General features: G+C 37.7%; 6 protein-coding genes across 9 annotated transcripts in view; 3 read left to right on the forward strand and 3 right to left on the reverse strand.

Annotated features, from left to right (window-relative positions):
• The window catches only part of nsa2 (NSA2 ribosome biogenesis homolog (S. cerevisiae)), a 13,981-nt gene extending 11,744 nt beyond the window's left edge, over window positions 1-2,237 (forward strand). The window contains exon 6 of the mRNA XM_061908071.1: window positions 1,811-2,237. Coding sequence (XP_061764055.1) covers window positions 1,811-1,878 — 68 coding nt within the window. The 3' untranslated portion in view covers window positions 1,879-2,237. The remainder of the gene's footprint in view (window positions 1-1,810) is intronic.
• Window positions 1,955-8,234, reverse strand: LOC133557536 (torsin-1A-like). The gene is made up of 5 exons (XM_061908069.1): window positions 8,009-8,234; window positions 6,898-7,163; window positions 6,664-6,839; window positions 3,503-3,630; window positions 1,955-3,442 (listed from the first exon to the last, which is right to left on the reverse strand). Exons 1-5 carry the CDS (start codon window positions 8,181-8,183, stop codon window positions 3,189-3,191), a joined length of 999 nt encoding a protein of 332 aa, XP_061764053.1. The 5' UTR covers window positions 8,184-8,234; the 3' UTR covers window positions 1,955-3,188.
• A 1,778-nt stretch (window positions 8,235-10,012) lies between these two features.
• Window positions 10,013-17,121, reverse strand: LOC133557535 (torsin-1A-like). Of its 2 annotated transcripts, none has more exons than XM_061908067.1 (5): window positions 16,823-17,121; window positions 12,412-12,677; window positions 12,178-12,353; window positions 10,899-11,026; window positions 10,013-10,835 (listed from the first exon to the last, which is right to left on the reverse strand). In XM_061908067.1, the coding sequence occupies exons 1-5, from the start codon at window positions 17,010-17,012 to the stop codon at window positions 10,591-10,593; spliced, it is 1,005 nt and encodes a 334-aa protein (XP_061764051.1). In that variant the 5' UTR covers window positions 17,013-17,121; the 3' UTR covers window positions 10,013-10,590. The 2 variants fall into 2 exon arrangements, with proteins under 2 accessions (XP_061764051.1, XP_061764052.1); XM_061908068.1 differs by lacking the exon at window positions 16,823-17,121 and adding an exon at window positions 16,437-16,694.
• Window positions 17,122-23,271: 6,150 nt separating this feature from the next.
• ankra2 (ankyrin repeat, family A (RFXANK-like), 2) lies at window positions 23,272-34,462 on the forward strand. Of its 2 annotated transcripts, none has more exons than XM_061908064.1 (8): window positions 23,272-23,860; window positions 28,371-28,529; window positions 28,600-28,665; window positions 32,426-32,523; window positions 32,583-32,708; window positions 32,799-32,865; window positions 32,936-33,016; window positions 34,067-34,462. In XM_061908064.1, exons 1-8 carry the CDS (start codon window positions 23,560-23,562, stop codon window positions 34,189-34,191), a joined length of 1,023 nt encoding a protein of 340 aa, XP_061764048.1. In that variant the 5' UTR covers window positions 23,272-23,559; the 3' UTR covers window positions 34,192-34,462. The 2 variants fall into 2 exon arrangements, with proteins under 2 accessions (XP_061764048.1, XP_061764050.1); XM_061908066.1 differs by having other exon boundaries at window positions 23,273-23,860; window positions 34,059-34,462.
• A 6-nt stretch (window positions 34,463-34,468) lies between these two features.
• btf3 (basic transcription factor 3) lies at window positions 34,469-51,625 on the reverse strand. Of its 2 annotated transcripts, none has more exons than XM_061908073.1 (6): window positions 51,544-51,625; window positions 49,036-49,104; window positions 40,768-40,881; window positions 40,507-40,708; window positions 34,845-34,901; window positions 34,469-34,727 (listed from the first exon to the last, which is right to left on the reverse strand). In XM_061908073.1, exons 2-6 carry the CDS (start codon window positions 49,102-49,104, stop codon window positions 34,681-34,683), a joined length of 489 nt encoding a protein of 162 aa, XP_061764057.1. In that variant the 5' UTR covers window positions 51,544-51,625; the 3' UTR covers window positions 34,469-34,680. The 2 variants fall into 2 exon arrangements, with proteins under 2 accessions (XP_061764057.1, XP_061764056.1); XM_061908072.1 differs by having other exon boundaries at window positions 51,481-51,624.
• Window positions 51,626-56,452: 4,827 nt separating this feature from the next.
• foxd1 (forkhead box D1) lies at window positions 56,453-58,011 on the forward strand. The gene has a single exon (XM_061908070.1). The coding sequence runs from the start codon at window positions 56,673-56,675 to the stop codon at window positions 57,627-57,629; it is 957 nt and encodes a 318-aa protein (XP_061764054.1). The 5' UTR covers window positions 56,453-56,672; the 3' UTR covers window positions 57,630-58,011.
• Window positions 58,012-72,089: the final 14,078 nt, after the last annotated feature.

A 72,089-nucleotide genomic window follows, 5' to 3' on the forward strand; every position in this document is an offset into this window, starting at 1 on the left:
CTGGATGCATTAAACAATGTAACAAGGTTTTCTAAAATAGGAGAACAACTTCAACTCAAGTTATTGAAAAAAGTGCCAACATGGCACTGCCATATTTATTATTGAAGTCACAAAGTGCATTATTTTTTTTAACGTGCCTCAAAACAGCAGCTTGGAATTTGGAACATGCTCTCCCTGAGATAATCCTGATACCCACTACAACTATACTTTGACTTTCACAAAGTCCATTATTTAAAAACATTTTTTTAAACATGCCTCAAAACAGCTACAAAAACAATGAAGGCACATAGCTTCTGTCCAGAGTGTACTAGAGTAATAAAGTAAACAATAACATAGTTCTCCTTTAGTGCAAGACTGCCTGGTATACTACGGGACGGCGTGGCGCAGTGGAAGAGTGGCCGTGCGCAACCCGAGGGTCCCTAGTTCAAATCCCACCTAGTACCAACCTCATCACGTCCGTTGTGTCCTGAGCAAGACACTTCACCCTTGCTCCTGATGGGTGCTGGTTGGCGCCTTGCATGGCAGCTCCCTCCATCAGTGTGTGAATGTCTGTGTGAATGGGTAAATGTGGAAGTAATGTCAAAGCACTTTGAAGGTAGAAAAGCGCTATACAAGTACAACCCATTTATTTACCCATTTATATAACAGGAAATTATAAACTGGGCTCAATCAGCCCTTCTCTAACGTATTTGTATGAGTAACACAAATGTGCCGCAAGCTAGTGGTGAGTGCTTGAAGTGGCTTAGCTGTCAGCCAGAGCTTCTGAAATGCTGCGTTGAGACAGAGCAATTCGCTCACTGCAAGTTACAAAGGGACCACGACATGCAGAGCAGACTAGCCATACCCAACTCCACCGTAGCTTTTGCCATAGTACATGCGTTGTCTCTGACCACAATGTGGGCTTTCGCCCTGGGGTGGTTTTTGTTGTATTTTTGTTTTTTCTCGGCGTAGTCTTTAAGCGACAACTGTGTGGTACTACTTTTTTCCGGATTTTGCTTTTCATCCATCTTCCACTTGTATTCATCGTGTATTTCCTTATGATTCTTGAACAGGTGGGAGATCAAATTGCTCGTGTTAAAGGAAGACGTCTTGGTTCCTCCTCGCATAACAAACTTTTTGCAATCCATTGCATATTACCAGTTTTTATCCGTCAGACACACTTTAAAATAATCCCAAACCATAGAGAAGGTGTCGTTAGTCAGTCACCGAGCTCGCTCGCTTGTTAGCTATGGCTACAGCACCGGCAACAACACACTCTCGTTGTTATGCTCCGCTCGCGGCGGTTTGATGGGGTAAACAAGAGTCGCCAATAAACCTCTCATGCTGCAGTCGTCACCTCCTGTGTTATGTGCGCGAGAGGGGAGGGGCTGCTGACTGGGATATGTACCGCTCCGTACTGCGCCGTTTTAAAAATTCATTAATTTTACTTTTTGAAACCGATACCGATAATTTCTGATATTACATTTTAAACCCTTTATCGAACGATAATATCGGCCTGCCAATATTATTGGACGTCTCTAAAAATAAGCCTTTTATGACGAACACTTGGAAAAGCAAGGCATGTATCCAGCCTGGTGGAGGAAGTAAAACAGCTCTTTCAGTAAAAATGAAAATTTCCAATGAACATGCATTTAAGTTTCTACATACAAAAAAAATGTTGCTGAATATTTCGGGAATTCATTCAAAAAATGTGTTGCATCACCATACTAAAGAACAGTCTGCTACAATTGATCGATTCAAGAAATAATCATTTAGTGGAGTCCTGATGTCAAGTAAACCAAATTAACTTTTTATCCATGTTTCTTCTCAGGTAAATACGCTCAGGTGACGAATAACCCCGAGAACGACGGCTGCATTAACGCAGTGCTGCTTGTTTAAAAGACTCTTTAAAGGAAAAAAACTGAGCCCGATGAAGCAACAACACATGAGGACATCTGGCAATATTCAACAGATGGACAGAGAGAGGGAAGCTGTTTTATACAAATAAAGTTAAACACGTAAGTAAAAGAAGAAAAGCTCATTGTTGTATTTTCATTACGATTACAGTTCATTATCAGATAGCCGCGAGCGATTTGATGTCATTCACACACTTTAAAAAAACAGTACGGATCATTTTAATAATTCACAAATTAAGAATTCCCTAATTTCACTAACACATATTTCCATTGCGAAGTTCTATATTGTATTGGAGTGGCCAGATGAAGGAGAATCAATAAATGTTCTTGGAAAGCAGCAAACGTTTTCATTTTGTAAATAAAACAAATGTTTGGCAGCAGGAAACCACATTATTTGACAGATAAAATGCATCAACCATCATTTTTAATTAGTCAGTGGACATAAAAATGACAAGTAATTAAAGAATGAGGTGTAACGGTTTTATAAATATCGTGGTATTTCAGTATAAAAATCATCACAATAATATGGTGATATGATACGGTATAAAATAAAAACTTGGTTGGTGTAGTTTTTTTGCTGGCACTTTCGAATTGGTCAGTTTGGGCATAAACTACATCTCCCCAAATTCCCTGCGTAGCGTGAGTGTGGGAGGTCGTAAAGGGGAGAGAAAGAATTGGGGGTTTTTTTTGGGACATTTCTTGAAGTTTTCATTAAAATCAATCCATAACTTTTTGAGTTATGTTGCTAAAAGAAAAACCATTGTCACGGTGAAAACATAACCTCTTTGGCGGAAAAAAGAAAGTCTGCGGTCTGCAAAACGAAGGGCACCACTTTTGATTCAGGCGTTTCCAAGGCGACAGAGACATCAGCTGCAAGTTATTCTTTTAAATATTTGCTTGAAACAGTAAATATTCAGCACAATTATTTACAGTTAAAATCATATTTGTAGTAATAAATATGATTAGGACATTTGAGCATTATGTTTGTGTTCAATTTTACTAAACATTCCTGACACGTCATTTTACATCCTATGGCGTTTTTACCAAGCTTTTTGGGGGTGGAATATGCCGCTATAATATCGTACCGTGGCTTTAATACTGTGATAATATCATACTGTGACATTTAAACCCGTTACATCCCTATTTGTAACTTTTTATATAGACATTTGTTTAAAAATGTAGGAAAAGATGTAGGAAAAGAGCTGCACCATTTTTGGAGGACATCTACTTTCATTCAGTGTCATCAAAAGTTCAGACAGCTTCTCGCTCACGCCACCTTTCTGCTGTGGTTTGTTAGATTTCTTCCATGTAGAAGTGGAGCCTATTTCCCAAGGTCTTGCAGCCTTTTTTAGAGAAGACAGGCTCAGATTCGGGGAAGTAGACCACGTCATTTGCCAACTTGTCGGCGATGGAGATGTCGGGCTGGAAGCCTTGCGCCTCCATGGCAGCCATGATGCACTGCAACACGTGACTGTACTCCAGCGGCAGGAAGGGGACGAAGAAGTCCACCAGGTTCTTTTCGATGAGGGTTGTGTGCCACAGACCGCCTGTGGAGGAGATTGGGAAGTTAAACGTGTTTTTTTTTTAAGTATGATCCACACTCTCACTTTTGTCATCGTTGAACGCAGACTCAAGGAGCGACTTCTCCACGTCTTTCAGCTTTATCTCCGCCCATTTTCTACCCGCGTTTCGGAACTTTAAAGCAGTCTGTGTGAGGCTGCTGCCTCCAACGTTGCTATGGTGACAAAAAGGTGATTGCATTGAATAGTTTGGATTTAAGCATCATTCTACAACCATAAATGAACTGTTAAATATCTATACATTGAAAGAAAAAATAACCTCCACATTCAAACTGAGTTAGTTTTTCAAAATGTGTAAATTTTTCTTACAAATGTTTTTAATCATCTTTTTTCAGCTCCAGTTTATTAATTCAGTCGAAAACTTTATTTTTACACTGGTAATTTTTTGACTATTTTGCCATTTTAAATATTCTTTAAAGAGGAACTGCCCTTTTTTGGAATATTGCCAATAATTCACAATCCTTATGTAAGACAAGAACACGTTTTTCTTTCTTAATGCATTCTAATTTGTAAATTAATGTTAGCAAAGGTCAGCTAACAATGGAGATATGGGAGTCCCTACATTCTGCTCTACAAAACATCCAAAAGCCTTTATCGTTTTATTTGCACACTGTAAGTATATATGTATTGGAGTAACTGGCACAATTATAATAACATGTAATATTTTTGTATTTTACTCCATTTAAGCATACGGCAGCGTATTAATTCCACAGACCCATCACAAAGTTCACTTTTCCCTTCAACGGTTACTACTACTAATCGTGGCAGACTTGACGAGATACAACAAAGACTATTTTGGTAAAAATGGTGATCCCGAAATTTTCAGAAACTGACGGATAATCAGATCCAGGTTAAGTGAAGCACCAAGTATCATGTAGCATTATTTCTAAGTGCTAAACGAGAAATAAAAACAATGAACATAATCAATCACTTATTGTACAATATCTGCTCTCACTGGGATGCCAACTGGTAGGATGTTTATATCTTCCCGTTTTGATGAAGTATTAAATATAATCCTCACGCAGGTAAAAACGCAATGAGCATTTTTTTCTTTCACACCATCTGCGGGTCTAAGTTGGATGTTAAAGTTGACCAACTTTTCAGTTAATGGCCGCAGCCTTCTACTATCCAGGTGAGAGGCATGATTTATAATATAAAATTAACTTTCTCATGTTAATATAGCAGTTTAAGCTAGTTATCTGCGATCACAGCGCCACTAATAATAGTTTGTCTGCGTAAGCTCTTATATTTACAATATCGCTAATACTTGATCAATATTCAGGTCACAAGATGTACTGTAAATAGAGTATTGTTGGCGTTTTTGGGATGTTTTTCCCCAGGTACTTGAACTTTTCCACCTGGGGAATGATCTGGTCCCCTACCCTTTTCCAAGCAAGAAGTTAAAGTACCAATGATCGTCACACACACAATAGGTGTGGCGAAATTTGTCCTCTGTATTTAACGTTGTTCACCCGCTGGGAGGTGAGGGGAGCCGTGGGCAGCAGCAGTGCCGCGCCCAGGAATCATTTTTGGTGATTTAACCCCCAATTCCAATCCTTGATGCTGAGTGCCAAGCAGGGGGGTAATGGGTCCCATTTTCATAGTCTTTGGTATGACTCAGCCAGGGTTTGAACTCACAACCTACCGATCTCAGGACGGATACTCTAACCACAAGGTCACTGAGTAGGTGATACCATAGACTCTAACTTAAAGAAGCTGATTTTCATCACAGTCATTTCACACTTAGCTGCGAACCAATCCAGTGAGAGCTAAAGATCCTGCAGCCATGAAAACCGATCCCCTCAAAGCCCTGACCGCGCCTAAAAATTCTGTCCGTAAGTGTTATAAAGAGAACCGATGACAAAGTGCAGCCTTGGCAGTGTCCTACCCTCATAGGAAAGTGGGAACATGTCCGCCTTTTTGCCAGTAATGCGGTCCTAGCTCTGACACTAATCATACCGGGAGCAGATTGCCACAACCATGCAGTCCAATACCCCATACTCTTGTGAGCATTCTCCACAGGACTTCCCGATGGACACAGTTGAAAGCCTTTTCCAAGTCCACAAAACAAATGTAGACTGGTTGGGCAAACACCCGTAAACCCTCAAGGATCCTGCCTAGAGTGTCGAGCTGGTCCACCGTTCCACGACCAGGATGAAAACCACACTCATCTTCCTGAATCCGAGGTGTGACTATCCAGCATAGCCTCCTCTCCAGTTAACTTGAATAGACCTTACTGGGAATGCTGAGGGGTGTGGTCCCACTATAGTTGGAACAAACCCTCCGGTTCCCGTTTTTTAAGTAGAGGAACCACCACCCCACTCTGCCAATCCAGAGGCACCGACCCCAATATCCACGCAATGCTGTAGAGTCTTGTCATCCACAACAGCCCCACAGAATTCAGGGCCTTAATCAACTCTGGGCAGATCTCATCCATCCCCAGGGCCCTGCCACCAAATAGCTTCTTAACTACCAACATCCCCAGTCGAGGTCAGCAGTACACCGTCCCCCACCATACATGGTGTTGACACTACACGGCTTCCCCCTCCTGAGGCGGTTAATGGTGGTGCAGAATGGCTTTGAAGCTGTCCGGACTCCTCCCATGTCCGAGTTTTTGCCTCTGCAACCGCCAAAGCCGCAAACCGCTTTACCTGTTGGTACCTGTCCGCTGCAGCCCAAGTCCCATGAGGTAAAAAGAATCCATAGAATTTATTTTTAAATTTCACGCCTTCCCTCAACCCTGGTGTCCACCAGTGGGTTCTGGGATTACAGACACGACAACTATCTTGCGGCGACAGCTACCATCGACTGCCTTGACAACAAGGGCACTGAACATGGTCAACTCAAACCCAATGTCCAGCACCTCTCTTCTAACTTGTTCAAAATGTATCTGGAGGTAGGAACTGAAACTCTCTCTGTCAGACGTTCCCAGCAGACCCCCACTATGCGTTTGGGCCTGCCAGCTCTGTCCGGCATCCTCCACCACTATCGGAGCCGACTCACCTCTTTTCACCGAGTGTCCAAAACATGAGACTGTAAATCGATAACAAAAAAATTGATGAAAACCACAAATTTTCCTATGCTGTATTGGTGCCAAGTGTACACTATAGACACCAGAGACTTAAATGACTGTAATAGATGTATGCAGAAAATAAACATAATGTTTGCTGCTTAATAAATGTCCTCACCTGAGAAAGATGAAGATGGCTTTGCGGTAGGAGATGCCGTCCAACTTGTGGTAGTGGTCCAGGTACGGCTCGATGCTGTCAATTAGTCCTCGGTGCATTTGGTCCATTTCGTCAAAGATGAACATTGACTGAGCACAGCTGCTGACGTTGCCTTTAATCCACTGCTGCAGCTGAGTCTGACAAAAGATCAGCAGCATGAGAACCATTACACCCGCTCAGAACCAAACGTCTTACCTTGTAGGTGTCCACCTGAGAGACGTGGGGAAAGTGTCGTGTCGACAAAAAGATGTGAACATAGTCGCTGTTCATTCCCTCCTTGTAGATGTTCTCGGCGATGAGCGTGCTGACAAACTTCTTGCCGGTGCCGCTAGGACCGTACAGGGAGAGCACCAGCGGCTTCTTGGGGTTTTTGTCGTTCATGAAGCCGCTCACCGTCTTCAGGATGATTTTTGACGCGATATGTTGCCCGAACAGTTTAGTCTGCAGGCTGCCTTCCAGACCTGAAACAGTGGAGTAATATTCATTTATAATTTCGGGGAGAAGATGGTTTACAAAAAGAAATGTGATAAACCCATACTTTTATGGGGCAAGAAAAAAATCACAGAAAAAAAAAATCTATTTTTCTTTAACAATAACATCTACACAAGTAAAAAGTTGTAGTATTGTAAATTGTAACATTGAAAAAAATACCCTAATTTTGAGTAACATTTTCTAGTTACAAATATGTTATATAAGATAGTAGGGGCTGCACGACTTCCGATTTTTTTTAAGATTGACCAGTCACTGATAGTCATGTCAACACCGACTCATCGCTGATGATGTCATTCATGTTTTCCTGTCATAAATTTAAAAAATGTCATTGTGCCTCTTAAAGGGTCTTTTAGCAACTTGCCCAGAGTTACATTTTTTTAACCCAAAAAATCTACCAAAACCCCCACTTAGCTAGCTTATGTTGCCATTAGTGGTTTAACAGAACACATTTAATACATAAATGTATTTGTCAAAATTAGTTCTACTTTGTAAATCACTTCCGAGCGGCTTTGTTTGGCTCACAAAAGGAATAAAAAAGAGATGCAAGTCATATCTTCACAAAACGAATACAGTACAAGGAAAAAGTGGTAATTTGACTGAAGTTCTATTTTAAGACTTAAACAAGATGAGAAAGTCAGATTACATTCCTGATTTGCTAAACCGGTCCAGGCAGTACTTATCCTGAATTATTTTTTTTTATAAACAAGTATGTAAAAAACTAAAATAGTCTACAAAACATGTATGGTGGGAAGGAACTCACCATATCTTAAATTCCCAGTCATCTAAATTTTAAATAAATTAAAAGTCAACTCACCAGAGGACTCGAAGGCAACTAATTTGTCTTCACAGCCTTTGTACAAAAGATTTGAAATTGTACTAATAAAAGCTGTGCCAAACACCCATGTCATCGAAAACGGGTCCCAGGCGCCAACAAGTTCAGTAACGGCGGATAAGACGAGCAGCAACAGACACAAATGTGCAGTCTTCATCGTGGAAGACACTCAAAGTCAGAATGAAACTGTGCCTAAAAAAAAGGACAAAAACCTTTCCCTTTAGCGGAGACAAGTCCACCTGCAGACACGCCTCCTAAAAACTCCATGTAGCCATATCAATTTTGTCAGTTAGACCGTTTGTGTTTGTGGAGGATGTTTCAATTTTGTTAGTATCGGAAAAGTTTAGAAAATGAAGCAAACATCGGCGACAAATAATGACAGCACCACAACTCGTTCGGTGCATCTGGAATTACTGGAGAGCCTTGAGAAGATTCATTTCATGACACCACAAACTCTTTGAGCTTCTCATGGACAATGGATAGCATAAGTTATGTAAAGCAGTTGTTTCAATGGAACCACAGTTGAGAGAGCAACTTGCAGAGCACCAGTTTGAATTCCGATTCAATCCTCCAAGCGTGACAGCATGTTCTCAAAGACCAGACCGTGCTTGAAACCGTATTACTGACAACACTGATCGAAGTCGAAAGCATAATGACTGCTCAACCTCTGGGTTACCTGACTTCGGACACCTCAGATCCAGACCCAATCGCGTCTAATCTTCCAATGAGCTGTCATGACTCATCTCTACCTTAAGCAATCTATGATCCCGGTGGTCTTGAAAGAAGACGGAGGCACAGCCAAGTCCTTGCAGATCGCTTCTGGTGGTCTTTCGTCCAACATTACCTGCCAGGGCTTCAAGATCGTAAGCAAGTGGAGGATGATGGTAAGACTCGCGATAGTGGATGCTCAACTCTCGAGGTTCATGGCCTGTAGGTCGGATTATTGTCTCAGACACATCAAAGAGCAGATGGACGAGGGGTCTGTCTGTGAGGAAGTCAAACAGCCAGTTGCATTGGAGGGTACTGAATCCAAGGGAGGCCAGTTTGCTCACCAAGTGCTGCGGGATGATGGTGTTGAACGCCGAGCTTAAGTCCAGAAAGAACATCTGCACGTGTGTGTCCTTTCCTTCCAGATGTTCTAAGCTCAGGTGGAGTGCAGAGGAGATGGAGTCCTCTGTGGAGCGGTTAGGGCGATAAGCAAAATGGTATGGGTCGAATGTCGGAGGAAGTCTGGAGACAATGTGTTCTTTTACCAGCCTCTAGAAGCACTTCATTATTGTGGGGGTGAGTGCCATAGGGCAGGAGATTGTGGGTTTTTCAGGCACTGGAATGATTGTGGCTGTCTTACAACATGTTGGTATCACAGCCTGGGTCAGCGAGGTGTTGAAGACGTCTGTGAGAACCCAAGCCAGTTAGTCTGCACCTTCCTTAAGCACCCTGCCCGGAATGTCATTAGGTCCTGCTGCTTTCCGGGGATTCACTCCTCAGGGTTCTCCGGACATTGGTTGCGTCCAGGTTGAGCGGCTGCTCATCAGGGCTAGGGATGGATTTCCTCTCCGGAGCGGTGTTAAGTGCCTCAAACCTAGCAAAGTGGTTGTTTAGGTCATTTTTTGCAGTTACTTATTACTGTGCTTTTGTTCTGGTAATTTCATTTGTGATGTCATTTCTCTTTTCGAACACGTCTTCTTCAGAATAGTTTGTGTGCAATCAATTGTGGCAGCAGCCCTGTGTGTGTTTACGACTCCCAAACACACACATTCCAGTAATAAAGATGATTAAAGGATTCTCTTTCCATCGTGTCCCAAATGTAGAAGCACCACCATCCCTTCCTGACCTTTCAAGAAGGTTCACATTACAGACCCCCTAGCTGAAGGCCACCTTCTGCCACCCCCATACACCTTGCCGGGGGTCATCACCAAGGCAACAGTGGTTTGAGAGGGTAGCTGTTTTGTACGAATAAAGTTGATGTTGAAGTAAACACGTGAGTGAAAGAAGAAAAGCTCATGGTTTTATTTTCACTACCATGCCAGTTCATTTTCAGATCGCGGCTAGCGATTTGATGTTGTTTACTCACTTTAAAACAAGACAGATGATTCAAAAATGAAGAACTCCCAAAATTTCTTTCAACATTTTTCTCTGTGGCAAAATTGTAAAATCTATTGGAGATCGGCAAGATGAAGAGGAATTTAACGGGTGTTCTTAGAAAAAGTGTTCATCTGTTAAATAAAATTGTTTGGCAGTGGAAAACCACACTTTTTAAACACATAAAATGCATCAACCATCACCTTTGATTAGTTTGTGGTAACCTCAGTGGACAAAAAAGTGACCAGAAATAAAAGAAGGCATTTGTAACTGAAAAATAAACTATTTAAAAAGGACAGTTGGTTAAAAATGTAGGAAAAAAATGTTCCAATATTTTTGGAATACATCAACCTTCATTCAGCGTGAGCGACACTGCTGACGTCATCAAAAGTTCAGACAGTTTCTCGCTGGCTGCATTTTCCTGCAGTTGTTTGGCGGATGCTCCTTCCTTCCCAAGTGAAAACCTTGGCGTCCTACTTCCGCTAGGTGTAGAAGTCCAGCTTGCTCTCGATGGTCTTGCAGCCTTTCACTGAGAAGATGCGCTCGGATTTGGGGAAGTAGACCACATCCTTCGCCACCTTGTCGGCGACGGAGATGTCGGGCCGGAGGCCTCGCGCTTTCATGGCGGCCATGGCGCACTCCAACACGTGATTGTACTCCAGCGGCAGGAAGGGGACGAAGAAGTCCACCAGGTTCTTGTCGATGAGACTCGTGTGCCACAGACCGCCTGAAGAAGAGGTTTGGAAGTTCAACAAGATTTCTTATTTCCAAGGATGTTACCTGAACTCACTTCTCTTGTTGTTGAACACAGACATAGAGAGCGACGTCTCCACGTCTTTCAGCTCCATCTCCTCCCGTTTGCGACCCGCGTTCCAGAACTCTAAAGCGGTCTGTGTGATGCTCTCGCCTCCAGCGTTGCTATGGCGACAAACAGGTGATTACATTCAATAGTGCAGATATGATTTTAGCATCGTTTTATCACCCTAAATTGACTGTTTCAGAAAAACATACTGTTTAAAAAAAACATGAAGATAAGCTAACGTCGACATTCAAACTGAGTTTTTACTTTAAATTGTTTATACATTTTATTAATTTATCAACTATTTATTTCAGTCAGTCGTGTTTAATTTCCACACTGGAAATGTTCTCCTATTTTGCCATTTTTAAAGATGTTCTTTAAACAAAACAATTTTACACTTGAGTAATGTAAAAAAAACAAACTTTGCAATAAACTCAATTCCCTGCTTTACCACAAGAGGTTCCGCAGCCTCCGTAGCAGAACCTCCAGGTTCTGTAACAGCTTCTTCCCTCAGGCCGTAAGACTCTTGAATGCATCATAATTAAATTATCCCCTCAACTCCCCCCAAAATGGATTAACTCGCTGGAATAAAAAAGACAATATAACATACATCCATAAGAAAAAGTGCAATGTATTTATCTGTACAGTAGTCTATTTGCACCTTACTGCTTTTTTTTATCCTGCACTACCAATTTCGTTCTTATTTGTACTTTAAAGTTCAAATTTGAATGACAATAAAAAGGAAGTCTAATCTAATACAAGAGAGTGTTTACAATTTTACAACATTTTACGTCAAAATACATTCTCGCATTAGGATTTATTGTTTTGACTGTCAGGGGACAAAGGCTGACTTTTTGTCCTTTGAATAATTCATACACTATATCGAATGTCATTTAACCATTTATACAATATATGAAATCTCATTGAATCATTCAAACAATATATCAAATTGTTCTGTTTTTAAAATATATTTTTTAAATGGCATTCTTTCCCTTGTATCTAGATGCGTACCGAACAGTCCATCACAAAGAGATGTACAACTCTAATCAAATGTTTTTAAATATTTAAGTTTATTGAGAATTTTGAGCAAAAAAAAAAACACAAATTCAAAAGGTTATTAGCTTCAAAAACTTAAGGATCTTGAAGTCTTGTTCGGTTTTATAGATTTTTAAAATCAAATGTCCCCAAAGGGGTTAGTTGAAAGGCTGTAATAGATGTATGCAGAAAATAAGCATAAACATAATGTTTGCTGCTTAATAAACGTCCTCACCTGAGAAAGATGAAGATGGCTTTGCGGTAGGAGATGCCATCCAACTTGTCGTAGTAGTCCAGGTACGGCTTGATGCTGTCAATTAGTCCTGGGTGCATTTTGTCCATCTCGTCAAAGATGAACATTGACTGAGCACAGCTGCTGACGTTGCCTTTAATCCACTGCTGCAGCTGAGTCTGACAGGAGATCAGCAGCATGAGAACCATCACACCCGCTCAGAACCAAACGTCTTACCTTGTAGGTGTCCATATGAGAGACGTGGGGAAAGTGTAGCTCCGACGTAAAGATGTGAACGAAGTTGCTGTCCATTCCCTCTTTGTAGATGTTCTCAGCGATGAGCGAACTGACAAAGTTCTTGCCGGTGCCGGTCCAACCGTGCAGGGAGAGCACCAGCGGCTTCTTGGGATTGTCGTTGTTCATGAAGCCGCTCACCGCCTTCAGGATGATGTTTGATGCGATATGTTGCCCGAACAGTTTAGTCTGCAGGCTGGCTTCCAGACCTGCAACAGTGGAGTAATATTCATGAAACATCCATTTCCCGCTCAACAATGTGTAGAACTCCCGCCAATCGTGTGGATAAAAAATATTTGTACAAACCTACAACTATTAAAAATGTAATTACAGTTTTTTTTTCATAGTTTGGCCGGGGGTGCGACTTATACTCAGGAGCGACTTGTGTGAAATTATTAACACATTACCGTAAAATATCAAAAATGTATTTAGCTCATTCACGTAAGAGACTAGACGTATAGGATTTCATGGGATTTAGCAATTAGGAGTGACAGATTGTTTGGTAAACGTATAGCATGTTCTATATGTTATAGTTATTTGAATGACTCTTACCATAATATGTTACGTTAACATACCAGGCACCTTCTCAGTTGGTTATTTATGCCTCATATAACGTACACTTATTCAGCCTGTTGTTCACTATTCTTTATTTATTTTAAATTGCCTTTCAAATGTCTATTCTTGGTGTTGGGTTTTAGCAAATAAATTTCCCCCAAAAATGCGACTTACACTCCGGTGCGACTTATGTTTTTTTCCTTCTTTATTATGCATTTTCGGGAGGTGCGACTTATACTCCGAAAAATACGGTAACTGAAATTTTCGAGGACATTTTTGAAATTTTCAGTATTTATAGTTTGGGGGGAAAGTTGTATTACAACAAGAATGTTCCCCCTGGATTAAAATCATACTTTCACAATGCAAGAAAAGTAATTACAGTAACATATTTACAATTAAAAAGTAGTAATACTGTAAACTGTAACAAAAGAAATACCCTAATTGAGGAAAATTGTGCAATATTCCAATAACTAAAAATGTTTTAAAAAAACAAAGTAAGGGTTTCTTTAAGTCGACTTGTCACATGTAATATTCAAGTTAATGTTTACTAGTCTCTGATGCTGTCATTCATATTTTCCCCATCATAAATAAAAAAACAACATTGTGCCGCTCGAGGTGGACGAGTCTGTGCAACCCCTAAAACACGTGTCAAACATATTGTGTGTGACCTGGAAAATTCTGTAAATAGTTTGTCAAAGTACTTCATCTTTTCTTGCTAAATCTTTCTCTTTTGACAGAAAAAAATATTAATGTACTGCATGCGATTGAATATCTGTTCAGCTTTTATATTATACAATAACGCAATAAACAAATACTGTACTCCAAATATTTTCTGTTATAATAAAAAGACCTCAATTTCTGCATGACCCATGATTTTAAAGCAAGTCATCAATCAAATTGTAGACTGTAAAAATATAACTGTTGCGACTAATAATTATAATTTGTTTTATTTCTCTAAAAACAGAATAAGTTAAGTTCATAAAAGGGAATTTAAATCAAAATGTATAAAACTTCATAAGAAGGCTTTATTTATGTTACTATGGTTAAAAATGTAATTTCATGCCTTTTTGTTGGGTTTGTGGGCATGCTTTTTTTTTGAAGTGCCTCAATTGGTCTGTGAACGGATATAAGGAAGCTGCTTCCGGGTATGAGTGAACATTTGTTTGATGCAATGAGAAGGGATAAAGAGAGCGACTGATCGTAACAAAGACTAAAAAGTGTCACAAGGACTTTCAGCGTTTGGGCTATGAGAGCCAGAAGATCATAATTTCCTCCTAAAAGAAGCATGCAGGCCAACGAGGTATTTGTCATTTCTGTTTGTGTTTTACTTCGCTGAAATATTTAATTCACATGCTGTGCATGTTATTATTTTTATGTTTGTAACATGCTTTATTTTATTAACAGTTTTCATGGTGAATTGAAGGGAAAGGAAGCCTTCAATAAATCAGTCAAAGAAAGCCATTGTGTCAGTGCTATTTGGAGGGAGTTACAAATAGATTTTACAGTAAAACTGGCCCGAAGACTGCAAAAACCTTTTTTCCATTTACAGTAACACACTCTAAAACCAAAAACTGTAGATTAGACGGTAAAGCACAGGCAGATCAGTTACCCCTTTTTTTATTTTAATTGAATTTTTTTAAAACTGTAGTACCTTTTTCCATTTACAGTTATGTGCTGTAAAACTGGTGACTGAGCTGCCACAGATAATTATTTACAGTGTGCATAAAATATATACATAAATATATAAATACATAAACAATTATGTAATATCACGAGGCAAAACCTTATAGATTTTTATTCATACATATTGACTGGAGACGACGTGGCGCGGTTAGGAGAGTGGCCGTGCCAGCAACCTGAAGGTTCCTGCTTCGATCCCCACCTTCTACCAACCTCGTCACGTCCGTTGTGTCCTTGAGCAAGACACTTCACCCTTGCTCCTGATGGGTCATGGTTAGGGCCTTGCATGGCAGCTCCCGCCATCAGTGTGTGAATGTGGAGACAGTGTCAAAGCACTTTGATTACCTTGAAGGTAGAAAAGCGCTATACAAGTACAACCCATTTATCATTATCATGATGTGGCCCTCAAAGAAAACAACTTTAACACCCCTGCCCTTGAACAAAGTCATACTTTTGCAGAGAATTATTGTTTAATGTAGGGCTGGGCGGGTTTGTCTCTGTGCGATATAGAAAATGTCTATATCGTGATATTCGAGTATATGTCCTCACAGTTTCTTTTAGCTGCGGGCATTATACTACAGGCTCTTCTCACTCTGTTGTCTCTGCTTCTCACAGACAGCAAACGCACCTTCTTACATACGTCACGTCATACGTCACATACGTAGACGCCCTTGCGGAGCAGAGAGGTCACTACGTTGGTAACTTTAGCTGTGGTGCGAATCTGGTAACAAATGAAGAATTAATTCTAAAGAAAAACAGCAGGGGGTTCATCGCCGGGCGGGTGTTTGGCTTCAAGTAGGAATATGTCAAACAGACAACTGTAATTTCTCAAGTGTGGTGCTAAAGCATTGCTACAAAAAGTAGCATTACTGCTATTATGTAGCATCATTTGAAAAGTCACCTGCTAGAGAATGAAGAGTGCTTACTCCGCATATCAACATCTCCATTCGGTGCCACGCCAACAAAATCATGCACAAAAGTGCACTTTATTAGTTTTAAACTATTGTAGTGACGTTCTGTACAAAAAGTGCACTTTAATTTAGTGTTTTGATATTAGTGCACAAAAGTGCACTAATAGCTTGTTTTAAAATGTCTCTGTCAATCTTGCACTTTCTGTTTTGGAAATGACATGAATGTTTGTGCCACTACTTAACTATTTAATAAATACACTTTTGTTTGTGATTTCTCTCTCTGCATAAAAGTTTAAAATGAGCATATATTAATGTAGTATGAAGAAGAATGTTTTAATGTAGACATATAGAATCATCATACTGCTGTGATTATATGCATCAAGTGTTCATTCAAGGCTAAGGCAAAATATGGAGATCAGGGTTTCCCACACATTCATTTATTTGTGGCGGCCCGCCACGAAAGAAATACGGCCGCCACAAATATTAAAAAAAAATATATATATATATATATATATATATATATTTTTTTTCCGACTTTTGACTCGCTCGACCGCTCATAAAAGCAATGGGACTCTGTCTGTGAATTGAGCTTGTAGTTACATATAGTATAAATATGTAAATATTATATAAATATGTAGATAAAGTGTTGTAATTATATTCCAACCCCGTGTTCTTGGTCATCGCCGCTGCCAGTCTGCAAGCAAGGTGGGAGTGAGCACGTCGCCATGCACTTCTTGAGGGTGCATTTGTCTTAGCTCATCATAAATTTGTGCACACAGATAATTTAATATATATTTTTTCAACCAAACACAGACAACTCACCCGTGGAATTGAAGGCAATCCATTTGGGATCGCAGCTTTCCTGGAAATATTTGTAAATGCCCCTGCTCAAAGCTGCCCCGACACTAATCACCACTGTCGTCGTGAACGGATCGAAAGCACTAACCGGCACGGTAATGGTGGAAAAAACATGCAGCCACAGACACAAATGTGCACTTTTCATCCTCGAACACAGAAGGCAAACGAAAGCGCGCTATCAAACAAGGGAAATGGCTTTTACTTTAGGGAGGCGACACTTCCGCCTACGTCATAACCGCGCGACAAACAAAACAAATCCCGCGTTCGGTGTAGTTTTTTTGGGGATACATATTTGTTGACTACATATTGGCTTTATGTTTTCCGAGTGCTTATTCGCGTTAATGTGTCACCTGTTCTGTTGAAGGAAATCCACTCGGGGCGACAGCACTCGTTGAAGTAGTAGAAGATGTTCTGGTAGCTGGCTAAGAAGCCCGTTAAAGCCGCCGCCATGCCCACCGCGATGCTGGTGCTGATGGGCTCCAGGGCCTCCGTGGGGCCGGAGCACAGGAGCGTGGACAGCAGCAGGACGTGCAGCTTCATGTCGAGGTAATGATCCACTAACCAAAGCAGGGAAACTTATTTTAACTTCTGCCCCTGGAAACCACCACAAGTCAATTCGGGACCCGGATCATGACGTCACCGAACAACGGCCACACTTTCTCTTCTTAAAGACGCAGGGAATATTTTCAAAAAATATAAACGGATTATTTCTGTTATGTTTGATATCGTTCGTTATTATGATAAAGTATTGAGTCCGACCACTTAAAAAGTGTAACCCTTAAAGGCCTACTGAAATGAGATGTTCTTATTTAAACGGGGATAGCAGGTCCATTCTATGTGTCATACTTGATCATTTTGCGATATTGCCCTATTTTTGCTGAAAGGATTTAGTAGAGAACATCGACGATAAACTTCGCAGCTTTTGGTCGCTAATAAAAAAGCCTTGCCTGTGTTGTAGGCACAATACCAATGTGAGCAAATTGTATAATGCGCAATCTTTATGCAAATTGCTTCCAGCTATATATTTGAATAATGTGTGGTGCACATTTTGCAAATCAATGGGCGCAAATACACGTTTTTGGTGTCAAAATAATTTATTAGATACTTATGTAAATCTAGTAATTTGTAGTCGGGACAATATAACTGAGTATTGCCCTCAAATCAGTCCGACCCTAACCCTAACCACTATACAGTGTACATTCACGACTAAACAACTGACTAATCTACTACCACAACTTGGTTTACTATTTATAAAATATAATAATGTAGGGTTACTGACTAAACCATCCACAAAATCTCATCTTAAATCTCGTCTTGCGATATGCAAAATGCTTGCGCACAATGGAAATTATGTATAATTTGCAAAGTGCGCGAGATTGGTGAAATGCTTACAACACCGGTTCCGGAAGTAGCAGACGATGTGCGCATAACGTCATGGGTTGTGGAGCTCCTCACATCCTCACATTGTTTACAATCATGGCCACCAGCAGCAAGAGCGATTCGGACCGAGAAAGCGACGATGAAATATTCGTGGATGATGAAAGTTAGAGTGAAGGACTAGAGAAAAAAAAAGACAGGGCAGTGGGAGCGATTCAGATGTTATTGGACACATTTACTAGGATAATTCTGGAAAATCCCTTATCCGCTTATTGTGTTACTAGTGTTGTAGTGAGATTATACTGTCGTACCCGAAAGTCAGAGGGGTGTGGCCACGGGTGTGACGGCCAGTGTCTCTGAGGGAAGCCACGCTGCTGCCTCTTTGACAGGTGCACGAGGAACGACACAAGCTCCGCTCATGTCTACGGTAAGAGCCGACTTATTACCACCATTTTCTCACCGAAACCTGCCGGTTGACATGTGGTCGGGAACCATGTTCGATTGACTGCTCTGTTCCATAATAAAGCTTCACCTTCGGGAATGTAAAAAAGGAAACACCGGCTGTGTTTGTGTTGCTGAAGGCAGCTGCAATATACCGCTTCCCACCTACATCTTTGTAGTCTCCATTATTAATTGAAAAAATTGCAAAAGATTCAGCAACACAGATGTCCAGAATACTGTGTAGTTATGCGATTAAGGCAGACCACTTATAGCTGGGATCGGGCTGGAAAAAAATGTCCTCTACAATCCGAGACGTCACGCGCACGCGTCATCATATCGACGTTTTCAACAGGATACGTCGCGCAAAATTTAAATTGCAATATAGTAAACTAAAAAGGCTGTATTGGCATGTGTTGCAATGATAAGATTTCATCATTGATATATATACTATCAGACCGTGGTCGGTAGTAGTGGGTTTCAGTAGGCCTTTGAAGGCCTACTGAAATGAGATTTTCTTATTTAAACGGGGATAGCAGGTCCATTCTATGTGTCATACTTGATCATTTCGCGATATTGCCATATTTTTGCTGAAAGGATTTAGTAGAGAACATCGACGATAAAGTTTGCAACTTTCGGTGCTAAGAGAAAAGCCTTGCCTGTACTGGAAGTCGCAGACGATGACGTCACATGTTGATGGCTCCTCACATATTCACATTGATTTTAATGGGAGCCTCCAACAAAAACAGCTATTCGGACCGAAAAAAACGACAATTTCCCCATTAATTTGAGTGAGGATGAAAGATTCGTGTTTGAGGATATTGATAGCGACGGACTAGAAAAAAGAAAAAAAAAAAAAAGTTTAAAAAAAACGTGATTGCACTGGGACGGATTCAGATGTTTTTAGACACATTTACTAGGATAATTCTGTGAAATCCCTTATCCTTCTATTGTGTTGCTAGTGTTTTAGTGAGTTTAACAGTACCTGATAGTCGGAGGTGTACGTGTGTCCATGGGTGTGTTGACGCGCAGTGTCTCAGTGAAGTTAACGGCAGCTGTATGGGTGGCACAAGCTCAGCTGATATCCGGTAAGAAGGGACTTTTTACCACAATTGTCTCACTGAAACCTGCTGGTTGACATTCGGTCGGGATCCATGTTCGCTGTGATCCATAGTAAAGTTTCACCTCCGTGAATTTTAAACAAGGAATCACCGTGTGTTTGTGTGGCTAAAGGCTAAAGCTTCCCAACTCCATCTTTCTACTTTGACTTCTCCAATATTAATTGAACAAATTGCAAAAGATTCAGCAACACAGATGTCCAAAATACTTTGTAATTATGCCGTTAAAGCAGACGACTTTTAGCTGTGTGTGTGCGCAGCACGCATATTTCCTAACAGCCCGTGACGTCAAGCGTACACGTCATCATTCAATCAATCAATCAATCAATGTTTACTTATATAGCCCTAAATCACTAGTGTCTCAAAGGGCTGCACAAACCACCACGACATCCTCGGTAGGCCCACATAAGGGCAAGGAAAACTCACACCCAGTGGGACATCGGTGACAATAATGACCCAGTGAGACGTCGGTGACAATGATGACTATGAGAACCTTAGAGAGGAGGAAAGCAATGGATGTCGAGCGGGTCTAACATGATACTGTGAAAGTTCAATCCACAATGGATCCAACACAGTCGCGAGAGTCCAGTCCAAAGCGGATCCAACACAGCAGCGAGAGTCCCGTTCACAGCGGAGCCAGCAGGAAACCATCCCAAGCGGAGGCGGATCAGCATCGCAGAGATGTCCCCAGCCGATACACAGGCAAGCAGTACATGGCCACCGGATCGGACCGGACCCCCTCCACAAGGGAGAGTGGGACATAGAAGAAAAAGAAAAGAAACGGCAGATCAACTGGTCTAAAAAGGGAGTCTATTTAAAGGCTAGAGTATACAAATGAGTTTTAAGGTGAGACTTAAATGCTTCTACTGAGGTGGCATCTCGAACTGTTACCGGGAGGGCATTCCAGAGTACTGGAGCCCGAACGGAAAACGCTCTATAGCCCGCAGACTTTTTTTGGGCTTTGGGAATCACTAACAAGCCGGAGTCCTTTGAACGCAGATTTCTTGCCGGGACATATGGTACAATACAATCGGCAAGATAGGATGGAGCTAGACCGTGTAGTATTTTATACGTAAGTAGTAAAACCTTAAAGTCACATCTTAAGTGCACAGGAAGCCAGTGCAGGTGAGCCAGTACAGGCGTAATGTGATCAAACTTTCTTGTTCTTGTCAAAAGTCTAGCAGCCGCATTTTGTACCAACTGTAATCTTTTAATGCTAGACATGGGGAGACCCGAAAATAATACGTTACAGTAGTCGAGGCGAGACGTAACAAACGCATGGATAATGATCTCAGCGTCTTTAGTGGACAGAATGGAGCGAATTTTAGCGATATTACGGAGATGAAAGAAGGCCGTTTTAGTAACGCTTTTAATGTGTGCCTCAAAGGAGAGAGTTGGGTCGAAGATAATACCCAGATTCTTTACCGTGTCGCCTTGTTTAATTGTTTGGTTGTTAAATGTTAGAGTTGTATTATTAAATAGAGTTCGGTGTCTAGCAGGACCGATAATCAGCAATTCCGGTTTTTTGGCGTTGAGTTGCAAAAAGTTAGCGGACATCCATTGTTTAATTTCATTAAGGCACGCCTCCAACTGACTACAATCCGGCGTGTTGGTCAGCTTTAGGGGCATGTAGAGTTGGGTGTCATCAGCATAACAGTGAAAGCTAATACCGTATTTGCGTATGATGTCACCTAGCGGCAGCATGTAGATGCTGAAGAGTGCAGGGCCAAGGACCGAACCCTGGGGAACTCCACACGTTACCTTAACGTAGTCCGAGGTCACATTGTTATGGGAGACACACTGCATCCTATCAGTAAGATAAGAGTTAAACCAAGACAGGGCTAAGTCTGACATACCAATTCGTTTTTTGATACGTTCTAATAAAATATTATGATCGACGGTATCGAAAGCAGCGCTAAGATCGAGGAGCAGCAACATAGATGACGCATCAGAATCCATCGTTAGCAATAGATCATTAGTCATTTTTGCGAGGGCTGTCTCCATGGAGTGATTTGCCCTGAAACCGGATTGAAAGGTTTCACATAGATTGTTAGACGCTAAGTGTTCGCAACAATTTTTTCGAGGATTTTTGAAATAAAGGGAAGGTGAGACACCGGTCGGTAGTTTACCATGAGGTCAGGATCGAGGTTAGGTCTTTTAAGAAGAGGATGAATAACCGCTTTTTTGAATGCTAGGGGAACAGTGCCCGAGGAGAGTGATAAGTTTATAATATTTAGCACTGATGGACCTAATAATACAAAGAGCTCCTTGATCAGTTTCCCAGGAAGAGGGTCAAGTAAACATGTTGTCTGTTTTATTCCATTTACACGTTGTAATAATTCCTCTAATGTTATTTCCTCAAAACGAGAGAAACTATTTTGGAGGGCAGTATCCGCCGTATATACAATCGTGTCAGTGTTAATAGAACCCCGTTGTAGCTGGGACGCATTGTCTTTAATCTCCTTTCTAATGACTTCAATTTTCTTACTAAAGAATTGCATAAAGTCATCAGCTGAGTGGGTGGAGCTACTGGAAGGGGTCCCTTGTTGGGTTAGCGATGCTACCGTACTAAACATTACGCGACATTTTCAAGAAAAAACTCCCGGGAAATTTAAAATTGCAATTTAGTAAACTAAAAAGGCCGTATTGGCATGTGTTGCAATGTTAAGATTTAATCATTGATATATAAACTATCAGACTGCGTGGTGGGTAGTAGTGGGTTCAGTAGGCCTTTAAAGGCCTACTGAAATGAGATTTTCTTATTTACACGGGGATAGCAGGTCCATTCTATGTGTCATACTTGATTATTTCGCAATATTGCCATATTTTTTGTTGAAAGGATTTAGTAGAGAACATCAACGATAAAGTTTGCAACTTTTGGTCGCAAATAAAAAAGCCTTGCCTGTACCGGAAGTAGCAGACGATGTGCGCGTGACGTCACGGGTTGTGGAGCTCCTCACATCCTCACATTGTTTACAATCATGGCCACCAGCAGCGAGAGCGATTCGGACCAAGAAAGCGACGATTTCCCCATGCAATTTTAAATTTCCCGTGAGGTATCCTGTTGAAAACGTCACGGAATGATGACGCTTATGTTGACGCGTGGTTGTGACGTTATTGGTTGGAGCGGCCATGTTCTCCCAGCACCACACACGGCTAAAAGTAGTCTGTTTCCATCGCATAATTACACAGTATTTTGGACATCTGTGTTGCTGAATTTTTGCAATTTGTTCAATTAATAATGGAGACTATAAAGAAGAATGCTGTTGGTGGAAAACGGTGGATTGCAGCTGCCTTTAGCAACCGAAACACAGCCGGTGTTTCTTTGTTTGTTGTGAAGCTTTAACACAGAGCGGTCAAGCGAACATGTTTCTCTACGTCAACCAGCAAGTTTTTGGATGGGGAAATTGTGATATTAAGTCGGCTCTTACCGGAGACTTGAGTGGATTATGCGACCTCATCCTGCAGCTGTCAAAAAGGCGGCTGTGATCTTGGCTCCTCCATTGGCTTCGCTCAGAGACACTGGCGCTCACCGCAGCCCTCTGACTTTCAGGTATGACTTTATAATCTCACTAAAACACTATAATGTGTTTAATAACATCGGAATCGCTCCCACTGCCACCGCCTGGAGCTCCCACTGCCGCCGTCTGGAGCCATCGCCTTTGCGAACTTTATCATCGATGTTCTCTACTAAATATTTTCATCAAAAATATGGCAATATCGTGAAATTATCAAGTTTGACACATAGAATGGACCTGCTATCCCAGATTAAATAAGAAAATCTCATTTCAGTAGGTCTTTAAGTGATAAAACTGTTTATATTTTTGTAGCATCCAGCAGGTGGCGCTGATGTTGCTTGATAGGGTGATGACGTCACACTATCGAAGAAGAAGTCAAACAAGCAAGATGGCGCCTGCTCCAGAAATCATCTCCTCGGCGTATAGGAAATAATTTTTATTATTATTTTTTGTGCCAGTGAGTGCGTTTGCAATTGTTGTATTTTATGTAAATTATGACATAGTTATCTGGGTTTTTTCAGTCGGTAACTGGACATTGTAATAATTCGTCGTAATTAACGAGACGATAACGGCACCATGTTAGCATGTAGCTAAGCTGGGCTGCTAGCGGAGGAGAGCGGTACTGCTGACCCAAAGATGGACGGCGTGTCCGGGTCAGCCTCGGAGGGCACAGCCGCCTGCGCCCTCGGCCGGGAGGACATGGAGGGCCTGCGCGTCTTGCCTCATCTGGGCGCCATCAAGACAGAGCAGTCGGGGCCCCTTCACCCGGACGAGGCCGGCAACCCCAACGTGGCCATGGGGATCAAATTCATCCTTCCCAACCGCTTCGACATGAAGGTGTGCTCCAGGTTCGTCAAGTCGCTCAACGAGGAGGACAGCAAGAACATCCAGGACCAGGTCAACTCGGACCTGGAGGTGGCGTCTGTTCTTTTCAAAGGTGGTTTTTAAATATTCAAATGCTTGGATTTTGGGTGAAGTTCTTGTAAATCGGGGGTTTCCAAACTTTTTCCACATGGGAAATTTTGATATTTTTCATTTTCAAACCATAACAAAATATATGGATTTTTCCCCAAAAATTTTTTTACCTGTAGGGTTCCCAGTGGCCATAAAGGTTCTCAGTCATTAAAATGTTAAAAAATAATTCAAATTATTATTATTTTATTTAACGCTTACAGTATATATATCGACTTCAGGTTAATAAGAAGTAAAAAAAACAAAGACAACTTCAATCAATCAATCATGTTTACTTATTTACTTATATACATACTTGCCAACCTTGAGACCTCTGTATTCGGGAGATGGGGGGGTGTTGAGATGAGGGGTGGGATGTATATTTTTTCAAATATTTCATATATATATATATATAAATATATATATATATATTAGGGGTGTAATGGTACACAAAAATTTCGGTTCGGTACGTACCTGGGTTCAGATGTCACGGTTCGGTTAATTTTCGGTACAGTAGGAAAACAACAAAATCTAAATTTTGGGGGTTATTCATTTACAAAATATATGGATTTTACAAAACATTTTTTTTTACCTTTAGGGTTCCCGGGGGCCATAAAGGTTCTCAGTCATTAAAATGTTAAAAAATAATTCAAATTATTATTATTTTATTTAACGCTTACAGTATATATATCGACTTCAGGTTAATAAGAAGTAAAAAAAAACAAAGACAACTTCAATCAATCAATCATGTTTACTTATTTACTTATATACATACTTGCCAACCTTGAGACCTCTGTATTCGGGAGATGGGGGGGTGTTGAGATGAGGGGTGGGATGTATATTTTTTCAAATATTTCATATATATATATATATATATATATATATATATATATATATATATATATATATATATATATATATATATTAGGGGTGTAATGGTACACAAAAATTTCGGTTCGGTGCGTACCTGGGTTCAGATGTCACGGTTCGGTAAATTTTCGGTACAGTAGGAAAACAACAAAATCTAAATTTTGGGGGTTATTCATTTACAAAATATATGGATTTTACAAAACATTTTTTTTTACCTTTAGGGTTCCCGAGGGCCATAAAGGGTCTCAGTCATTAAAATGTTAAAAAATAATTCAAATTATTATTATTTTATTTAACGCTTACAGTATACATATCGACTTCAGGTTAATAAGAAGTAAAAAAAAAAACAAAGACAACTTCAATCAATCAATCATGTTTACTTATTTACTTATGTACATACTTGCCAACCTTGAGACCTCTGTATTCGGGAGATGGGGGGGTGTTGAGGTGAGGGGTGGGATGTATATTTTTTCAAGTATTTCATATATATATATATATATTAGGGGTGTAATGGTACACAAACATTTCGGTTCGGTACGTACCTCGGTTCAGATGTCACGGTTCGGTTCATTTTCGGTACAGTAAGAAAACAACAAAATCTAAATTTTGGGGGTTATTCATTTGCAAAATATATGGATTTTACAAAACATTTTTTTTACCTTTAGGGTTCCTGGGGGCCATAAAGGATCTCAGTCATTAAAATGTTAAAAAATAATTCAAATTATTATTATTTTATTTAACGCTTACAGTATATATATCGACTTCAGGTTAATAAGAAGTAAAAAAAAAAAAAAGACAAAGACAACTTCAATCAATCAATCATGTTTACTTATTTACTTATGTACATACTTGCCAACCTTGAGACCTCTGTATTCGGGAGATGGGGGGGTGTTGAGGTGAGGGGTGGGATGTACATTTTTTCCAGTATTTCATATATATATATATTAGGGGTGTAATGGTACACAAAAATTTCGGTTCGGTACGTACCTTGGTTCAGAGGTCATGGTTCGGTTAATTTTCGGTACAGTAAGAAAACAACAAAATATAATTTTTTTTGGTTATTTACCAAATTTGCAAAATCTTCCACCAAAAATATTTTTCTATGTGGAATATTTGATGTGAAGTAATCGGAAACTTGGATAGGTCAATAATTCATAATAACATCGATTTTGATTCAATATTATGTTTTGAGTAATGACAGTTTGAAAGAAAAAAAACAGCTTTGTTTTATTAGTCAACGTTGCAACTTTTTCTAAATTACATTTAGCCTTTAAGCTTTTTTATTTCACTTTTGTTTATGTTTTTTTTCATTTTAATAGTATTTTTAGAATGTGCCGTGGACCTTTTAAAACATTAGCTGTGGGCCGCAAATGGCCTCCGGGGCACACTTTTGACACCCCTGCTTTAGAAAATAAAATCTGATAAATCTATGGGTAAATCTAAGGGTTTTTTTTTGTTTTTTTGTTTTTGTCATGAAAAAGGGATTTTTTTTGGGTTGGTGCACTATTTGTAAGTGTATCTTGTGTTTTTTATGTTGATTTAATAAAAAATTATTCTGCGGCCCGGTACCAATCGAGCCCGGTGGTTGGGGACCACTGTCTTAAAGGGCTACACAAGCCACGACGACACCCTTGACTTAGATCCCACATCAGGGCAAAGAAAAACTCAACCCAATGGGATGACACTGAGAAACCTTGGAGCAATGGCAAAAAAAGAAAAATGAAGACAGACAAAATAATTATTTAAAAACAGCCTGCATGGCAGCTTTGTGTCAACATTGCAACTTTTTTCTAGTTAGATTTCACCACGATCCACTTTTTTTTAAAATGTTTTTTCAAATTCTTGCTATAGCATTTCCAGAATGTGTAATGTGTGGCGGGCCGGTAAGCAATTAGCTGCAGGCCATAAATGGCCCCGGGCTGCACTTTGGACACTCCTGATGCTTGGAAGTGTTCATCATATTTCTGACTCAATAGGCAAATAATAAAATGGAAAAACAAAAAACAAGTTTCCTTAAAAACGAAAGCCACACACTGGATCTTACATGCCAAAGCCTGTAAGATAACCCTAATACGTCGTTTTAATGAACATTGGGTGGAAATTATTAGTCCATTATTGGACTTGTTTGTACTGTGAAGGTCATGTAATGCAGTGGTTCTCAACCTTTTTTTCAGTGATGCACCGCCTTTGAACATTTTTTAAAATCCAGTAACCCCTAATCAGAGCAAAGCATTTTTGGTTGAAAAAAAGAGATAACGAAGTAAAACACAGCACTATGTCATCAGTTTATGTTTTATTAAATTGTATAACAGTGTAAAATATTGTTAATTTGTAGTGGCCTTTCTTGAACTATTTGGGAAAAAAAAGATATGTAAATAACTAAAAACTTGTTGAAAAATAAACAAGTGATTCAATTATAAATAAAGATTTCTACACATAGAAGTAATCATCAACTTAAAGTGCCCTCTTTGGGGATTGTAATCGAGATCCATCTGGATTCATGAACTTAATCCTAAACATTTCTTCACAAAAAAAAGAAATCTTTATGGAACATGTCCACAAAAAATCTAGCTGTCAACACTGAATATTGCATTGTTGCATTTCTTTTCACAGTTTATGAACTTACATTCATATTTTGTTGAAGTGTTATTCAATAAATATATTTATAAAGGATTTTTAAATTGTTGCTATTTTTAGAATATTTAAAAAAAATCTCACGTACCCCTTGGCATACCTTCAAGAACCCCTAGGGGTACGTGTACCCCCATTTGAGAACCATTTGTAACCCTTTTTCACAACTTAGAGCTGGGTTAATATGAATGATTTTCTAGTTTTTACACAAAATGGTTGTCTGCATTTATTGCTCTATTGCCTACCTCAGTGAAAGCAAAAAAAGTGACACTGTTAATTTGTTATGTTAGCCACAGTAATAAGGCTGGATATGCTTAATTGATGGTGAGTGAGGTGCTGTGAAAAAAACAAGATATTTTCCTTTATTATCCTTATATTAATGTAGAACAGTTTTTTTAATAAATGGGTGAAATTGACATTTTGAGGGTGCGTGTATTTATGTCACATTATGCTGTTTACAAGCAGAAATACGGTGTGAATCAATCCGTGCTGTTCAATGTCACTGAGTGCTGCAAGTAAGAAAAAGAACAAAAAATGTGAAAAACAGCACAAATGGAGACATGTTTCCACACACCAATGACATTGAATAGTCTACAGCGCCTTGCATGGCAGCTCCCGCCATCAGTGTGTGAATGTGGAAATACTGTCAAAGCGGTTTGGGCTCCTTTAAAAAGGGGTAGAAAAGCGCTATACAAGTACAACCATTTACCATTTACAGAAACACTGCTTCATTTTGTATGCCCCATTCAGTTAATCATAACTGCTGGTTCAATGTTAGGCTTAGGTTTTAGCAGATTTTCTGTATTTTTCCCACAGACAGCATTTGGTGACCTCAAATAACAGGGCTGATTGATTCACACTGGTTTTCCCCTTTTGAAGGGTACTGGGAAATTGATCTTGAAAGTCCTCAAAAAGTGCTTGAATTAGGCCATGGAAAAGGCATACGAGTCCTGAATATTTGATGAATACTTTGTGTCATTGTGTTTGTCTTGCAGCTGAGTGCAACATCCAGACGTCACCCTCCCCGGGGATCCAAGTGCGCCATGTTTACACTCCATCCACCACCAAACACTTCTCCCCCATCAAGCAGTCCACCACCCTCACCAACAAGCACCGCGGCAACGAGGTGTCATCTACGCCTCTACTGGTGCACTGTACGTCACCTCTCCCAATATTTCACTTTTTAAATCAGTTACTCATATCATCATGTCTGCTTGTTTGTAGCTCTATCCATCCATCAGCTGGCCGCTCAAGGGGAAATGGTGTTTCTGGCCAGCAGGATCGAACAAGGTAGGTAGCTGCAAGAATTACTTTAAAGGGGAACATTATCACAATTTCAGAAGGTTTAAAACCATAAAAATCAATTCCCAGTGGCTTATTTTATTTTTCAAGTTTTTTTTCAAAATTTTACCCATCGTGGAATATCCCGAAAAAAGGCTTTAAAGTCGCTATCTGTAAATCCACCTTCCATTTTCCTGTGACGTCACATAGTGACGCCAATACAAACAAACATGGCGGATAGCACAGCCAGCTATAGTGACATTAGCTCGGATTCAGACTCTGATTTAGGCGGCTTAAGCGATTCAACAGATTACGCATGTATTGAAACGGATGGTTGGAGTGTGGAGGCAGATAGCAAAAACCAAATTAAAGAAGAAACTGAAGCTATCGAGCGAATAGCTATTGAAGCTATTCGGCGATTGCCTTCTAACCAACGATTGCATCTTTTGACCAGACCACTGGAACAACTTAAATCAGTCGATTGGTAAGTGTTTGTTTGGCATTAAATGTGGGTGGAGGGAAAGGCTGGATGCAAATATAGCTACAAATGTACATACTGCTAGCCTAAATAGCATGTTAGCATCGATAAATGGCCGTCATGCCGTGACCAAATATGTCTGATTAGCACATAAGTCAATAACATTAACAAAACTCACCTTTGTGATTTTGTTGACTTTATCGTTGGAAATGCATCTGCTTTGAGTGTCGCAGGATATCCACACATCTCTGTGCCATGTCAGTCGTAGCATCGGCAGTAAAATGTGCAGACCAAATGAGGGACTTTCGCATCTTTTGACACTGGTGCAACTTAAATCCGTCGATTGGTATGTGTTTGTTTGGCATTAAATGTGGTTGGAGGGAAAGGGTGGATGCAAATATAGCTACAAATTAGGCATAACGATGCAATATGTACATACAGCTAGCCTAAATAGCATGTTAGCATCGATTAGCATGCCGTGTTAATCGATGCACACTCCACGTAAATCAACTTGAATTTGTCCCTGATGGTGTTGTTACTCCCTTCGACAACACACCGACGAGGCATGATGTCTCCAAGTCGAAAAAACGGAAAATAACAGAGCTAATTTGACTTGTGTGCGTAATGTGTTTGAGAAAATGGTGGATTGCTTCCCATTGTGACGTCCCGGGTGAAAGGTCATCGCTCCGACAGCGAACAATTGAAAGGCGTTTAGATCGTCAAATTCACCCTTTTAGAGTCCGGAAATCGGTTAAAAAAACATATGGTCTTTTTTTCTGCAACATCAAGGTATATATTGACGCTTACATAGGTCTGGTGATAATGTTCCCCTTTAATTAGTTATAATTCTGTTATATTGGACAATGAGCTGAGATAGGCTCCAGCACCCCCCGTGACCCCGAAAGGGACAAGCGGTAGAAACTGGATGGAGCTGTAAGTACAAGCTTTTACTGTCATCTAGTGTCTACTTTTGCGTATGTGCGGCGTAAAGCTAGCAAGGCATCTGTCTACATTAGGGGTGTAGAACTTGTTTCTATCGAGGGACACATCGCAGTCATGGCTGCGCTCAAAGGCCCGCATGTAACGGGGAATGTAAGAATATAGAATTGCCTCATTATATTATTGCCTATGCATTTCCTTATTTGATTTTTGTATGTACAAATTGATGGATAACTTGCTTTGAAATCGTATGTCAAGGTGACAAGCAGATATTTATGTATTTATTGTTTACAAACTATCATACGGTGTATAATAATTAGGAGGGCTAAAAGTGTTTTTTTTTTTTATCACATTCGAATCCCTATTGTTTTAGTATTTTCAAAAATCAAATGTATACTATTTACTATCCAAAACGTTTTGTAACCTGTATGCTTTTTTGTTAAGGTTTTGTCATTATTATTATTGTTATACCAAATAATACATTTAAAAAATCAATTTGAATCGAGTATCAATTATGAATCGAATCCTCAACTCAAAGAATTGTAATATAATGGAGAGGTGCCCAAAGATTCACACCAATAACAATTGAATATTTGTATTTGTATGTTTGTGTGTATGTATGTATGTATGTATGTATGTGTGTGTGTGTGTGTGTATGTGTATATAAATATATATATGTATGTTTGTATATATATGTATGTTTGTATATATATGTATGTATAAATGTGTGTATATATATATATATATATATATATATATATATGTATGTACAGTGGGGCAAAAAAGTATTTAGCCAGCCAGCGATTGTGCAAGTTCTCCCACTTAAAATGATGACAGAGGTCTGTAATTTTCATCACAGGTACACTTCAACTGTGAGAGACAGAATGTGAAAAAAAAAATCCAGGAATTGTCATTGTAGGAATTTTAAGGAATTTATTTGTAAATTATGGTGGAAAATAAGTATTTGGTCAACCATTCAAAACTCTCACTGCTGAAAGGAGGTTTTGGCTCAAAATCTCACGATACATGGCCCCATTCATTCTTTCCTTAACACGGATCAATCGTCCTGTCCCCTTAGCAGAAAAACAGCCCCAAAGCATGATGTTTCCACCCCCATGCTTCACAGTAGTTATGGTGTTCTTGGGATGCAACTTGGTATTCTTCTTCCTCCAAACATGACGAGTTGAGTTTATACCAAAAAGTTGTAACAGTGTGTGTGTGTGTATATATATATATATATATATATATATATATATATATATATATATATATATATATATATATATATATATATATATATACAGTGGGGCAAAAAAGTATTTAGTCAGCCACCGATTGTGCAAGTTCCCCCACTTAAAATGATGACAGAGGTCTGTAATTTTCATCATAGGTACACTTCAACTGTGAGAGACAGAATGTGAAAAAAATTTCAGGAATTCACATTGTAGGAATTTTAAAGAATTACTTGTAAATTATGGTGGAAAATAAGTATTTGGTCAACCATTCAAAGCTCTCACTGATGGAAGGAGGTTTTGGCTCAAAATCTCACGATACATGGCCCCATTCATTCTTTCCTTAACACGGACCAATCGTCCTGTCCCCTTAGCAGAAAAACAGCCCCAAAGCATGATGTTTCCACCCCCATGCTTCACAGTAGGTATGGTGTTCTTGGGATGCAACTCAGTATTCTTCTTCCTCCAAACACGACGAGTTGAGTTTATACCAAAAAGTTCTATTTTGGTTTCATCTGACCACATGACATTCTCCCAATCCTCTGCTGTATCATCCATGTATCCATTTTGGTATAAACTCAACTCGGTCAAGGCAAGTGTTGCCTTAAAGGAGAGCTTATATTTTAGGGCACCAAGGCAAACATTTTATTTCGAGGCAGGGGCTCCAAAGCATACATACATACACACATATACACATTCACACACACACATACACACATATATATGTATGTGTGTGTAAATATAAATATATATATATGCATATATATGTGTGTGTATGTAGGTGTATATGTGTATGTTTGTGTGTATATATATGTATATATATGTGTGTGTATGTAGGTGTATATGTGTATGTTTGCGTGTATATATATATATGTGTGTGTGTATGTATATATATATAAATATGTATGTGCATATATATATATATATATATATATATATATATACACACACAGATGTATACATATATATATATATGTATAAATATATATGTATGTATCTATATATATATATATATATATAGATACATACATACATGTATGTATGTATATTCGGGGTATAACGGTACACAAAAATTTTGGTTTGGTATCCAGGTGTGTACAAGTACTACTTTGTCTTCTAGAATCTGTGATCAACGCTCAGGACGAGGAAGGCTTCACCCCTCTGATGTGGGCGGCTGCACACGGGCAGATCGCAGTGGTGGAGTTTCTCCTCCAGAATGTAAGAATTACACACGTGTCCTAGGTCTTCATGTGCTGAGAGTACCACCCTCCCTGCAGGGTGCCGACCCCAACCTCCTGGCCAAAGGCAGGGAGAGCGCCTTGTCCCTGGCCTGCAGCAAAGGCTACACGGACATTGTCAAGATGCTCATCGACTGCGGCGTAGACGTCAACGAGTACGACTGGGTGAGTGTCACGCGCTTGACTGATGTCCGGGGGTCCTCTCACCTCACCTCACCTGACTTGACCTGACCGTGGCCTCCTTCATGCTTTCAGAACGGAGGCGTGCCCTTGCTGTACGCCGTCCACGGTAACCACGTGCGCTGTGTGGAGCTGCTGCTTGGTGAGTTTAACGACTGCACTGCTGCACCTTCAAACTATCTCCAAACTTTTTCTTTCATTTTGACCCTCAGAGAGCGGCGCTGATCCCACTTTCGAGTCCGACTCGGGCTTCAACCCCATGGACATGGCCGTAGCCATGGGCCACCGCAACGGTACGTCAAGCTTTGGTACATTTTCTACAGTAAAGTTACTAAAACCAATATGATATTTGCTCAATATACTCATTGTATTCTATGCTGTAGTCCAGGGGTGTCAAACTCATTTTAGAAGGGGGGCCACATAAGGGAAAAATCTACTCCTAAGTGGGCCAGACTGGTAAAATCACAGCAAGCTTATTTAAAAATAAAGAAAACTTCAGATGATTTTCTTTGTTTAAAAATAGAACAAGCACATTCTGAAATTGTACAAATCATAATGTTAGGGTTTTTTTTTTTTACACTTACAGGTTGTGGTTAATAGTATTCTATCTTTATTTGTTGTTATTTATATTTTCTGAATAAATGTGAAGTGAATTATATTTATATTCATATATATATATATATATATATATAACTTTACCTCTACTCATATATATACTCTACCAACTTCGCCACCAAGTGGACGGTGTGGCGAATTTGGTAGAGTGGCTGTGCCAGCAATCTGAGGGTTACTGGTTTACCCCCCACCTTCTACCATCCTAGTCACGTCCGTTGTGTCCTTGGGCAAGACACTTAACCCTTGGTCCTGATGGGTCCTGGTTAGCGCCTTGCATGGCAGCTCCCGCCGACAGTGTGTGAATGTGTGTGTGAATGGGCAAATGTGGAAGTAGTGTCAAAGCGCTTTGGTCTCCTTAAAAAGGGGTAGAAAAGTGCTATACAGGTATAACCCATTTACCATATTTATATAGCACTTTTCTCTAGTGACTCAAAGCGCTTTACATTGTGAAACCCAATATCTAAGTTACATTTTTAAAGCAGTGTGGGTGGCACTGGGAGCAGGTGGGTAAAGTGTCTTGCCCAAAGACACAACGGCAGTGACTAGGATAGCAGAAGCGGGGATTGAACCTGCAACCCTCAGATTGCTGGCACACTAAACATGAAGTACACGTTTGTTACTTATGGACTAAGTGCATCATATCAAAAGATTACTCTTAGTTTTTATTCTAATTAGGGTCCAATAAGCCCAATGCTAACCAGCATGTGTGTGTGTGTTTAGTGCAACAGGTGATGGAAGGACACCTGCTGAGATTGCTGATGGCCATCAGAGAGTGACACTGGTGCTGGTAGAGAAGTCTGCATGCACTTTTAAGCTTCATTTAAAACACATTTTATTTATTGTTACTTTATAAAAGTATGTTGGACTGAAGGACAGCACTTTCTTCTAGTACCTTTTAATTTATCACTTAAATTAAGTTTGTGTGTTGCATGTGTTAGTATTTAATTGACATATTTAGCCAGCAGACTTGACATCTGTAAAGCTGTTTTCTGTGGAGTTTGAAGAGAAAATGCTGTAAAACATGACATTTGACACACAGCTAGCTCCGATGCTAGCTGCAGTTAAGTAGCCAATTACACAAGATGTGCATTGAATGTTCGTTAAATAAAAATGTTTCAAGACTGGCACTGTGTGATTGACAGTAGCTAACACTTTAATTGCAGACATGACAGTTTGAAATAGGCCACAGAAAAAGTGTGAGCGTCCAGTAAGACGAGCACACAGACATTAAAAGACATTCAGCATATTGGACCACCTGGGACATTAATGAAGACATTGTGTCCTCTTGGAAAGGTAAAGACCTGACATAGTAGAAGGTTGTGATGCTCCACAGTTCCTCTCGCTAGTTCGCTTCACCCTTGGAGGCCTCGTCAAAGTTCTCCACCAGATCTGAAAGGACAAGGAGAAGGTTGTTCACTTGCGCCACCTGCAGGACACTCATGGCTCCTTGGAGTGTGAAAACCAAGTCTTGGTGTTCTTGTTGATCAGGAACACTAAAGTTCTCACCTGGAACTTCATCGTCTTCTTCTTCTATTGCAGCAACCGGTGCTCTTCCATCTGTGGCTGGAAAAACAAAAACACTTTAAGACTTTGGATATGGCCATATGTATAGTTCATATTTTAAATTGAATTAACTTAACATATTTCATCAATGATTTCCTACATTCCAGAATGTGTCAAACTGAAGAAGTTCAATCATCTGAACTGCAACTGTCCACTTGAGCAGATTAAGGCCACGATAGGATAAACACTAATAATGACCACTTCGGTTAACTTTTAAGTCAAAATAAAGGAAAACAGTGATAACCGCACGTCTTTACACACTAATAATCAACATTTCCCAATCTGCACTTTTATAAACACTGATCAACCAGGATAATAAATTGTTATTGAACCTAATCTCTTAGAACAGAGTGATCCTTCTATGCTCAACCAGAATCCGAGATAGGTGTTTTACGGTGCGTTCAGGGACCAACAGAAATAATATTAATAGTTTTTGTTAAGCAGTTATTTAAATCAATCATACAGAACACAGCAATATTTTATAGAATAAAAGCTTAAATCAGAGAAAACACCAAGACTAAAACACTCAGTTAAGCATAAACACGACACAAGCAAAATACTGTTTTTTCCTAGCTATTTTAGTCTAAATATATTTTTTGTAAAAAAAAATTATAGTGTGTGTATGAATACTTTTAGACAGCCCTAATTTCCACGTAGTAGCCGTGATAGAATCCTGGACGACAACACTGGCAGAGAGTACAGTAGAACACACAACTACATGTTTACAAATAATGATGCAGGTCATAAACACTTGATTTTTAAACAATGACTAGTTGAAGATGAATCCTAGTTTGCAGTCAAACATGTAAACAAGTAGACACAATAAGGCAAGTGTTACTGTACTTGTTTGCAGTGGCACACAGTTATACACCACTCTCATGTTCATATAGTATACATACTGTACTATAACGGAAATTCAGTTTAAGAATAATACATTAATTAAAAAACAATTGTACAATATATCGTAATTTAAAGTAAATGGGTTATACTTGTAAAGTGTTTTTCTACCTTTAAAGCACTTTGACACTGATGGAGGGAGCTGCCATGCAAGGCCCTAACCACCACCCATCAGGAGCAAGGGTGAAGTGTCTTGCTCAAGGACACAATGGACATGACTAGGGTTGGTAGAAGCTGGGGATTGAACCAGGAACCCTCAGGTTGGTGGCACAACCACGCCAGTTCAATATTAAATGTCACTAAATTATAGTATTATTTTTGTATTAATTATTAAGGATGATATATTTTATTGAAACATATCCATCAGTGATGTGCGAATACATCCATCCATTTTCTACCCCTTGTCCCTTTTGGGGTCACGGGGGGTGCTGGAGCCTATCTCAGCTGCATTTGGGCGGAAGGCGGGCTACACCCTGGACAAGTCTCCACCTTATCACGGGGTATGACACAGACAATCGATACTGAAATATTGCTATTGCCGATACCAGATGGTAGGGCAGAGCGATATGACTAAAAAATTCATCACGATATAAGTGTTTCATATCAGTAGATATCGATAATTATCGATAAAAAAAACACAAAAAACTATTCTAAATAAAGACCAGGAGAAAAAAGGCTGAATTTTAATACTTTTATTTTAAATATAACCTTTAACCTTTAGAACGAGGTCAGCATTAAGAAAAACAGTCAAATAAATGAAAATACTGGTCGATGTGCAAATATTGACATTAAATAAATGCTTACCCAGACTTCTCAACTATGCTGAGCGGTAGCATGTCCTTCACTAATTGATACACCGCTGCACCCCTTATTTCTTTATAATGTTTAGAATTTTTGTCCTATGGCACTGCTGCCGAGTGCCTCTCGATGGTGGTCTGTTGCCGCTTTGGAGCTGTTCCACTTGCACCGGCTGATGTTGTGGTTGTTTGCTGCTGTACTCCAGCGGGTGAGAGTGGCTCAGGTGGTAAAATAAGTTTGTCGTGTTCCAAGACTTGGTCGGGACTACGACCTTGCAAAGTTTGCAGACAGTATTACTCTGATTCGTATCGGACTTAAACAATCCAAAATACTGCCAAACTGGTGACGTGACGTTTCCTTTTTTATTTACAATTTCCTCTCGTGCTGCCGCACTCATATTCCCGTTTTGTTGATTAACGTGGACCCCGACTTAAACGAGTTGAAAAACTTATTGGGGTGTTACCATTTAGTGGTCAATTGTACGGAATATGTACTGAACTGTGCAATCTACTAATAAAAGTATCAATCAATTGTTGCTTTTTTTTTCTTTTCCCTGTTAGCATTTCCCAGAATGCCTTGCGGTTCAGGCTAGGCCGTGATAGGTCGAGAGGCTAAAGCCCTTCCTTTGCCTACACCCCCCAGAATGCCGTGCGGTTCCGGCTCAGCGTTTCTTACTATTTTTTTTCTAACAGAACTCAGTGAAATTATCGAACGTTCTATCGACCCCATTTTCTATTGATATTGATCACATGTCTATCGTGATATATATCGTTATCGTTTTATCGTCCAGCCCTACCAGATGGTTATGCAGGACGATCCATCTCCAAGTCATTTTAAGTCATCTATTAAGAACAGGAAGTAACTTAATGATTGACATGTTGGCTCGACGACTTTGTCTTCCACTTAAAATGGACAAAATGCCTGCATGATTTCAGTTTGGACTGATATTACTGAGATCATCTCACACATATTAATCAGGTAAGCTTTCAATCGTCCAATGTGGATAATCTTACATCAAATGTTCCACTTTGCAATGTTTTAGGGCAGGATGTCCAAAGTGCGTCCCAGGGGTCCATTTGTAGCTCGCAGGTAATTCTTTAACGGCCTCACGGCACATTTTAAAAATACGATTGAACATTTTTTTAAACGTAAAAAGTGGTATAAAAGAGCAAACGGGTGAAATGCAACAAGAAAATGTTGCAATGTTTACTCGAATAACACAAAGCTGACTGTTTCTTTCTTTAAAAAATAATAATGAATCAAAATCTCTGTCATTATGAATAATTGACTATTCAAGGCTCCAATTACGTCACGTTAAATTTTCCACTTAAGAGATATTTTTGAGGGAAAATGTTGCATATTTTGTGTTTGCCATATAAAAAACTGAGCTGTTTTTTTTAAAGGGCCTAAAATGAACAAACAAAAAAACAAACAACAATAAAACTTATAATTGATGGATGGATCTGAAGTTGATCTTGATACTACTGTGTTTTTTAAAAGTACACAGTAAAAAAATGGGTAGGACCCTTTTGGATCCCCAATAATTTTAGTGTGATTTGTTTTTAAGTGTCATTGCTCAAAAAATAATAATGAATTACAATCAATTGGTGTTATTAGTTATTGACTTTTTTAAAGCCTCCAATTATTATATAATCTCAAATATTCCACTTAAAAAAATATTGGGTGATAATATTGCATACTTTGTGTTTTTTTCCATCAAAAAACATGGTTTTCTTTGACAAAAAGAGGATACAACTTAAATAATTAAAATCATTATATTGACAGATGGACTTAATGTTGATCTGGAGATTTAAAACTTGAATAATAACAAAACAAAATAATACTGAATAATGACACATTTTTAATATTTTTTTGACCAAAACAGGTCCCTGGGATCAAGCCTGAGTGGGGGCCGAAATGTATATTTTTTATACAAATATTGGATTGGTTTTTAAAATTAAAAAAATGTCGAAATGGACTCTGCTTGCTTTGATTTTTCAGTCTGCGTCCCTAAGTGGAAAAAGTTTGGACACCCCTGTTTTAGGGGGAGAATATTACACATCTTGTATTTTTGCCATGTAAAAATCGTTTTTTTTTTACTTTTATTTGACAAAAAAGGCATAAAACAATACTAGAAACTTGATAATTGACAGCTTTGAAGTTAATCTAAAGATTTAATTGTTGAAAGTAAAATGTTTTTAATTTATTTTTCACTTAGGAGTAAAGGCCCTTAAAGGATCATCAATTATTTTAGTGAGGATTTTTTTTTAACTGTCAGCTCCTGATTTATTTATTCATTTAAGGCTGTGATTACTTGACATATTCTGTACCACCACAACATTAAACTTTGAATTTTTTAGAGGAAAACAATGTCTATTTTGTGGTAGTGCCCAACAAAACAAACGCATTAAAAAGTATGTTACCTTTATATCCACAGCTAAACCTGAAGTTGAGCTAAAGATTCACTTTAGGCATAGAAAAAAAAAAAAGAAGTATATCCCTGGGAAAAAAATTGAGGGGAGCCCTAAAAAAAAATGTTTATATTATTTAATCAGGTTTTGAAAATGACAAATATTCAAATGATTTTACTTTCAGTGGAAAAAGTTAGGACAGCCCCGACAGATTGTAGGTGCAATAAAATAAATAAGAGTGTAGTGAAATTAGAGAATTACACTTCCATTTATCGTAACTCAAATTAGAATTTTACAGTACAGATAAGAACGACATGTTGCATTAGCTCATGGTCGTGCCGGATAAAAGAACAATAACGTGTAGATATTAGGGGTGTAACGGTACACAAATACTTCGGTTCGGTACGTACCGCAGTTCAGTTCATTTTCGGTACAGTAAGAAAACAACAAAATATAGATTTTTGGGGTTATTTATTTACCAAATTTGCGAAATCTTCCAACAAAAATATTTTTTGTGCAATATTTGATGGAAAGTAATGGGTCAATAATTCATAACATTGATTTTGATTCAATATTATGTTGTGAGCAATGACAGTTTGAAAGAAAAAAAACCAGCTTTGTTTTATTCGCCAACGTTGCAACTTTTTCTAAATTACATTTAGCCTTTAAGCTTTTTTATTTCACTTTTGTTTATGTTTTTGTTTATTTTAATGGTATTTTTAGAATGTGCCGTGGGCCTTTAAAACATTAGCTGTGGGCCGCAAATGGCCTCCGGGGCACACTTTTGACACCCCTGCAATAGATATTAAAAAATAAAATCTGATAAATCTATGGGTAAAAAGCAGAGCCTGGCAACACATGCGCGTATATTATAACTCTCTCGCTCCCTCTCTCTGCCCCTCCCTCACGAATGCTGCTGCGTGCACAATTTGTTTTGTTTTTAACCCCTTCTTAACCCTGAACGTACATTGAAAATACACGCAACCCTAACTTAAAATGCCGGACATTTGAGGCATTTAAGAAACTCCACCCGGACAGCCCCGCAAAAGAGGACATGTCCGGTGAAAAGAGGAGGTATGGTCAGTTTATCGTAGCTTGGTCGCTGCTAGCATGCCGTGTGTTGTGTATTGTTTACACAACGTGCGGTACGCTACTTAATATGTCCGTGTGGAAACTCGTTCGGTACACCTCCGAACCGAACTGAAACCCCCGTACCGAAACGGTTCAATACAAATACACGCACCGTTACACCTAGCAGATATAAATAGATTACTGTACGGATAAATATATAAATATATAAGGTTGATGGATGTATGTTATGTTGTCTTTATATTCTAGCGAGTTAATCCATTTTTTGGGGAAATTAGGTAATTGAGGAATCAACTAAATATATACTCATAATTCCAAGCGGGGATTATACTTTGACTATTGAGCATTTAGCAAAGACCTGCTAGTTTGGATGACTATGACACATGACTAAGAAGTGGAGTCCCACCCACCTTGTTTGGGCAAGGCCTCGGCGAGCCTCCTGAGGCTGGTCAGACTGTCGGCTCCCAGCTGGTTGAGGATGCCAGGCAGCATCTCGGTCAGCTGCTTGGTCTCGGCGTGTCCCGTGATGGTGAAGGTATTGGCGGCCAGGGAGGCCTGCACTTTGGGGTTGTTGAAGTGGATGACCGTGCCTTGGTTGGTGAACATGTTCACCTGCACACAGGGGCCACCTTAGCGCCGGAAGCCAAAGTGGGTCCAAAGTGGAGACGTACCTCCTCGATCCCCGAGATGTTGTTCACTCCCAGTTTCTTCAAGGAGAACTGCAGCTTCTTGTCGTCGGCCGTCGCCGTCCTGTGGACCACCTTCTTCTTCCGCCGGGCGCTGCCCTGGAACACAACGCCACAGACTCTTCAGGACTTCAGGTCAGTGTCTACACGGGGACATCTGCTTCTATGTGGACCAACACACCCTCCATCAAGTCACATGGACAAACTGACAGGACTTTGTGGTTACCCCCCAAAGGGACATCGGTCCCTAATAATAATAATAATAATAATAAAAGTCCAGAAATTCAATAGGGTCCTCTGTCCCTTTGGGCCATCGGTCCCTAATTTCAGCTGGCTCGCCGGTATTATACAGCGGCAGAGTTGCTGTAACACCGCATTTACCGCTAATACTTGCCAACCCTCCCGATTTTCCCGGGAGACTCCCGACGTTCAGAGCACCTCCCGAAAATCTCCCGCGGCAACCATTCTAGTGAATTTCTCCCGATTTCCACCCGGACAACAATATTAGGGGCGTGTCTAAAAAGGCACTGCCTTTAGTGTCCTCTAGAACCTGTCGTCACGTCCGCTTTTCTTCCGTACAAACCTGAGTGCCGATACAGTTACATAATACATGCTACACACAGAAGTGAATGCAATGCGTACTTGGTCAACAGCCATACAGGTCACACTGAGGGTGGCCTTATAAACAACTTTAACACTTACAAATATGCGCCACACTGTGAACTAGAGATGCGCAGATAGGCAATTATATCACCCGCAACCGCATCACTAAAGTCGTCATCCACCCGCAATCCACCCGAACCAGCATTTCATCAAAGCCACACCCGCCCGTTGTTATATATCTAATATAGACAATGCAAGGCATTAGTGAGGTTAGAAAGTGTAACTCCCTCCAAATAGCACAGACACAATGGCTTTCTTGAACTGATTTATTTGAAGGCTTACTTTCCCTTCAAATTCACCGTGAAAACTGTAATAAATAAAGCACGTTACAAACGTAAAAATAACATGCACAGCATGTGGATCAAACATGCCACCAAGTAAAATACCAACAAATGACAAATACCTCGTTAGGTTCCTTACATCCGTCGACAGACCAAATGAGACACTTCAAAATAAAAGTATGCCCACATACTGTTTCGTATGTGGGTAACAACATTTAACTATTTATAAATGGTTGATTTCTATAGGCTAGTAAGGTAAAGTGTTGTACCTGACAAGTTTGGGCTACCTTGCTTCTGCAGCCTTCATCAGAGGTGTCACGTGATGTTAGCGTGACGTTGTCTGTGACGTGTTATATGGATTGTACTATCAAGAGTTGTCAGGTATAACACTTTACCTACTAGCCTATATAAATCAACCATTCATACATACACGTCAGTAAGCTAAATGAACCTCTTCAACATAACATTTAACTATGTATAATGTAGCGGCTGGCTACAGGGTGTTAGCCAATGACATTGGCTGGGGGGCGGGACTTCCAGGAGAGACAGCGAAGTGACGTTATCGACAGGAAGTGAGAGTTCGCGTTGTCCCGGAAAAAGCGTTAGCGACATGAGAGTTGTTGTGTGGTTGTATTACATCTTGTGCAATAAAGACAAGACAAACGAAGAAGTTTTATGAGCCTACATTCCTGGGATTATTACAATATATATTTCCGAATTGGTCCAACCCCCACCCGCCCGAATCTATTTAAAATCTATTTTTTCGTCATGTCACCCGCCCGACCCGCGGTTTATCCGCGGACTCCGCGGTTGTGACCGCAAATCACACATCTCTACTGTGAACCCACACCAAACAAAAATGACAAACACATTTCGCACCGTAACAGAACATAAACACAACAGAACAAATACCAAGAAACCCTTGCAGCACTAACTCTTCCGGGATGCTACAATATACACCCCCCCGCTCCCGCCAAACCCCATCCACCTCACTGTTATTTTATTTTCAAATTTATTAGCCTGTGGAAAAAGTTAATGTTGATATTTATCTCAGAAGGCTGCAAATAGAAAAGAGGCATTAAATGTTGTATTTAAATTGTATTTAATATACCATTGATGTTTTTTTGTTTGTTTTTTGAAAGTTGATTTTGCACTATTAAGCGTTGCCTGTTCCATATTCAGTGGTAAAGCAAATCTGTGTAGCAAACTGAGCAATAATTAACGTTGTATTCATGCACTTTCTCTTGCTACTTCAAGGCTTGAGTGTTTGATTCATTCATTGTTATTTTATTTTCAAATGCATTATTAGCCTGTGGAAAAAGTTAATTTTGATATTTACCTCAGGAGGCTGCAAATAGAAAAGAGGCATTCAATTTTTATTTAAATTTTATTTGATATGCCATTGATATTTTGTAATTATTATTATTATTAGAAACTCAATTTTGCCGTTAAAAATTTTGGCCCACTCTGTATTTGAGTTTGACACCCCTGGCCTACATAAACAAAATAGTTAGCATTTGACATTTATCGTCTTGAACAGTTCTCAACAAGTTTACAGTATATGTTGCCTAATTAAGCACTATTGTAATCACTATATAAAATAAAATAAGTTATTAAGTCGGTTTAGCTGATTGGCGAGCTAGCTTGCGCAGCCAGTGGGTCCATGACGATGACTTCTGTTTTGTTTGATCAGCCGTTTTACTGCCAAGTTAGAGACACTGTTTGGAGACAACTAAAAAGGTATGTAAGTAAACATTTATAAAGTATTTGTTTATAAATAACTCATTTTGCAACATAGACATGTACTGCTTTTAGTCTGGTGCGACTTTTATGGAAATATGCTTTTAATCAATCAATGTTTATTTATATAGCCCTAAATCACAAGTGTCTCAAAGGGCTGCGCAAGCCACAACGACCTCCTCGGTACAGAGCCCACTAAAGGGCAAGGAAAAACTCACGACCCAGTGGGACGTCGATGAGAATGACTATGAGAAACCTTGGAGAGGACCGCAGATGTGGGTAACCCCTCACCCCCCTCTAAGGGAGACCGGATGCAATGGAAGTCGAGTGGGTCTAACATAATAGTGAAAGTCCAGTCCAGAGTGGATCTTACATTATAGTGAGAGTCCAGTCCATTGTGGATCTAACATAATAGTGAAAGTCCAGTCCATAGTGGATCTAACATAATAGTGAAAGTCCAGTCCATAGTGGATCTAACATTATAGTGAGAGTCCAGTCCATTGTGGATCTAACATAATAGTGAGTGTCCAGTCCATAGTGGATCTAACCTTATAGTGAGAGTCCAGTCCATAGTGGATCTAAATAATAGTGAGTGTCCAGTCCATAGTGGATCTGACATAATACTGAGAGTCCAGTCTATAGTGGATCTAACATATTATTGTGAGAGTCCAGTCCAGAGTGGATCTGACATAATAGTGTGTGTCCAGTCCATAGTGGATCTAACATAATATTGTGAGAGTCCAGTCCAGAGTGGATCTGACATAATAGTGAGTCCAGTCTATAGTGGATCTAACATAATAGTGTGAAAGTCCAATCCATAGTGGATCTAACATAACAGTGAGTGCCCAGTCCATAGTGGATCTGACATAATAGTGATAGTCCAGTCCCTAGTGGATCTAACATTATAGTGAGAGTCCAGTCCATAGTGGATCTGACATAAAAGTGAGAGTCCAGTCTATAGTGGATCTAACATAATAGTGTGAAAGTCCAGTCCATAGTGGATCTAACATAACAGTGAGTGCCCAGTCCATAGTGGATCTGACATAATAGTGATAGTCCAGTCCATAGTGGATCTAACATTATAGTGAGAGTCCAGTCCATAGTGGATCTGACATAAAAGTGAGAGTCCAGTCTATAGTGGATCTAACATAAAAGTGAGAGTCCAGTCTATAGTGGATCTAACATAATAGTGAGAGTCCAGTCCATAGTGGATCTAACATAATAGTGAACGTCCAGTCCATAGTGGATCTAACATTATAGTGATAATCCAGTCCATATTGGATCTGACATAATAGTGAGAGTCCAGCCTATAGTGGATCTGACATAATAGTGAGAGTCCAGTCCATAGTGGATCTATCATAATAGTGTGAGAGTCCAGTCCATAATGGATCTAACATAATATTGTGAAAGTCCAGTCCATGATGGATCTAACATTATAGTGAGAGTCCAGTCCATAGTGGATCTGACATAATAGTGAGAGTCCAGTCCATAGTGGATCTATCATAATAGTGTGAGAGTCCAGTCCATAGTGAATGTAACATAATAGTGTGAGAGTTCAGTCCATAGTGAATCTAACATAATAGTATGAGAGTCCAGTCCATAGTGGATCTAACATAATAGTGTGAGAGTCCAGTCCATAGTGGATCTAACATAATAGTGAGAGTCCAGTCCATGGTAGGGCCAGCAGGAGACCATTCCAAGCGGAGAGGGGTTTTAAAAATTTAGTGGACTATAAGTCGCAGTCTTCTCCACAGTCCAGCAGGGGGTGAGACCCAAACCAAAAAAACAAAACAAAACAAAAAAAATCGCGAATTATAGTCCGAAAAATTGGGTACTGTTTTTCTCTTGCCCTGATGTGGGCTCTTGAGTTGAGGAAGTCGTCGTGGCTTGTGCAGCCTTTTGAGACATTTGTGATTAAGAGCTATATATGTCCGTGTATATTCTGCACAGATTGTGGACAACTGACAAGAGGCTTCGCTCTGCTCATTTAATTCTACTGTCAAATAAACGTGCTCAGGTGCATTTTAAAAGCCAGAGACGAGGAACAAAGCACATCATTGTTCAATTAATTGACTTATCAGCCCGGTCCTGCAACTGTATGGAATTCCTTTAAGGCTGGACATTGTACTTGTTAATGCCATTAAATCTATTTTATAAGTTATATATTTTGTTCTGGGCATGACGTGCAGGCTCCTCTATGGGTTCTTGGGGCACTAGGAGGTAAAACCCTTTACTACTGTTACCCCAGGTGGCCCTTGGCAAAGGCCTAGTACCTGACTGCCCCGTAGCCAGGGGAATGGTGAAGACCTCAACGGCGGAACAGGCAGAAGACGGTAGATTTAAGAACTACCATAACGGCTGCGATGGCGGAAGAAGGCTGCAGCAGAAAAGGGTACCCGGTCCATGCCACTGGACCCTGACCCGATTTTGAGAAGGATCGTGTGGTGACTGTCTGGGCACCAGTCTCCCCCCGTTAAACTAAGTCACGCAGAGGCATCCTTCATAAAGGGATACTCCCCTACCAGGAGGACCGTCATACTTGTTCGAGTGATCGTCAATGACAACATATATATATATATATATATATATATATATATATATATATATATATATATATATATATATATATATATATATATGTTTATTAGGGCTGGGCAACGATTAAAAATTTTAATAGAAGTTAATCGCACTATTTTCTCCGATCAATCGGAGAAATAGTGTATAAGATAAATAGATAGAGAATAGCAGATACAATCAAAGCCCAAAAATGAATTAAAAAGTAGTGTGTAATGCACCTTTATTGGAATATTCTCCCACATGAACAAAAGCGCCAAAACATTTGTTGGGCAAACACAATTTAAATCAGTGCTTGTTAAACAGTAGCAGTTAAATAGCATATTTTATGAAAATCAACTCAAAAAATGTAAATACAAACATTTAAGCTTATTGCCACTGCCAGGGTATTTAAGTTATCCTGTTTGTTATGGAAAATAAATATAATCTACATACAAATCTCTGAGCCACAATCATAACATCCAAACAGGCAATTTCTGAGGTAACAGCAGAAACATTTTTTTTATCAGGGATCTTATGTTTAAAAAAACTATATTATAGGTAGTGGGCTGTTTTAGGGAATTCTTGATCAAATTATCCGTAGTAGCAATATTAATAATGTTGTGTTTATTATGCGTAGTGCACTTAAAATAATTACGACCATATTTAGGAATTGATATGATGGGAATTTTCCGATTGTTTGCTTGGTGCTTTGATAAACTGAACGCATCATATACATGGTACTCTATTGTGATGTTATGAGCCAGGGAAAAAAAGAACTACCCTACCCAGCATGCAACAGGAGTGATGAGCTTGCGTGGTAGCTTGGTAAAGGTTGTTGTGTGTCGCCATGACGGCATCTTGTATGTTGTGATATGCACGCTCTGAAAGTAAACGTTAACAACCCAGCCAACACACCTCGTCTGCATTATTCATAAATAGACAGACACCACATATACTCCGCTGCTTCACAGGCCGCTGGATGTAGCCCGCAAAGTATTCCCATGCTAGCTAGCCGGTTTAGCAAGTACGCGTAATTCAGTCCGAAACGGCCCGATCTAATCACATCCAGAATTGTCTGGCGGTCGTAAGTGATCCCGGAGTGACCACGCTGTAAGCCAGCCATGAAATTTGCAGAATTGTCCGGTATTTTTGCCAAATGTTCCATCTTTAACAAGAGTCCCTCGATGCCGAAGACCGTCCGGGCGCCGCCATCTTGTTAAAAAAATCCGTTAACAAAATAAAAGCATGTAAACAACATACGCAAATGTGCGATAAATTAATTGTCGGCGTTAATAGATTGATGAGTTAACTCCTAATTAACGCATTAACTTGCCCACCCCTAATATATATATACACACATACATACATACACACACATACATATGTATATCTATATTATATATATATATATATATATATATATATATATATATATATATACACAAACACACACATACATACATATATATATCTCTGTATATACATACATACATCAATCAATCAATCAATGTTTACTTATATAGCCCTAAATCACTAGTGTCTCAAAGGGCTGCACAAACCACAACACAAACCACTACCACATCCTCGGTAGGCCCACATAAGGGCAAGGAAAACTCACACCCAGTGGGACGTCGGTGACAATGATGACTATGACAACCTTGGAGAGGACGAAAGCAATGGATGTCGAGCGGGTCTAACATGATACTGTGAAAGTTAAATCCATATTAGATCCAACACAGTCGCGAGAGTCCAGTCCAAAGCGGATCCAACACAGCAGCACATACATATTAGGGGTGTAACGGTACGCGTATTTGTATCGAACCGTTTTGGTACGGGGGTTTCGGTTCGGTTCGGAGGTGAACCGAACGACATGGACATATAAGTAGCGCGCCGCACGTTTTGTAAACCATGAATTGATTTACGTAGACCCCGACTTAAACCAGTTGAAAAACTTTTTCAGGTGTTGTACGGAATATGTACTGTACTGCAATCTACTATTAAAAGTTTCAATCAATCAAAAAAACAACAACACATGCATGCATGCTAGCAACGACTGGTAGATAGACTGACCACACCTTCTCTTTTCACGGGATATGTCCTCTTTGCGGAGCTGTCCAGGTGAAGTTTCTTAAATGCTTCGAATGTCGGGCATTTTAAGTTATGGTTGCATGTTCTTTCAATGTACGTACAGGGTTAAAGCGGTAAAAAAAAAAAAAAAAAAAAAGTGGTGTACGCAGCGTCAACATTCGTGAGGGCGGGGCAGAGACAGAGAGCGAGAGAGTTATGATAAACGCGCATGCCTCGCCAGGCTCTGCTGTTTATCCTTTGATTACCGGTAATCAGATTTAATTTTTTATTATCTATAGCAGGGGTGCCTAAAGTGTGCCCCGGAGGCCATTTGCGGCACACAGCTAATGTTTTAAAGGCCCACGGCACATTCTAAAATCACTATTAAAATAAACAAAAACATAAACAAAAGTGAAATAAAAAAAGCTTAAAGGCTAAATGTAATTTAGAAAAAGTTGCAACGCTGACTAATTAAACAAAAATTGTTTTTTTTTCTTATATATATATGTATATATATATATATATATATATATATATATATATATATATATATATATATATATATATATATAATTCAATATAACATACATCCATAAATGTGGATGCATATGCTAAAGTGCAATATATTTATCTGTACAGTAATCTATATATTAATATCTGCACCTTATTGCTTTTTATCCTGCACTACCATGAGCTAATGCAACAAAATTTAAATTTTAACTTTATTGCAAAGTTCAAATTTGAATGTCTCCAAAGCCTTAATTTGTGCTATCCCCATTTAATGACTTCTAATGCTTTTTAATGACCCGCAGGAGTGTTTGTGTTGAGCATAGTGTTTCATATACAATCATTTGCCTAAAACAATGTATCCAGTCCTGTGTTGACAGAATTACAACTAAAAAAACATCTGTTACATTTAAAAAAAAAAAAGAGCATCTTGTCTTACCTTCCCACCAATGCGGACTTGCGCCTGCAGCTTAGCTAACTTTTCTTGATTCATAATTGTTTCTTTCATCTGCAAACAAAAAGGACATCAGGTTTAAAACTTATTCATATACTTTAACCCTTGTGTAGTGTTCATATTGTTGTTACTCAACCAGCGTGTGTTGCATTTTGTGGCTTTTAATGCTTCACAATCAAACACTTATGTTAAAATACTAAACTTTATAAACATAAGTTCAGTATTTTAACATAAAAGTGTTTGATTGTGAGGCATTAAAAGTCACAATACGCAACAGGTCCATCAGACCCACGAATGCTGGCTGAGTAACAACAATATGAACATTGCACAAAAAATTTCTCTGCCAGTTTCCCCATCCCACAGGGATTCTTCTTTTATGTTTCTGCACCCGCGGTTCCCACTTAAAATTGCAACATTGTTTGTCGACGCGGTCTGCTCTCATTTTCTCGCACAATTTGACCCTCTGATTTTCTGTGTACCGACACTCTGTCCTCCTCCTGTCTAGGCCTGCTGTGTGTGTGGGTGGGTGCGTGTGGTAAACAGAACATCAATTTCCACACTTCTACTAGTGACCCGGACATCTTATATGTAACAGAAATGTGTAGGGGGGTGTGTGGTCATTACATGTGTACTCTGATATATGTTCTTCACAGAAAATGAGCCAAAGTCAGTGAGTCTCAGTTAGAAAAAATTAATTAATTGTATCATTTTTCTTTTAATAAATGGGTCCCACGGACCCAAACACCACACTAAAAGAATTTTAATACAACTGCAGCAGCTAGCTTTAGTATTTTCTCGTCTTTTCCCTTACTTACAGGTGTACCTAATGTTATGGCCAGTGTTTATGACCATAACCACAAAGACAACTGATTGATTAACGTGGACCCCGACTTAGACAAGTTGAAAAGCTTATTTGGGTGTTAAAATTTAGTGGTCATTTTACGGAATATGTACTAAACTGCAATCTACTAATAAAAGTTTCAATCAATCAATCATGCCACGTGATTTACCATGCTGCCATCTGTAAAATGTTAGTATCAATCAATGTGTACACATTGCCTCGCCATACCTGACTTGGTCTTATAGAAGTCCTCCAAACGATATCAACACGTCAACAACATACATGACAGCATTAAAGGCCTACTGAAACCCACTACTACCGACCACGCAGTTTGATAGTTTATATATCAATGATGAAATCTTAACATTGCAACGCATGCCAATACGGCCAGTTTAGTTTGCAATTTTAAATTTCCCGCGAAGTATCCTGTTAAAAACGTCGTAGAATGATGACGCGTACGCGTGACGTCACTGGCTGTAGCCCACATGTTCTTCCAGCACCACTCATGGCTAAAAGTCGTCTCTTTTCATCGCATAATTACACAGTACTCTTAACTACTGTGTTGCTGAATCTTTTGCAATTTGTTCAATTAATAATGGAGAAGTCAAAGAAGAAAGATGTAGGTGGGAAGCAGTGTATTGCAGCTGCCTTTAGCAACACGAACACAGCCGGTGTTTCCTTGTTTACATTCCCGAAGGTGAAGCTTTACTATAGAACAGAGCGGTCAAGCGATCATGGTTCCCTACCATATGTGAACCGGCAGGTTTCGGTGAGAAAATGGTGGTAATAAGTCGGCTCTTACCGTAGACATGAACAGAGCTTGCGTCCTCCTGCAGCTGTGGACTCTCTTACCTCGTCCCACCAGAGACACTGGCGGTCACCACACCCGTGGCCACACCTCTCTGACTTTCAGGTATGACTATATAATCTCACTAGAACACTAGTAACACAATAAGCAGATAAGGGATTTTCCAGAATTATCCTAGTAAATGTGTCTAATAACATCTGAATCGCTCCCACTGCCCTCGCCTTTTATTTTTTCTAGTCCTTTCCTCTCACTATCCTCATTTACGAATCTTTCATCCTCGCTCAAATTAATGGGGAAATCGTCGCTTTCCGAATCGCTCTCGCTGCTGGTGGACATGATTGTCAACAATGTGAGGATGTGAGGCGCTCCACAACCCGTGACGTCACGCGCACATACTGCTACTTCCGGTACAGGCAAGGCTTTATTAGCGACCAAAAGTTACGAACTTTATCGTCGATGTTCTCTACTAAATCCTTTCAGCAAAAATATGGCAATATCGCAAAATGATCAAGTATGTCACATAGAATGGAGCTGCTATCCCCGTTTGAATAGAGAATCTCATTTCAGTAGGCCTTTAAATAACACACGCTTATTAAGCTTTTACAATGTAAAGTTTTGTTAGCTTGGAAGCTAACCTAGAAGTCAGGGCGGAAGCAACCAAATAGTTCATGTTAGCTAGCATGCTAGCTAGCACGGAGTGGATAAACCCCAGCAAGCTTAAGCGGGAACCTTCCGGCGCGTTCGAGACATTTTACAAGACAGAAGAAGACTTTAAAGTTACCTCTTGTCGTCTGAGCGGGCGCGAGCAAGGCGGCCGAAAGTGTATTTAAAGCTCCACACTGACCTGTGAACTAACAGCAGACACATGCGGGGAGCAAGATGGAGGCCGGGGGGGGGGGCGTAGGGAAGCCGAAGTGACGTCAGCACTAAGCGCGTAAAGAAAGTCGCGCATGCGTCATTTCGAAACACAATTTCCCCGGCATTTAGCTTGGCAGGCATCAGGTTGGATTGTTTTGACGTGACTTTTACGCACATTTATTCACTTGTATTGTGTGTTGTGTACACATTTCACATACTATAAATGAAATATGCCAAACATGTGAGTTTTAAATATTTTTTTTAGTTATCCGCTGTTACAATGGTTGTAGTTCCTTTGTTGAATTTTTCACATACAGGCTGAGCAGCTTTGGAGTATTCATGTGAAGTATTACTCCATAACAGGACTATATTAAAGGCCTACTGAAATGAGATGTTCTTATTTAAACGGGGATAGCAGGTCCATTCTATGTGTCATACTTGATCATTTCGCGATATTGCCATATTTTTGCTGAAAGGATTTAGTAGAGAACATCGACGATAAAGTTTGCAACTTTTGGTCGCTAATAAAAAAGCCTTGCCTGTACCGGAAGTAGCAGATAATGTGCGCGTGACGTCACTGTTTGTAGAGCTCCTCACATCCTCACATTGTTTACAAACATGGCCACCAGCAGCTACAGCGGTTTGGACCGAGAAAGCGACAATTTCCCCATTAATTTGAGCGAGAATGAAAGAATTGTGGATGAGGATAGTGAGAGTGAAGGACTAGAAGAAAAAAAAAGACGAGGGCAGTGGGATTGATTCAGATGTCATTAGACACATCCATCCATCCATTTTCTACCGCTTATTCCCTTTTGGGGTTGCGGGGGGCGCTGGCGCCTATCTCAGCTACAGTCGGGTGGAAGGCGGGGTACACCCTGGACAAGTCACCACCTCATCACAGAGAGACAACATTCACACTCACATTCACACACTAGGGCCAATCAACCTATCCCCAGGTGCATGTCTTTGGAAGTGGGAGGAAGCCGGAGTACCCGTAGGGAACCCACGCATTCACGGGGAGAACATGCAAACTCCAAACAGAAAGATCCCGAGCCTGGGATTGAACCCAGGACTGCAGGACCTTCGTATTGTGAGGCAGACGCACTAACCCCTCTGCCACCGTGAAGCCCTTATTAGACATATTTACTAGGATAATTCTGGAAAAAATATTAGACATATTTACTAGGATGATTCTGGAAAATCCCTTATCTGCATATTGTGTAACTAATGTTTCAGTGAAAGTTGGAGGGGGTGTGGTGACCGCCAGTGTCTCTGAGGGAAGCCATGGAGGAGCCAAGAAAGTCGCAGCTGCCTCTTTGACAGCTGCAGGAGGAACGACACAAGCTCCGCTCATGTTTACGGTAAGAGCCGACTTATTACCACAATTTTCTCACCGAAACCTGCCGGTTGACATGTGGTAGAGAGGCATGTTCGCTTGACCGCTCTGTTCTATATTAAAGCTTCACTACAAACAAAGAAACACCGGATGTGTTTGTGTTGCTACAGCCGGCTGCAATACACCGCTTTCCACCAACAGCATTCTTCTTTTGTAGTCTCCATTATTAATTGAACAAATTGCAAAAAGATTCAGCAACACAGATGTCCAGAATACTGTGTAATTATGCGATAAAAACAGACTACTTTTAGCCGTGATCGGTGCTGGGAGAACATGTCCGCTACCACCGCTACATACAGGCCTCAGTTTAAGGTAATATTTCTTTATATTATGCATGCTTCTGCTAAAATGTGGAGGCTGCACAATAATGCTGTGAGAGCATGCATGTGATACGCACCATGAATCACGTGTCTGCAGACCTTGGCCACTTTGTTCATTTAAATATGCATCTAGTGCAAATATATATTTGTCTTTAACTTTCAGGGATAATATTAACAAGTATAGGTTAAAAGTGAATTAAATATGTTTTTTTTTCTGGTTATTTGACAAAGTAGTGAAACTTATTGTCTTAAATGTATAATAGACTGTATTTATCTTATTCACATGTGAATAAAGCTGTATTATAGACTGTATTTATATTATTCACATGTGAATAATGCAGTTTAACAGACTATATTTATATTATTCACATGTGAATAATGCAGTATAATAGACTGTATTTATAATATTCACATGTGAATATTGCTGTATAATAAACTGTACTTATATTATTCACATGTGAATAATGCTGGAAAATATTTATATTATTTATAAATAATTTATATTATTTATATATATAATTTATAAACATTTATATTATTCACATGTGAATAATGCTGTATAATAGACTGTATTTATATTATTCACATGTGAATAATGCTGGAAAATAGACTGTATTTATATTATTCACATGTAAATAATTCTGTATAATAGATTGTATTTATATTATTCACATGTAAATAATATACTTTATTTTTTTATTATTCACATCTGAATAAGTGAAGTGAATTATATTTATATAGCACTTTTCTCTAGTGACTCAAAGCCCTTTACATAGTGAAACCCAATGTCTAAGTTACATTTAAACCAGTGTGGGTGGCACTGGGAGCAGGTGGGTAAAGTGTCTTGCCTAAGGACAAAATGGCAGTGACTAGGATGGCGGAAGTGGGAATCGAACCTGCAACCCCCAAATTGCTGGCACGGCTGCTCTACCAACCGAGCTATACCGCCCGAATAATGCTGTATTTATATTATTCACATGTGAATAATGCTGTATAATAGACTGTATTTATATTATTCACATGTGAATAATGCTGTATAATAAACTGTATTTATAGTATTCACATGTGATAAATGCTGTATAATAGACTGTATTTATACTATTCACATGTGAATAATGCTGTATAATAGACTGTATTTATATTATTCACATGTGAATAATCCTGTATAATAGACTGTATTTATAGTATTCACATGTGAATAATGCTGTATAAAAGACTGTATTTATATTATTCACATGTGAATAATGCTGTATAATAGACTGTATTTAAATTATTCACATGTATGTATTTATATTATTCACATGTAAAAATACCCAAGTGTTTATTGTGAGCGAACTGTGGCGCTGAATTCCCTCCAGGGATCAATAAAGTACTTTCTATTCTATTCACTTTTAAAACCTGTATGGGGATTACTCGAATGAATTATGATGATTAAAAAACATATACAAAAAACAAGTTTATGATAATTAAAAAAAAACTGCTTTTATACACATGTTCATAATTAAAAAGTAAAAATGTGTATTTCATTTTTATTATATTTGCTTTTTTTCTCGTCCAAAAGAAAAATAACGAAAATATTACTAAATAATACAGACACATTATATTTTTGTGCATATATTATGATTTTGTTTTAAAGAAATACATTCAGAGATTAATTCAAAAATACAACAACAACAAAAAAGATCTAGTAAAATATGCTTTAAGTGGTTTGTTTAAAAAATATATATTTTTTTAGGTGTTAAATTGAGACATGGTATTTGGGCCTTTAATGAGAATATGGATTTTGACAAATAATCACCACTAGGTGACGCTGCAATAAAGAAAACTTCTGCACACACACACACACACACACACACGCACGCACGCACACACACACACACACACACACTTTAAATCAGAGCATTAAGAGTCACAATAAATCAGTCATAGTGACACATTGAATTTACCTGGCTTGTTATTTTTTGCACACAAAACGCAAAACATTTTTGCATTTGTCATAAAAATGAAGAGTAAACATTAGCAATGACATCGTTGTTATTTTGCGCAACTCTAAATAATGTGACGTCTTATTGAAGGGGAGCTGGCAAAATTTAGAAGAAAATCCAGTAATTAAAATATTGCAACCAGCCAATACAATAATCTCATCATGTTTTAGTTCTTAAAGACACTAATATATATATATATATATATATATATATGTATATATATACACACAAACATACATACAGGGTATACCCCGCATTACGCCCGAAGGCAGCTGGGATAGGCTCCAGCAATATATATATATATATATATATATATATATATATATATATATATATATACACACACACACACACACACACCGATATATATATATATATATATATATATATATATATATATATATATACACACACACACACACACGTGTATACATACACATGCACATAAGCGTGTGTGTGTGTATTAGTCCTAATCACTGCATTTCTTTTTTCACATCAGACTTAAAAAAAAAATGTTTGCAGAGAAAGTAAAATAAAGTGATGTTTTTTTTGTCCAAGCAAAAGAAACCTGCACGTGATTGGACACACACACACACACACACACACACGCACACACACACGCAGAGGCGCGCACACACACGCACACAGTAAACTGTCATTCATAGAAAAATGTTTCCACGCACGACACAGGCGGTGAAAAGTGGGTCTTGCATGCTCTGCGTGACTGATTAGAGTCAACAGCTGACACTGTTTAAAAATGGCTGGTGGACAATGTGGAAAATAATAATAATAATGAATAATTATATATTATAATAATAGCCCTCCATTGTGTAATAATAATAATAATAATAATACCAAATAAAAATGACCAGTCGGTCCCGCAAATGATGATGCATTCAACAACAAATATTTGTATTTCCTTACAGGCAATATACGTTTTTATAAATATTTATAATACTACGACTAGGTTTGCACGTTAACAATGACCACTATATGTTTATAGTATCATTTATTAAACACGTTGGCATCCGTGACTACTTATTAGAAAGAAAAAAGAAAAGAAAAAACACTCACTTTTTTTGTTATTCTTTTCTTTCTCGTCTCCTCATTGGCCAGTGCCACGGTCTCCCGGTCACGTGACCAGAACGGCGGTATAAAAGTGCTGGGATGGTCCGCCCCCTGCCGGATTCACCTCGGGCCTCCTCTGCGGCGTTCTGCGTCTCCCTGTTCGGACGCCGGACGCCGAGCCGCCTCGGAAGCTTATGGACATAACCGGACAGAGCGGCTCTCGTCACCGTCGTCGTCTTCTTCTCCTCCTCCTCCTCCTCCATCCTCGTATGAGTGTAGCGGCGGGGAGGGGTCACGGCGGCTCTCCTTCATCCGGCCTCGGTGGACGCGGGCGGGCGCGGGAGCCATGACTCTGAGCTCCGAGATGTCGGATGCTTCCATCCTGTCGGAGGAGACCGACATCGACGTGGTGGGCGAGGGGGAGGAGGCCGAGCACGGACGCCTGCCCGGCGGCTCTCCTCCTCCGCACCCTCCGCCTCACCATCCGTCTCCGCCGTGCCTGGACGCGGGCCGGGACGCCTACAGCAGCAAGCCGTCCTCGGGCAAGAACCCGCTGGTGAAGCCGCCTTACTCCTACATCGCCTTAATCACCATGGCCATCCTGCAGAGCCCCAAGAAGAGGCTCACCCTCAGCGAGATCTGCGACTTCATCAGCAACCGCTTCCCGTACTACCGGGAGAAGTTCCCGGCCTGGCAGAACTCCATCCGGCACAACTTGTCCCTCAACGACTGCTTCGTCAAGATCCCGCGGGAGCCCGGGAACCCCGGCAAGGGCAACTACTGGACCCTGGACCCGGAGTCGGCGGACATGTTCGACAACGGGAGCTTCCTGCGGCGGAGGAAGCGCTTCAAGCGGCAGCAGACGCAGGACTTGCTGCGGGAGCACGGCGGCTTCCTCCCGGCGGCGGCGGCGTACGGCTACGGAGGCTACGGCTGCGCGGGCTACGGCATCCAGCTGCAGTCCTACCACACGCACTCGGCGCTGCTGGCCTTCCAGCAGCAGCAGCAGCAGCACTCCAGGCACGCCGGGACTCTCATCCCCGCTCCCTCCTCCGCGGTCATGCACACCGGAACCTCCCCCGCGGACCGGGCCAGGACCAGGTTCTATAACCCGCAGCTCGGCGCGACCAAGTCCCCGGTGCAGAGGTCGCCCTTCTCCATAGAGAGCATCATCGGGGGCGGCTCCCTGAGCCCCTCCAGGACTTCCCCGGTCGTCGTGCCGGTGCTGCAGCCCTCCTCGCTGGGGCCTCCCGCCGCCGTCTTACACCCGCTGGAGAACTTCCCCAACCGGGGGGTAAGTTAACGGCAGAGAGACTCAAAAAGACACACACACACACACACACACACACACAAAAAAAACCCGGTGAAGGTAGGATTATTTTTGTATGTTTATCGGACATTTTTGAGAAAAAATATTTATGTTCTTTTTACCTTCAATCAGGACATCTGCTCTCAGGATTCTCATGATCACGTGTTGTTAAACAAATGACTCCAAAATAATCGTGTTTTTATTATTAATATGAATTAGTTCTGGCAAATCTCAACGCTTGGAAGCTTTTTTTTGATTTTCAACTTTGTAATAAAAAAACAAGAAAGAGTAAAAAAAAAAAAAAAAGTCATACATTTATAATATGCAGTGTCATGTGTTTATTTCAGTAATAAAATGTTACATTTTTGGACAAGAATTGTGGATATTAAGTGTGATATTTTTTGTTAAAATGAACAACAATGTTTAATAGGCGCATTGCAAAAGTATTGGGCCATCAATGACGTTCTTTACTTATTACAGTAAATATTTCTAACACTTTAGCTTATAAAATCTACTTTTACTGCTTTTATTATCAATTGTAATCATACATGTCAATAAAACAAGAAAATATTTGTTGAGAATATTTTAAAACATTTTCAACATATTTAAACACTAGTATTGGGCCATCAATAACGCTCTTCATTTATTTGTTTTTTTTTACAAAATTGTATACAGTACATTAAATAGTTATAAAAGCTACTTCACTGGTCATTTCATTGTCAGTTGTATTATATACGTCAATAAAACGAGAAAATATTTGTTTATAATATTTTAAAACTTTTTCAACATATTTAAACACAAGTATTGGGCCACCAATAACGCTCTTCATTTATTTATTTTTTACTAAATTGTATACAGTACATTAAATATTTATAAAAGCTACTTCACTGGTCATTTCATTATCAGTTGTAATATATATGTCAATAAAAGGAGAAAATGTTTGTTTATAATATTTTAAAACATTTTCAACATATTTAAACACAAGTATTGGGCCATCAATAACGCTCTTCCTTTATTTTTTTTTACTAAATTGTATACATACATTAAATATTTATAAAAGCTACTTCACTGATCATTTCATTTTCAGTTGTAATATATATGTCAATAAAACGAGAAAATATATATATATATATTTTATAATATTTTAAAACATTTTCAACATATGTAAACACAAGTATTGGGCCACCAATAACGCTCTTCATTTATTTATTTTTTACTAAATTGTATACAGTACATTAAATATTTATAAAAGCTATATTTCACTGGTCATTTCATTATCAGTTATATTATATATGTCAATAAAACGAGAACATATTTGTTTAGAATATTTTAAAACATTTTCAACATATTTAAACACAAGTATTGGGCCATCAAAAACGCTGTTCATTTTTTTTTTTAACTAAATTGTATACAGTACATTAAATATTAATAAAAGCTACTTCACTGGTCATTTCATTATCAGTTGTATTATTTGCAATTAAAACTAAACAAACAAAATTTCATATTGTAACAATTGTTCGCACATCATGAAGACATTTTCACCAAATCTAACAATTCATTTATTATCAGCATTATTAGCCTTTTAAAGGCATTTAAAACCATCATAATGGTGGCCTAATATTTATTATTACAATCAAGCGTGAGTATAATAATTGTGTTTATAGTGACGCACTGTCATATTTGGGGAGGGGTGTGGGCATGCGCAGTGGACGGGTGGGAGTGCGTGTGACCCCTCTCACGCTCAGGTGCATGTGACGTGCACACTCCTCACGCAATAGTCTGCTCTCACAGAACGCTCCCGATACAGTCATGTAATATTCATTTAATATTAATAATTATATTAATATAATAACAACGGATCAGAGGCCTTGAATTAAATGTTTTATTTTGGAAACTGTAAAAATGTGGGCAAGTTTTCCTTGACTATATGTGCGCGTGCACGAGTGTGTGTGCGTGTGAGTGTGCAACACACACACACACACACACACACACACACACACACACACACACACACACACACACACACACACACTCTTTCTCCAGCCAAAGTGTGTGTTGTATAGATGGCAGCTAAATCGGTGCATCGCTTGCAGCTAGTTCACTGGGCCAAGAGAGGACACGCATTGCGTGATGATGTCACACGCAACGTGGGGGGAGGTCAGTGGGCGACGTGTTGACTAACATACACACAAAAAATAACAAGACACACAAACAAAAAGGATGGGTGGAGGGTGCAAAAAAGTGCAATTAAGACAACACACACACACACACACACACACACACACACACACACACACACACACACACAAACACACACACACACACACATCACTCAGATGTTCCTAATGTTTTAGTTTGTAGTTTAAAAATGTTAAATAATGAAAAAAAACAACTTCTAAAACAGTAAAATAGTAAAAGTGCAGCAACTTAACTTGTATTATCGTCTATAGAACTAACATGCTACAAGTAATCAGTCAATCTTATTAGAAAAAAAACTTAAATGTAAATTGTGTTGCTTCGACTATTCGCTTAAAGTAAGGGCGCCGATTACGTCGATCACGAATTACCGTCGATTGCAGAGGCTGTGTCAGTCGCTCGCTGGCCAGGGATTAAAAAAAAGATAGACGTAAAAATGAGCGCTCATCAATCCTCATCAATGCGTCACTTTTTTGACATTCGCGGCACTTGAGGGTCTTGTGAGATTATTAAGAAAAAAATAGTGGAGAAACACTCTTAATTTCAACAGACATTCAAAACTCTAAAGATTTACTGCACAGCTCCTACTTTCACAATAAAAGCGCTGCTTTATCCTGCCTGCGCTAGGAAAATAAGAGTCTCAGATAGCTATCGTGCACAAGCGAGCAAGACACGGAGTTTGCCGTCAATATATTTCCTGTAAAGTGTGTAAAAACGAGTATGGAAGCTGGACAAAAAATAGGCCAAAAACCAACCACTTTCATGTGGTATTATTTTCTCTCCATTTGAAAATGTGGAGGTTATCATCACTACTGTCTGATTCCAATCCATGCAAGTCATCAGAATCAGGTAATACACCAACATATTTTCCAGTCTTCATGAAAGAAGGGTGTCTATATGTGTTAAACATGCTTGTATTATCATTAAACACCTTTGTTAACAAAAATGTGTCGTTCATAAATAAATATAAATGACATAAATGAGTGAGGTAGATCGCCTCGACTTGGTCAATTGAAAAGTAGCTAACCTGCAGAAAAAGTGTGGGCACCCCTGGTTTAAAGACTGTAACTAATGAAAGTTTATTAAATACTGCAGACCGCATTTCCCCTATGAAGTGTGATCCATCCGATTACTCGATGAATCGACAGATTGTTAAAAAATAATCGATAATGTCATCAATGAAATCTACTACAGTATTCGTACTATGTTAAAAATGACAAAAAGTGAAGTTATGAATGCTTTTATCAATAGTGACAAATGTAAGGCGTTACTCTGCATTATATATAAAATAGAATACTTGTGAGCTAAATTAGCATATAATTACAAATATTACAAAGAAAATAATGTGAAGCATTAACTCAACTTCACTGTTGTTTTTGTAATAAACAATGCTATAAAAAAGTAAATTAGCAGTGTGGGGAAAACGTAGCAAAAAAAAAGTAATATGTAATCAAAATAAATAAATTAAAATAAACGCATGGTTTAATGAAGCAACAGTGTGTCGTATGAGTGCTGTATTATATATAAAATGGTATGGCGTTAAAGAAGCAAATCATTGAAAATACTACAAAGGGATCTAAAACAATAAAACATTAAAAGTACAGAAAATTAACAAAAAGTTATCAAACAAAACAAGCATTGTATAATGAAGCAATATTTTGTGAAATAAATATTAATAAAATACTATCTTTTTTTTAGATAGATGCGTGCTAGTTCTAGTTTTTATTTTTTTAATACACTGTAGCACTTTGACGTTGTTTGCTCAATGTAAAGTGTTTTTTACGAATAAAATCTATTGTTATTATTATTATTATCTGTGACATGTATAGCAGAATAAACATACTAATTAACACAACTATACAAATAAGAACCTCAAAATAAAAAAAATGAAAATCAACAGAAATATAAAATATATTTTTAAAAAAATTAATAAAAAGGTACTTTTGGAGAAATTACTAAGTATGAGTTATTTATTTTATATGTAAAATGATAAATGTAACCTGGCATTTAATAAGCAAATGATTGAGAATATTAGAAACAACTCTATACAGTAAAATACCAAAAAAAGAAGCAAAAATATATCAAATGAAACAAGCATGGTACAAGGAAGTTATATTTTCTATAAAATATTTATAAAATAATACCTGTGATATTTATAATTGATAAGCAAATAATCAAACATATACTGTTTCACACAACTATAAAATAACTACAAAATAAAACTGAAATATAACATTTATTTTTAAAAATATATAAAAACCTATTTCTGGAAAAAGTAATATAATGCATTTTGGATCAATTTTTTAAATTATATATAAAAATGAAACCCATAATGTGGTGTTAAAAAAGCAAATAATTGAAAATATTACAAACTGATGCATGCAGTAAAATATTAAAAGTATAATAAAGTATCAAAAGGTTATCAAATAAAACAAGCGTGGTATAATGAAGCAATATTGCATATAAAATATATACATAGAAAAATATATTATTGTGTATTGTTGAATAAGTAAAGATTAAAAATATACTATAAAATTACCACAAAATAAAACTGAACTATAAAATACATTTACAATTTTTTTTAAATAAAATAAAATAAACAAACTGAACTGAACTGAAATAAAGAAGTGTTTCCAGAGAAAGTACTATACTTAGGTTTGGATGAGTAATTTATATTAGATTTAAAACGATACAGCCCTAATGTGGCGTTAAATAACCAAACCCTAATACATATTACAAACAGCTCTAAAACATTAAAATAATGCATACACATCTATGAATATAAAAGTATAATAAAACAACAAAAAGTTCAGAAATTATCAAATAAAACAAACAATGGAAAAAGGACAAGCAGGATATAATGAAACAATAAGCAAATATGAAAATATACTGTTTTACACAACTATAAAAAAACACAAATATATATATATATATATATATATATATATATATATATACATACATATATATGTATACTTTACACACATTATATATAAAATATATATGTATGTATATATATACTGTATATGTATAAGTATGTGTATATGTATATATACATATATATAGATACATATTTATCTGTATACATATGTGTATATATGTATATATACAGTACATACATACATATATACATATACATACATGTATATATTTACATATATATACACACACACACACACACATTTATATATATACATATATGTGTGTGTGTAAATCTGTAAAGTGCAGTACACAGTACAATACATTTTAGATGAATAAAAAAACTCCTGTATTATTTTTGGATGTGCAAGTAAAGTGAAAGAGTTATCAAAGAGCGTGAGTTATAATTTAGTCATGGAAATGTCTTTATGACGACGAGTGTGCAGATCATGTGATCATCAGCCTCCAGGAGCATGACTGACGCTCGCTGAGCACTTGATCCCGCTGGGGTCAAAGGTCAGGAGGAGAGGGATAACACGCAACACTCGCCATGAGATGCCATGGAGGATTGTTATTATTATTTATTTTTATTTGTTCACCATTCATCGTTTTCCTCAACAAGAATGTGTTTATGTTTCTGACCCCCCTTACCCCAATTTACATAAACACATTTATATTGTATACATGAGCTCATCTTTTTATATCATCTGAAGACTTCATTGACTTGAAACAAGGGGCAGTCAAAAGAATAACTCATAAGAATCTTTTCAAAATAAATTCCCTTTCAGTGTAAAAACTTCAAAATGCTCAAAAAAGATGACATAATTACAATTTATGACAAACAGGAAAAAGGTTGTGGTGTTTTACACTCATAATTAATAATAATAATAATAATAATAATAATAATAATTAAAACAATTCAAATAATAAGAAGTAGATAGTTTAAATTATTGAACTGTGACATATAAAATACATTATTTACATTATTTGTGTCATCAAATATATATTATTAAAACATTTTGTGACATCAAACATATATTATTTACATTCTGTGTGCATGGAATACATTATTTACATGCTGTGTGAATGTTATTTACACGTTACGTGACGTGAAATACATTATTTACATGTTACGTGACAATGAATACATGGCATGAATTCAAGTAACATGAAATGTGTCAATCATGTTTATTTATTGAATAAAAGTCCGGATTTCACTCTCACACTTTTGTGTATTCACGTTTAAAAAAGATTGAAGTCATATTTTACTGCCTTCTTTACAATAAACTGGAATGCTTTAATATTATGCTTGTACTTCTACAGCAAAGTATTGTACAGTTGTAGTACTACAGTCAAATAATAGTATATTTCTATTAGTATAGTAGAATAATATTGATTGTATGGCTGTACTACTATATTTACAAAAAATAGCAAGGTTTTACTAGTTAATAATAAAGTAATAGGTATTCGTATAGTAATAGTAATGTTGTACTAATATATATATATATATATATATATATATATATATATATATATATATATATATATATATATATATATATATATATATATATATATATATATATTATAATAGTAAACAATGATGTAGTGGTACTAATTAATAGTAAAGTTTTACTGGTTAATAGTACAGTAATAGTAATTATGTACTAGCTAATAGTAAAATAATGATGTGGTTGTACGAGTTAACAGTAAAGTAATTCCAATGTTGAAGTAAGTAATAGTAAAGCAATAGTAATGTTGTAGTAGTTAGTACTAAAATGTTGGCAATATTGTATTAGTTATTTGTAAAATAATAGTACTGCTGTACTAGTCAACAGCAAAGTAATTGTAACGTTGTGGTACTCATTAAAAGTAAAGTAATAGTACAGTTTTACTAAATAATAGTAAAGCAATAGTAATGTTGTATTAGTTAATAGTAAAATGTTGGTAATATTGTACTAGTTATTTGTAAAATAATAATAATGCTGTACTTGTCAACAGCAAAGTAATTGTAACGTTAAGCTAGTTAATAGTAAAATAATGATCAAGTGGTACTCATTAATAGTAAAGTAATAGTACAGTTTTACTAAATAATAGTAAAGCAATAGTAATGTTGTACTAGTTAATAGTAAAATGTCGGTAATATTGTACTAATTATTTGTAAAATAATAGTAATGCTGTACTAGTCAACAGCAAAGTAATTGTAACGTTCTGCTAGTTCATAGTAAAATAATGATGAAGTGGTACTCATTAATAGTAAAGTGATAGTACAGTTTTACTAAATAATAGTAAAGCAATAGTAATGTTGTACTAGTTAATAGTAAAGTAATAGTAATGCTGTACTAGTCAACAGCAAAGTAATTGTAACGTTAAGCTAGTTAATAGTAAAATAATGATGAAGTGGTACTCATTAATAGTAAAGTAATAGTACAGTTTTACTAAATAATAGTAAAGCAATAGTAATGTTGTACTAGTTAATAGTAAAATGTCGGTAATATTGTACTAGTTATTTGTAAAATAATAGTAATGCTGTACTAGTCAACAGCAAAGTAATTGTAACGTTAAGCTAGTTAATGGTAAAATAATGATCAAGTGGTACTCATTAATAGTAAAGTAATAGTACAGTTTCACTAAATAATAGTAAAGCAATAGTAATGTTGTACTAGTTAATAGTAAAATGTCGGTAATATTGTACTAGTTATTTGTAAAATAATAGTAATGCTGTACTAGTCAACAGCAAAGTAATTGTAACGTTAAGCTAGTTAATAGTAAAATAATGACCAAGTGGTACTCATTAATAGTAAAGTAATAGTACAGTTTTACTAAATAATAGTAAAGCAATAGTAATGTTGTACTAGTTAATAGTAAAATGTCGGTAATATTGTACCAGTTATTTGTAAAATAATAGTAATGCTGTACTAGTCAACAGCAAAGTAATTGTAACGTTAGGCTAGTTAATAGTAAAATAATGATCAAGTGGTACTCATTAATAGTAAAGTAATAGTACAGTTTTACTAAATAATAGTAAAGCAATTGTAATGTTGTACTAGTTAATAGTAAAATGTCGGTAATATTGTACTAGTTATTTGTAAAATAATAGTAATGCTGTACTAGTCAACAGCAAAGTAATTGTAACGTTCTGCTAGTTCATAGTAAAATAATGATGAAGTGGTACTCATTAATAGTAAAGTGATAGTACAGTTTTACTAAATAATAGTAAAGTAATAGTAATGTTGTACTAGTTAATAGTAAAATAATAGTAATGCTGTACTAGTCAACAGCAAAGTAATTGTAACGTTCTGCTAGTTCGTAGTAAGATAATGATGAAGTGGTACTCACTAATAGTAAAGTGATAGTACAGTTTTACTAAATAATATTAAAGCAATAGTAATGTACTAGTTAATAGTAAAATGACGGTAATATTGTACTAGTTATTTGTAAAATAATAGTAATGCTGTACAAGTCAACAGCAAAGTAATTGTAACGTTGTGCTAGTTCATAGTAAAATAATGATGAAGTGGTACTTATTAATAGTAAAGTAATAGTACAGTTTTACCTAATAATAGTAAAGCAATAGTAATGTTGTACTAGTTAACAGTAAAATGTCGGTAATATTGCACTAGTTATTTGTAAAATAATAGCAATGCTGTCCTAGTCAACACAAAGTAATTGTAACGTTGTGCTAGTTCATAGTAAAAATAATGACAAAGTGGTACTCATTAATAGTAAAGTAATATTACAGTTTTACTAAATAATAGTAAAGCAATAGTAATGTTGTACTAGTTAATAGTAAAATGGTGGTAATATTGTACTAGTTATTTGTAAAATAATAGTAATACTGTACTAGTCAACAGCAAAGTAATTGTAATGTTGTGCTAGTTAATAGTAAAATAATAATGATGAAGTGGTGCTCATTAATAGTAAAGTAATAGTACAGTTTTACTAAATAATAGTGAAGTAATAGTAAAGTTTTACTAGTTATTAGTAAAGTAATAGTAATGTTTAACTAGTTAATAGTAACGATAATAGTAATGTGCTAGTTTATAACAGTAAAGTCAAAGTATGTTGTCCTAGTTAACAATAAAGTAATACCAATGTTGAAGTAAGTAATTGTAAAACAATAGTAATGTTGTACTTGTTAATAGTAAAATTTTGTATTGTACTTGTTATTTGTAAAGTAATAGTAATGCTGTACTAGTCAACAGCAAAGTAATTGTAATTATGTAATAGTTAATAGTAAAATAATGATATTAGGTACTAGTTAATAGTAAAGTGATAGTACTGTGTACTAGTCAATAGTAAAGTGATGATGATAATAATGTTTACTAGTTAATAGTAAAGTAATAATAATGTTGTATGGATTAATCGTGAAATAACGATATGGTTGTATTAGTTAACAGTAAAATAATAGTAATGTTGTCGTAGTTAACAGTAAAGTAATACCAATGTTGAAGTAGGTAATAGTAAAGCAATAGTAACGTTGTATTAGGGTAACAGTAAAGTTATAGTAATATTGTACTAGTTATTTGTAAAGTAATAGTAACATTGTACTAGTCAACAGCAAAGTAATTGTAACGTTGTACTAGTTAATAGTAAAATAATGATGATGAAGTTGTACTAATTAACAGTAAAGTATAAGTGAGGTTTTACTAGCTATGGTAAATAGTAATGTTGGGCTAGTTGCCAATAGAGTAAAATCAATGTTTAAGTAAGTAATAGTAAAGCAATAGCTATGTTGTAATAGTTAATAGTAAAGTTTTTATTATATTGTACTAGTTATTGGTTATTAGTTTGTAAAGTAATAGTAATGTTGTACTAGTCAACAGCAAAGGAATTGTAATGTTGTAATAGTTAGTAGTAAAAGTAATGATGATGAGGTACTAGTTAATAGTAAAGTGATAGTAATGCTTTACTAGTTAATAGTGAAGTAATGGTAATGTTGTACAAGTTAATAGTAAAACAATCATTTGGTTGTACTATTTAACAGTAAAGTAATACCAATGTTGAAGTAGGTAATAGTAAAGCAATAGTAATGCTGTACTGGTGAATAGTAAAGTAATGTTGCACCAGTTAATAATAAATACATATCAATGTACAAGATAATGGTAATGTTGTATTAGTTAATAGTAAATTAATAGTAATGGTGTACTAGTTATAGCGAAATAATTATATGGTTGTAGTAGTTAACAGTAAAGCAATAGTAATGTTGTCCTAGTTAACAGTAAAGTAATACCAATGTTGAAGTAAGTAATAGTAACGCAACAGTAATGTTGTATTAGGGTAATAGTAAAGTTATAATGATATTTTACTAGTTATTTGTAAAGTAATAGTAACATGGTACTAGTCGACAGCAAATTAATTGTAATGTTGTACTAGTTAATAGTAAAATAATGATGAAGTGGTATTAAATAATAGTAAAGTAATAGTGAAGTTTTCTAATTAATAGTAAAGTAATAGTAAAGTTTTACTAGTTAGTAGTAAAATAATAGTACAGTTTCACTAGCTAATAGTAAAGTAATATTATTGTTGTGCTAGTTATTAACAGTAAAGTAATAGTAATTTTGTCCTGAAAAATTAAGTTTCGATCACTGTTACTGAACTAGTGTTCTAGTTAGTTGTTTTTAAACCTGCAAATATGCAGGATGCAAAATGTTGTTTTACATTCATTTGCTAGCTAGTTAACTACAGCAGTTGAGAAGTTACATTTAGATACATATTAGTTAGTTAGTTAGTTAGTTAGTTAGTTGGTTAGTTGGGATCAAGCAACATGTCAGTTCACAGTTTTTTCTGTTGCAAAGACTCATGGGAAGAGCATTTTACAGACAATTTTTGGCATCTCACTTAGTAATTAGTGAGTTGGTTAGTTGCAATGACACATATAAGCTAGCTAGTTAGTTAGGTGCAAATAAGTACAGCGAAACAATAACTTTCGATCAATATTACAAAACCAGTGTTCTAATTAATTGTTTTTTTAACCTGTAGAATGTGAAATGTTGTTTTACATTAATTTGCTTGTTAGTTAGTTGAAATCAAGCAAAATGTTAGTTCACAGTTTTTTTCCATTGCTAACACTCATGGGAAGTGCATTTTACAGACCATTTTTTGCATCTCACTTAGTTATTAGTTAGTGTGTTGGTTGGTTAAAATGACACATATAATCTAGCTAGTTAGCTAGTTAGTTAGGTTTTCCATTGCAATGGTGGTTAACTAGTTAGCAAAAAAGCAAGGCAAATCCACATGTTAGCATGTGGAAGTGCGAATGCTATCTGATTAGTTAGGTTTTCCGTTGCGATGGCAAAGAAGTAAGGTGAAAAAGGTTTTTGTTGTTGTAACCGTGCTTATTTGCCACTAACTAACTAACTAGCTTCTAAGTGTCATTGCAACCAACCAACCCACTCACAATTGAGATGCAAAAAATGGTCTGTAAAATGCTTTTTTCATGAGTCTTTGCAACATAAAAGGAACTAACATTTTGCTTGATTTCAAATAATAAACTAACCAACTAACTGACTAAATGTTGCTTCAACAATGTTAAATGTTGCTTTTTTTTATCACTGTTTGTATACCTTTTTCTGGTTAGTTTTTTTTTAAGCAAATATGTAGAATGCGAAATGTTGTTTTGCATTAATTCTTTAGCTAGTTAGCTACAGCAGTTGATAATTTACATTCAGATAAATGTTAGTTAGTTAGCTAACTTACTCATTTGAAATCAAGCAAAATGTTAGTTAGCTGGCTAGCAAAAAGCAAGACGAATCCACATGTTAGCATGTTGGATGTGCGAGTGCTAGCTAGTTAGTTAGGTAATTAGTTCGGTTTTCCGTTGCAATGGCAAAAAAGTAAGGTGGAAAAGCTTTTTGTTGTTGTAACCTTGCTTCTTTGCCACTAACTAGCTAACAAACTATCTAACTAACTAACTAACTAAGTAGCTTCTATGTGTCATTGCAACCAACCAACCAACTCACGAGTGAGATGCAAAAAATGCTCTTACCATGAGTCTTTGCAACGTAAAAAAGGGAACTGACATTGTGCGTGATTTCAACTAATTAACTAACCAACTAACTAACTAAATGTTGCTTCAACAATGTTAAATGTTGCTTTTTTATCACGGTTTATACGACTTTTTTTGTTTAATTTTTTTTTTCAAAAAGCAAATATGTAGAATGCGAAATGTTTTACATTAATTCTTTAGCTAGTTAGCTACAGCAGTTGATAATTTACATTCAGATAAACATTAGTTAGTTAGTTAGTTAGCTTACTCATTAGTTAGTTGAAATCAAGCAAAATGTTAGTTAGCTGGCTAGCAAAAAGCAGGACAAATAGACATGTTATCATGTTGGATGTGGGAGTGCTAGCTAGTTAGTTAGCTAAATAGTTATGTTTTCCATTGCGATGGCAAATAAGTAAGGTGAAAAAGTTTTTTTGTTGTAACCTTGCTTCTTTGCCACTAACTAACTAGCTAACCAACTAGCTAACTAACTAAATAACTAACTAGCTTCAATGTGACATTGCAACCAACCAACCGACCAACCAACCAACCAACCTACTAACTAACCAACCAACTCACGAGTGAGATGCAAAAAAGGCTCTTACCATGAGTCTTTGCAACGTAAAAAAGGGAACTGACATTGTGCGTGATTTCAACTAATCAACTAACCAACTAACTAACTAAATGTTGCTTCAACAATGTTAAATGTTGCTTTTTTTATCACCGTTTATATAACTTTTTTTGGTTAATTTTTTTTCTTCCAAAAAGCAAATATGTAGAATGCGAAATGTTTTACATTAATTCTTTAGCTAGTTAGCTACAGCAGTTGATAATTTACATTCAGATAAACATTAGTTGGTTAGTTAGTTAGTTAGCTTACTTATTAGTTAGTTGAAATCAAGCAAAATGTTAGTTAGCTGGCTAGCAAAAAGCAGGACAAATCCACATGTTAGCATGTTGGATGTGGGAGTGCTAGCTAGTTAGTTAGCTAAATAATTATGTTTTCCATTGCGATGGCAAATAAGTAAGGTGAAAAAGTTTTTTTGTTGTAACCTTGCTTCTTTGCCACTAACTAACTAGCTAACCAACTATCTAACAAACTAAATAACTAACTAGCTTCAATGTGTCATTGCAACCAACCAACCGACCAACCAACCAACCAACCAACCAACCAACTAACTCACCAACCAACTCACGAGTGAGATGCAAAAATGCTCTTACCATGAGTCTTTGCAACGTAAAAAAGGAAACTAACATTTTGCGTGATTTCAACTAAATAACTAACCAACTAACTAACTAAATGTTGCTTCAACAATGTTAAATGTTGCTTTTTTATCACCGTTTATATAACTTTTTTTGGTTATTTTTTTCCTTTTCTAAAAGCAAATATGTTGAATGCTAAATGATGTTTAAATTAATTCTTTAGCTATTTAGCTACAAATGTTGATAATTTACATTCAGATAAACGTTAGTTAGTTATTCAGTTAGTTAGTTAGTAAGATAGCTTACTCATTAGTTAGTTGAAAACAAGCAAAATGTTTGTTAGCTGGCTAGCAAAAAGCAGGACAAATCCACATGTTAGCATGTTGGATGTTCGAGTGCTAGCTAGTTAGTTAACTAATTAGTTAGGTTTTCTGTTGCAATGGCAAATAAGTAAGGTGAAAAAGCTTTTTGTTGTTGTAACCTTGCTTCTTTGCCACTATCTAGCTAGCCAACTAGCTAACCAACTAACCAACCAACCAACCAACCAACCAACCAACCAACCAACCAACCAACCAACCAACCAACCAACCTACCTACCTACCTACCTAACTAACTAACTAACCAACCAACCAACCAACCAACCAACCAACCAACCAACCAACCAACCAACCAACCAACCAACCAACCAACCAACCAACCAACCAACCAACCAACCAACCAACCAACCAACCAACCAACCAACCAACCAACTAACCAACTAACTAACTAACTAACTAACTAACTAACTAACTAACTAACCAACCAACTAACTAACTAACCAGCCAACTAACAAACAAACTAACCAACCAACCAACTAACTAACTAACTAACCAACCAACTAACTAAACAACCAACTAACTAACCAACTAACTAACTAACTAACTAACTAACTAACTTCAATGTGTCATTGCAACCAACCAGCCAACCAACTCACGAGTGAGATGCAAAAATTGCTCTTACCGTGAGTCTTTGCAACGTAAAAAAGGGAACTAACATTTTGAGTGATTTCAACTAATTAACTAACCAACTAACTAACTAACTAACTAACTAAATTTTGCTTCAACAATGATAAATGTTGCTTTTTTATTACCGCTTATAAAAGTTTTTATGGC

The sequence above is a fragment of the Nerophis ophidion genome, linkage group LG08, assembly GCF_033978795.1.
Source record: "Nerophis ophidion isolate RoL-2023_Sa linkage group LG08, RoL_Noph_v1.0, whole genome shotgun sequence".
Lineage (NCBI taxonomy): Eukaryota > Metazoa > Chordata > Actinopteri > Syngnathiformes > Syngnathidae > Nerophis > Nerophis ophidion.

Excerpts from the sequence above, each read along its gene's own strand:
- LOC133557536 (XM_061908069.1), bottom strand. The coding sequence starts at position 8,183 with ATGAAGACTGCACATTTGTGTCTGTTGCTGCTCGTCTTATCCGCCGTT. Across the intron at positions 6,840-6,897 it reads CTCAGGTGGACACCTACAAG|ACTCAGCTGCAGCAGTGGAT; the intron begins GTAAGACGTTTG and ends ATCTTTTGTCAG. Across the intron at positions 3,631-6,663 it reads GCCATCTTCATCTTTCTCAG|CAACGTTGGAGGCAGCAGCC; the intron begins GTGAGGACATTT and ends TTGTCACCATAG.
- LOC133557535 (XM_061908067.1), bottom strand. The coding sequence starts at position 17,012 with ATGAAGCTGCACGTCCTGCTGCTGTCCACGCTCCTGTGCTCCGGCCCC. Across the intron at positions 12,354-12,411 it reads CTCATATGGACACCTACAAG|ACTCAGCTGCAGCAGTGGAT; the intron begins GTAAGACGTTTG and ends ATCTCCTGTCAG. Across the intron at positions 10,836-10,898 it reads TGTGTTCAACAACAAGAGAA|GCGGTCTGTGGCACACGAGT; the intron begins GTGAGTTCAGGT and ends CCTCTTCTTCAG.
- ankra2 (XM_061908064.1), top strand. The coding sequence starts at position 23,560 with ATGGACGGCGTGTCCGGGTCAGCCTCGGAGGGCACAGCCGCCTGCGCC. Across the intron at positions 32,866-32,935 it reads CTGTGTGGAGCTGCTGCTTG|AGAGCGGCGCTGATCCCACT; the intron begins GTGAGTTTAACG and ends TTTGACCCTCAG. Across the intron at positions 33,017-34,066 it reads AGCCATGGGCCACCGCAACG|GTGATGGAAGGACACCTGCT; the intron begins GTACGTCAAGCT and ends TTAGTGCAACAG.
- btf3 (XM_061908073.1), bottom strand. The coding sequence starts at position 49,104 with ATGAAAGAAACAATTATGAATCAAGAAAAGTTAGCTAAGCTGCAGGCG. Across the intron at positions 40,709-40,767 it reads ACATCTCGGGGATCGAGGAG|GTGAACATGTTCACCAACCA; the intron begins GTACGTCTCCAC and ends CCCTGTGTGCAG. Across the intron at positions 34,728-34,844 it reads AGAAGACGATGAAGTTCCAG|ATCTGGTGGAGAACTTTGAC; the intron begins GTGAGAACTTTA and ends TTGTCCTTTCAG.
- foxd1 (XM_061908070.1), top strand. The coding sequence starts at position 56,673 with ATGACTCTGAGCTCCGAGATGTCGGATGCTTCCATCCTGTCGGAGGAG.